This window comes from Pelophylax lessonae (assembly GCF_965119305.1).
Source record: "Pelophylax lessonae genome assembly, chromosome: 3".
Taxonomy (NCBI): domain Eukaryota; kingdom Metazoa; phylum Chordata; class Amphibia; order Anura; family Ranidae; genus Pelophylax; species Pelophylax lessonae.
In genome coordinates, this window is record NC_138770.1 from 224,783,603 (window position 1) to 224,855,691 (window position 72,089).

At 42.2% G+C, this 72,089-nt stretch overlaps 1 protein-coding gene across 1 annotated transcript; it reads right to left on the reverse strand.

Annotated features, from left to right (window-relative positions):
- Window positions 1-661: 661 nt before the first annotated feature.
- DIPK2A (divergent protein kinase domain 2A) lies at window positions 662-47,442 on the reverse strand. Its single transcript, XM_082252431.1, has 3 exons — window positions 46,530-47,442; window positions 10,305-10,608; window positions 662-1,598 (listed from the first exon to the last, which is right to left on the reverse strand). The coding sequence occupies exons 1-3, from the start codon at window positions 47,181-47,183 to the stop codon at window positions 1,267-1,269; spliced, it is 1,290 nt and encodes a 429-aa protein (XP_082108557.1). The 5' UTR covers window positions 47,184-47,442; the 3' UTR covers window positions 662-1,266.
- Between the last annotated feature and the right edge of the window lie 24,647 nt (window positions 47,443-72,089).

Genomic DNA, 72,089 nt, shown 5'->3' on the forward strand with positions numbered 1-72,089 from the left:
ACAGAGCTAGATTTTATTTAAAATAGAACATTTTAAATAGCTTTTTTAATATTAACATATTTTGGAAGTTAACAGGTCTAAGATCCAAATTGTTTAAAATGGTTTACAAGAGAATCTTGAATGTGCTCAAGCTACTTTCAACCCTACCAAATTTCTTCAAAATCATTTTAAGCTTAGTAAATTTGCTTTACAATGCACAACCAAAAAGATGACAGGATGCTGCAAAGAGTCTTGCCCTAACCAAGGCAAAAAAAAATTGCCTGTAAAGCTAGCCATACACACAGATTAACCTCTTTCAGCCTGCGGACTTAAAATAAATCTAAAAGATTCCTCCAACAACCTAAATGAAGAAACCAACCCTGATGGCTATAATTTTCAAATAGCGGCATCCACAGCCATCAGTATACCTGAACGGTGACTGGATAGTGCTGACGGGGCTACACACAGCTTCAAAGTCAGCCAGGAATTGGCGGAAATTCAAGCTAGTACAGCTTTAACTTTCCCAACAAAAGGCCTTAGCCTGTAAACTGTGTCCAGGAGTTTTGCCGGTCATGATCTCTTTGGTGTGCATCTTGAGTGTCCAATTCATAACCACAACTTGGGTGCACCAATATTGACAGGAAACAATAATGAGAAAACAAGGGTCAAGTCAAATAAATTGTTTAAGGAAAACTAAACAATGACTATATTTTAATGCAGAATTAGAATATATTTACAGCATATGTAAAAAAGATATTAGGAAACAGGACGCAACATAAAGACCCAAAACAAATCAAAAGCTGGAAAAAAACAAAAAAAAGTTTGGTGCCTCAACATACAAATATGAAATGACTTAAGAAAAAAAGCCTTTAAAACAGGCCAGCAGTCTTAACTTGAACTTTCCAAGTAAAGGCATCAGCTTCACAAAAATTGTGATACCAATGTAATATGTCATGTCAACTACTATTTGACACAGCAATAATCAATTAAGCTACCAAAGTTCGTTTTCCTCCAGTCACCTGGAGATCTCATGTGATCTGTCTCTCGGGTAATCTGAGAGAAAAATCAATAGTAGTTTCTTAAGTTTTAATTAGATAGAAACACGTACCTGGCTTGATTGCAAAGGATTGGATACCACTCTCCTTTCCACTTCAGTTCTATTTCATGGCATTTACAAAGCTTCTATTTAGAATGCCTGACTATACAACAGTAACTTAAGCTGGTACGTGCTCTAGCTAATTACACTTTTTATTTGCTAGACAGAAGAAAATAAAAGAACAGTATAGACTACCTCACATTATTACTTAGCTGTGCAAGGTATTCTCTTAATTCCTTAGCAGCTTTAAACCTCCCATATCTTTTCTTTGGGTTTGCACATTCGTCCAGCAATTCCCCAAGATGGCCATCTTTGGCAATTTCTGCCGGAGGGTCGTGAAGGAGACCCCCAGAGGTGCCACGCCAGGTAGCATGTCTAGATAAGAGGTTCTGGCAAATAGCATAGTAGTTATGGTCCACTGTAGTTCGAGAACAAAGAATTTCTTTCGAGAAGGACAAGCATGCTTCTTTGTCACAGTCATCAAATTTGCTTTCATACCATACATCCCAGTTTTCTGGTTTATCTAGAAAAGCAGAGAAGATTATAGATTAAATTTGTAAACTTTACAATAGTGTACATAAACATTACAATATCCCAAATAAAATAACAGAATTTTTGTAAAATTCCTTTCTCTAAGTCCTCCGACAGTCGCCGCCTCCTCTAAGTCATCACTATTGGGTATTGACTTCCTATCCTAGGAAGTCAATACCCAATAGTGATGACTTAGAGGAGGTGGCGACTGTCGGAGGACGCAAGAGAAAACATTTTTAGTGATAAATTGGTTTTCCAAGTTAAACTAAACTTGGTTCTAAGCAGAAAACCGCTATATGATAAAACCGATCTTCCATCACCTTCACCAACCCAGTTTCACTTCAAATATTGAAACAAGTGGTTAATTTAATTACCAATGGTATTAGTATTATGCAGCATGAGGGGGTTAATGTATGGTCACTGATGCATTAGTGACTGACCAGTGGCAGTTAATTAACCCCTTTGTGCTGCATTAGTGCAACCAGTATCAGTGTTAATTAACACAGGTTGCACTGATACTGATTGCACTAATGCAGCACAAAGGGGTTAATTAACTGCCACTGGTTGATCACTAATGCATCAGTGACCAGCAGTGACAATACCTTAACCCCCTCATGCTGCATAATTAATACTAATACCATTGGTAAGCTGCCTCAGCTCCCCCCCCCCCCCCGCCTCAGCGTCCCTCTCGTCAGTACACCCTCCCCCCCCCCCCCTCTCAGTGTCCTCTCCTACTCACTCAGCTCCTCCGGTGTCCTTCATTCAAAAGACGCCTCTGGCCGGCGGCCTGCCTCCCGGTGATGTCACTACTACTACGATCTGTGCATGAATGAAGTGACACACCGGGCAGGCGAGCGCCCGCTAATAGCTGTAACTATAGGAGAGCTTCACTTCCCTGTCAGCGGACGATGTGCATGAATGAACTGAACTGACACACTGGGCGGGAGGAGCGGCCGCTAATAACTATAACTATGTGAGCCTTCACTTCCCTGTCAGAGGAGATACCTGCATGATAGGGAAGTGAAGCTCTCACATAGTTACAGTTATTAGCGGCCGCTCCCCCCGCCCGGTGTGTCACTTCAGTTCATTCATGCACATCGTCCGCTGACAGGGAAGTGAAGGCTCGCATAGTTACAGCTATTAGCGGCCGCTCGCCCGCCCTCCCGTCTGGTCTGTTAGTTCATTAATGCACAGATCGCAGTAGTAGGGACATCATTGAGAGGCGCGTCTTTTCAAACCTGCGATGCGCCCTCCTCCTTCCTCACGGCGGCCATTAATTTCGGCATTTTTAACCCATTTTCGGCCGAAATGGGATAGGCCAATTTTCGGCCGCCGAAATTTCGGTGCATCCCTAATTTGCTTTTACCTTCAATGAGAATGTCAAACAGGACAAATAGGAGGGGGATTCTCCCTAATGGTGGCTCAGACAGCAATACTGACAAGCGTTCTAATCCCTCTCAACTCTATCCAAAGCTTAAAAAAAAAAAATAAAAAAAGTTTTTTTCCTCTGGTTATACACTTTCACTTCACCTAACCTTAGACTTAAGTAAACGATACCCAGAAATTGTATGAAGTTCAGAATACCTGACTTTACTAGGTGCTTACTTTAACTAGTTTGGGCTTCAAATTTTACAAGCCTTTTGAACTGAATGACAACCAGGTAGCCAGCATTAAAGCTGGCCATACACTTTTTTCCTTTACCAGTGCGATGAGGGAGTGAGGGGGCGGGGCCGAGGCTCGGTGTCTGTCTATAGATGCAGGCAGTGTGGCTCAGGAACGAGCCCACATGTGTGCCACAATAGGAAGCGGCTAACTAAGGTGGGACACCAAGAAGGAGCCAGGAGCGCCAGTGGGTGCCCTGAGAAGAGATCAGGCCACCCTGCACACTACAATTGCACAGAGCAAGTATGACATCTGTAAAGTAAAATTTCTCTCTTTAAAATAAATGCTTTAATATCCTCCACAGACCAACAGCTTCAATCAATATTGCACACTTTACAATCACACATTACAATGTGATTGTTTAGAGGCCCTAAAATCTTGTAACCATGTTGTGTGAGGGCCAACGTAAACAATTTAAAAAAAAAAAAATTTCTAGTAAATTTAAAAGGCTGTACAATCAGAATTTAACCCGCATTGGCAAGTTTTGGATTTAGGATTTTAATCTTGATATTTAAACAAACGAATCTGTAAATTATTTTAGCTTTATACATAAAAAACCCACCACGGTTAAGATGCTAGAAAGCTATCCATTTGCCGACCGCCCCACACAGATTTACTGCAGCAGGGCAGCTCGTCTGCGCATAGACACGTAGATCTACGTGATAACGTGCACGTAGTCTCGGCGGCGCGCGCATGCTGCTGGAGCCAGACCGCAGGAGGAGCAGGCGAGATCGCCGCCGGCATCCCACAATCTTCAGGGAAACTGACAGGAGAGCCGTTTGCCTATGTAAACAAGGTAGGTCGGCTGTCCTGTCAGACAGGCAAAATTAGAGAGTGCGTCGCAGCGAAGCTTAAACACTGATCTCTGTGTGCCCCTGTCACAGAGCCCCCCCCCCTCCCCCAGTTAGTAAGCACAATTTAGAAGCACACTTAACCCCTTGATCACCCCCAGTATTAACCCCTTCCTTGCCAGTGCCATTTATACAGTAACAATGCATATTTAGCACTGATCACTGTATTAGTGTCAGATTTGTCCGCCGCAAAAAAAAGAAATCAATCACTGATCACCGCCATTACTAATAAAAACAAAAAAAAATTAATACAAAAATCGATCCCATTGTTTGTAAACGCTATAACTTTTGCACAAACCAATATACGCTTTTTGGGATTTTTACCAAAAATATGTAGCAGAATACAAATTGGCCTAAACTGTTAAAAAGAAAAATTAGATTTTTTAAAAAAAAAATATTGTGAATGTTTTATAGCAGAATGTAAAAAAAAAAAGTGTTTTTTGTTTTCAAAATTGTCGCTCTTTTTTGGTTTATAGCGCAAAATCTGTGATCAAATACCACCAAAAGAAAGCTCTATTTATGGGGAAAAAAAGACATCAAATTGTATTTGGGTACAGCGTCGCATGACTGCGCAATTGTTTAAGCAATGCAGTGCTAAATCGCAAAAAATTGGCCTGGTCATTAAGGGGGGGTAAAAGCTTCCGGGGTTGAAGTAGTTAAAGAAAAAAATGCATTTAAACATACACCAATTAGCCATAACTTTATGACCATTGACAAGTTTACTGAATAACATTGATTCACTTGTAACAATGACATCTGAAGTCTGCGGGTTATACTATGCCGCAAGTAAACATGTTAGCCCTGAAGATGACGTACTGAAAGCAGAAAAAAGGACATTGCAGTTTGTGTATGGTTTCCAGGGTGACCACAGCCAAAAGCGTCAATGGGCACATGAACATCAGAGTGGGGTTAATGGAGCAATGGAAGAAGGTGGCCTGGGCTGCTGAATCAGGTTTTTCATGATGTGGATGGCTGGGCGCATGTGCATTGCTTACCTGGGGAAGAGATGGCACCAGAGCACAGTATGGGAAGAAGGCAAGCCAGGGGAGGCAGTGTGATGCTTTGGGCAATGTTCTGCTGGGAGACCTTGGGCCCCGTCATTCATGTGGATGTTACTCGACACATACCACCTACTTACAAATTGTTGGCTGAACAAGTACACCACTTCATGGAACCTGTATTGCCCGATAGCAGAGGACAATGCACCTTGCCACACTGCAAAACTGGTTCGTATGGTTTGAGGAACACAATAAATTTGATGTGTCGACATGGCTTTCAAACTCTGCAGAACTAAAACCATCGAGCATCTGTGGGACATGCCAGAAAAACCAAGTCCGCACCATGGAGGACCCACCTCGCAACTCCAAGGACTTAAAGAATCTGTTGTTGACTGATTGGTGCCAGATACCAAAGCATGCCTTCCAAAGTTTAGTGGCATCCATGCCTCAATAGGTAAGGGCTGTTTTGGTGGCAAAAGTGGGACCGGACTAATTTTAGGTGAGTGGTCAAAGTTATGGCTGCTCAGTGTATTTTGCATGCAGCCAAGAAATTTATATTTAAAATGGCACATGATTCAATTCCACATATATGACAAGATATAGATCAAGATCTGCCTATGCTCAGTGCACTTGTTACCAACTAGCACACTATATGGATCAATCTTTGCCTATGCATCTTGTTGTGGGTTTGTACAATTACCAAGTAAAATTAGATGGGCCAAATTGCTAATATAATCTCACAAACTACTTACAGCATTATCATAAGTATCTTGTATAAATATATAAGGGAAGAGAGACAAGAAAAAAAATTGGATTTTTGTCTTATAGTAAAATCCTTTTCTCTGATGTTCATTTACCGACACAGTCTCTGATCTTCATATCAGCATACACTGCCCCCTACAGGAGTAGGACACTAGGCAGAAAAAGTTCTGGTTACGCCTATGGGCCGTCCAGTGGGTATACCCTCTCTCCCTGCTATAGGATGTCAGTTTTGTATTAAAAGAAGTGTCATAGAAAATACCAACCCAACTCAAATAGAGGGGCGGATACTGCGTCTTATCAATGAACATCAGATAAAAAGGATTTTATGGCAAGACCAAAATCCAATTTTCTCTATTTTGACGGACGCAGTCTCTGATCTTCATATCAATAGGGATGTCCCAAAGCAGTGCCATAAAAATGAGGGGTGGGAACAGCAGAAAAATAATTCCCCAATGCTAAACCATAGCCAACCAGGCAACATAGGACTCATCAGAACAACATGAGACCCACCTGAAAAAACATCAAACACCCTCAAGGGAGACTAAAACACCCTTAAAAACGGCAGCCTGCAAAACTTTGCACACCCACCTTGTAAAACTTTGTGAAAGTGTAAACAGACTATCAGCTAGCCGCCTTGCAAACATGAAGCACAGATGCCTGATGGCAAAAAGCCCAGGAAGCACCCGAGTAGAATGCACCTCAACAGGGAAAGGTGGAACCTTGACTTTTAATCGAATAAGCCTGCACAATTGTCTGTCTGATCCACCTGGAAATAGTCACAGCAGTCACAGGCAGCGCTTTCCTTGGGCCATCCGTGAGTACAAAGAGCGAATCGGACTTTCGAAAAGACTCGGTAGTCGCCAAGTACACCTGAGTGCCCGAACCACATCCAAAGCATGTAATGCAATTTCCTTAGGATGTTTAGGCTTAGGACACAGGGTAAAACAAAGTCCTCATTTAGGTGAAAACTGGAAACCACCTTCAGAAGGAAGGACAGACCACGTTATCCCTGTGAACCACCAGATAGGGAGAACGACAGTTCAACGCCACCAGTTCAGACACCCTGCACGCAGAAGTAAAAGCCACCAAAAAGGCCACCTCCTGGGATAAGGTAAGCAGAGGAACCTCCTGAATACTTTCAAAAAGGAGGTTTCTGGAGGACCGACAGCACCAAATTAAGGCCCCAAGGTGGCAACAGAGGTCGTACTGGAGGGGACAGGTGTCGCACCCCCTGGATAAAGCTATGCACCAGGCAGCTAGTGGCTGTTGGAAGAAAATTGGCAAGGCCGAAACCTGACCGTCGATAGTACTCAAGGCTAACTTTTGATCAACTTCCCATTGAAGGAAAGCCAAGATCCAAGCCACCGAGTAAGAGCGAGGAGGAGCCCCAAGAGACTCACACCAGGCAATATGAGACTTCCTTGTACGATGATAGATCTTCCTAGAAGTCACTTTCCTCACTTTAAGCAGAGTAGGAATCACTTAAGCAGACAACCCCGGTCTTCAGCACCTGGCTTTCAACAGCCGAGCCATCAAAGCCAGCGACTGTAAAGCAGGATGGAAGATTGGCCCTTGAGACAGTAGATCCTCCTTCAGAGGAAGTCTCCAAGGAGTGTCTGCTACTAGCCTGACCAAATCGACATACCAAGCTCAGCGTGGCCAGTCCGGAACCACAAGAATAACCGGAATCCCTTCTGCCTCGATCCTGCAAAGAAGTATTGGCAGCAACTTGAGAGGAGGAAAGGCATACATCAGCTGATACGGACCCCCAGCACGTCCGCCAGAGGGTCTCGGGAGCGGGCCACAAGCCTTTGCACTTTTCTGTTGATCTGAGACGCCAACAGATCTACATCTGGAGTGCCAACGAAGGCACAACTGCTGGAACACCACCGGATGGAGAGACCATTCCCCTTGATCCAAGGTCTGTCAACTGTCTGCCCATCGGAGGATGCCAGCCACTTCCAAGGCCGCAAGAACACTTTTGGTGTCCCCTTAGTGATTGACGTAAGCCACAGCCGTGGCACTGTCCGATTGAATACGCACTGGACAACCCTGAAGGTACTCGGTCCAGTGGATTAGGCAAAGCCTGATCGCTGTCAGCTGAAGTACATTTAATCGGTAACCTGGATTCTACCACGGACCAGACTCCTTGAGCAGAAAACCTGCCGAGAACCCCTCTCCACCCAGACAAAACTAGCATCCGTGGTGACAACTGTCCAATATATAGAAAGGATTTTACTTGTTTGAGCGCCGAGGACCAAAGCCACCATATCAGGGACTCCCTGGTCACCTGGCTCAGCTGGATCGGATTGTCCAGGGAAATTGGATTCTTGTTCCATTTGAGAAGGATTTCCTTCTGGAGAATTCTCGTGTGAAACTGAGCGTAGAGGACCGCCTCGAAGGACGACACCATTGGTCCCAGAACGCTCATACAGGTCCAAAGAACAACCATTTGCTGGACAGCAACAGCTAAATCGCAGTCTGGGAGTTTTTGTAGTTTTTTCGGAGGAAGAAACACCCTGGCTGAGGACGAGACCAAAGTCAGGCCCAGACAGTCCAGTCTCATGGAAGGGACCAGGGGCGACTTCTGAAGGTTCAGAATCTACCCGAACTCGTCCAAAGTTCTCATGGTGATCTCCAAATTTGTCACCAGCACCGTGGAAGACTCAGCATGGAGTGGCAGATCGTCCAGGTAACCCAGGAGTGACACGTACACCCCCTCCCCCTCGCATGATCGTTTGTCGCCGGCGCTATTCCCCCCGGACTTAAGCTCGGTCCCAGCCCCTGGGAGTAGTTACAAACGTCCCATACCCCCAGTAGTGGGTGGGGGGAGAAGGGTGCGTGACAGGACAGAGGGGAACCAGAGGTTGTGAGGGTCCGACCGTCCTAGGGGGTCCGCGTTCACCCCAAAATCCGCCCGGGGAAGAGGGGGGAAAATTTACTCACCATATCAGAAACAGGCGGGCGCCATCTCCTGACAGAAACCCTCTCCCCAAAAGTGGGGGGAGGTTGTCGGCCAATAGGAACGCTGCAACCTGGCGAGACGTTTAACTCGCGGGGCCAGTCCATGTCCAGTGGGACTATGCCGCGGCGGACCTAGCGCGGAGCTGGGGTCTGCACGCGCTCACTGGCCAGCTGGGGTGACCACTGGATCTATATATCCAGCCCGTCGTCCAGATCCGGCTTAGTAGCTTGTAGATCTCACAGGAAAAAAATTCTGAGAAAAAGTTAACTGAAAAAACTATCTAGGAAAAAAAAAAAAAAAGAAAAACTTGCCAGGAGCAGAGATCCCAGCAAGGAACTAGGTCATTAATCCTGATTCGGCAGATTAAAACTGACATCCTATAGCAGGGAGAGAGGGTATACCCCCTTGGACTGCCCATAGGCGTAGCCAGAACTTTTCTGCCTAGTGTCCTACTCCTGTAGGGGGCAGTATAACCCTACTGATATGAAGAGCAGAGACTGCGTCCGTCAATGAATGATAAAGAAAATCTACTTGTATGAAAAGGCTACTTGTAAAAAGGATGCAGCTCCACAAAACCTAGCTAGAGGGAAAAAAAAGCAGTTTATCAATCTCAACACATGGGGCAAAAAACAAAAGATTAATCTGTAGAACTTCACCAATCAATCATGTTTGTCTCGTAGAGGAGCAGCTGGTGAACTCACAGGACATGACAAATATGGGCATAATCTAGAAGCAAGCTGACAAGATATCTGGCCAGCTTTCCTGAAAACGTAACTAACCCTGCTTGGTTCTGTGCCAATGTGCCTGGGTATTTTTTACACGTCAATATTTCATTGCTACATGCCTTTTCTCTAATATAACAATCCAGTCATGTTAATTCGCTGCTGATGCCTCAGAACAAGGATTACAGTCAATGCATGTGTGGATCAAAAACATGTAATGCGCTCCTTCAGTGTTGTATGCTAAGAGTATGCGAAAGATCACAATATAAATGCAAAGTTTCATAACATAAAATGTGTAAATATGATCGCAATCTTTGTAACGCAGCCAGTGTACTTTAAATTAAAAAACTTAGCAGTTTGACAAGTTTTACTTTGTCACCCCACTTGAATGCATGCAAAACGCAGGAGATACATTTAGTTTTGTTGGTTACCTTTGAACATGAACTGTGAAAGTCTAATTACCACTTAACTAAAATGAACTCCCCTGGTTCTAGGGCACTGAAAGAGGAAATGCAGAAGGAAAAAAAAGCCCTCTTCTAACAATCGCAATCAAATGGGTAAGTAAAAAATTAGATGCAATCAATGTACACCCATCTTTAACTGGACATCCATGTCAATGCAACAAAAAACCCAAATCATCATAGATTTCCTCCCCTTGCAAATACTTGCATGGGTGTATAGATGTCAATCAGGAGTTTAGCAGCATAAAATGCCTGAAAGATTAGGTAATACACTTACTTTGCTTTATTAATTTTTTATCAGCTACCAAGACATTCTCAGCATCAACGATGATTACTTTTCCATCTCGAGGTCCAACTGCAAAGTTGTCAAAACTGACATCTAAGAGGTAAAGTGCAAATTCAAAGTCATTATTTGTGAGCTGCTCAGCAATTTCCATTAGCTGCCATGCAAGGTCCACACGCTTTTCCCACGGAGCATTGTAGAAACTCCAAAGTTCTTCACCTACATAATTCACAGCTACCATTCTTCCGCATGCTCCCAGGTATTTAGCAAAAGGCCAGCCTTCATCCGATGGGAAGCTCTGGGTAAGGGAAAAAAAAAAAAAAGTGAGTTTATTACTTAAAGAACAGTACATAGTACACATAGGATGATACATAGGTTGAAAAAAAAAAAATAACATACAATTTCATACACAATCCTATACCCACAATTGAATTCTTTCCTGATCCCCCGAGAGGCAATCACATATTCCCTGGATCAACTTAGCCTATAAATGTTAGAATCCAGTTACAATTGTATACATTTAGGAAAGAATCCAGGCCTTTTTTAAAGCAATCTACTGAGCTGGTCAGAAACACCTCTGAAGGGAGTCTACTCCACACCAGCGCCTTTTCATGCACGGCTAGAGGGGCAGAGGAAACTTCCTTGCTGTCTGAGTTCCACAGGTCGGAACCACCGCCACCGGAAGTGACGTACTGACGCAATAAGCCACGCGTCGACCAGTAGGAACGCTGCGACTTAGGCTGAAGCCAGGTCTTATGCGCCTTTGTGAGATGTTTAACTTGCAGGCCAGCTCCGTCTAGAGGGGCTATAGCACGGCGGAGCCTAGGCCTGCGCGCACTCGCCGGCCAGACTGGGGGGGGGGCCCTTTGGATCTAGATTATCCAATCCAGTCTGGCAGTTGATAGTAGATTCTCATAGGAACAAAATTAAGAAATTGCCAGGACCAGAAATCCCAGCAAGAAACTAGGTCCTTACTCCTCACTAGGCAGAGAAAAAAACTGAGTGCCTATAGCTGAGTGTGGGTGCACAGCCCCTGGGACTGCCCAAAGGCGTAGTCAAGCTTTTTCCTGCCCAGTGTCCTACTCCTGTAGGGGGGCAGTATAGCCCAATGGTTAAGAAGAATCAGGGAGCTGTGTCCGTCAATGAATAAAAGAGAAATACTTATTTTAATTTGTAAGCCACAAGTGTCAGAAAAAGGCTAAGGCCCCGTTCACACTGGGGCGACGCTACTTGCCGGGGTGACCTCATAGGTCGCGGCGCGCTGCTCGCACCGCGACCTCGGAGCGGCCAGCACGGACTTCATAACATTGAAGTCTATGCAGGTCGCTCCAGGTCGCCCCAAAGAAGCTCCGGACCCTTTTTCTAAGTCGGAGCGACTTGTGTTGCTCCTATTAGAACGGGTCCGCAGCTTCTCTATGGAAGGCGACCTACGGCAACCTGTCAGGCGACCAGGTCGCCTGACTGGTCGCCCCAGTGTGAACGGGGGCTAAGGCAGTTTAATACTGCCTTAATTTACACTGATTCCTGGCACTGGTGGACACTGATTCGTGGCACTGGTGGACACTGATTCGTGGACACCGATACGTGGCACTGGTGGACACCGATACGTGGCACTGGTGGACAGTGGCACTGGTGGACACTGATACATGGCACTGGTGGGAAATGAGTAAAAAAAAAAAAGCAGAAAAGGGGAATTAGGTCACAACACATCATATTCTGATTGGCCAAATACAAAGTCGTCTGTCATAAGTCACGCAAAATAATTCACAAGTAGCGGTAAAGTCGCGGTAAAGTCGCTCCGACATGGGGCGACTTATGGTCGCGGCAGTGTGAACCGGCTCTTAGAGAACAGTTCTGCTCTGTATGAATTGAGGAAATGCTGAATTAAGATTTTGAAGGGGGGGGGGGGGGGTGAATACATGCACTGAAAAGGCACACCATGCATTTTCCACATAACATATGTAACATTGGGCTCCATTCACTAAAGCATGCGGTATGGGGATCCAACACATTTTTCCCCAAATTTCCTGTGATGCTGAAAAGGTCAATTCACTATCCTTGTATGCAGTATTGATCTCAAAAAGCAAAAATGCTTGGTACATACCTAATAAAATGGCATTACATCAATTTACTAAAATGAAAAAAGATGGTAAATAAGTGAAAGTCCAGGCATGTGATAGGTACAAGCAGGGTGGCTAAAAATCTATTAATTTTTAAAAAGGAAAAAAAAAAATCATTTGATTTAAATTTTTTTCAATTTTTAGCAAATCTGTCACCGGGTCTCAGTGTAATCCTGCTCCCATCTGTAAAAACCATTCCTGTTTTGGAGTGGCGGACCTGCCAATTCTGGTGTGCAATAGGGATGTAACGATATTGCCGCCATCGCGGTATCGCGATGGTTACCGTGTCCCGATATCGTCGTGGTTGGGGCACGGTTTTGCAGGCGGCAGATGATCAGGGGCGGCCGCTAGAAGAAAAAAAAATAGCCGCGGCTGGGACTCTATTATTAGTCAAATTCACTGGTCTGGTCGCCGTCTGTCACGGACGGTCACTCACCTGTCACCTCCCTATGCTGCACAGTGCTTACTGCTTACTGGCCGAGCCGAGGCGAGCGGCTGCCAGTTGGTTTGGAGCAGTGTGGGTGGGCGGGCTTGTGGGGCGGAGCCAGCGCACGAGAGCGGCGGAGTCGGACTCGGCGGAGCAGCTTCCAGGGCAGGCAGGCAGCCAGGCATCAGGAAAATGCACCACACTACACAGGCAAGAGCAAGACACCGGACCGCCGGTGAGTGTAATGTCACGGGTGTAAGTGAGGTGAGCTTGTGCAACATTTTAGGAGGAAGTGGCTGTTTATTTCAGCAATATGGTGCGGTGTAAAAATTAACTTACACTGCTGTTAGCGTTACCCTGCATGCCTACCAAAGCCTCCAGCTATCAGAAAGGGGGGGGAAGACGCTCCAGTTCCCTCAGTGTGCAGCTACTCCACCAGGCCCTGTGTCCCTGTTGGCCGCCCATTCTACGTCACCATTCCAATATGGCATCTCAGTAGGGCATCTTCCTCGCTCAGCAGCCAGCAGGGGAGGAAGTAGCTGTTCCCAATCCTCCCCTGCTGGGCATTATTCCCAAGGTCATGGCGTTATTATTACTGAGAACTTAGAGAACTGGAGCAGTAGGAAGGAACAGGCTCAGGATTGTGGGTCTAAAGATAAATTAAATGAAAAAGAAAAAAACACTAATGCCAGTGCCACTATCAAACTGATGGAATTCAAGTAGTGTATCTGTGGTCATTAAATAGTATTTAACAATACTGTGAGCTTTTCCACAATATCGCAATAAATATCGTACCGTGAGGTCAATATCGAAATTGTATCGTACCGTGAGATTTTGATATCGTTACATCCCTAGTGTGCAATGGCAAATGCCAATCGAGCCCCATGGTGTCGGGCAGTGAGCATAGGGCCCACTAGAGGATGTCAGGCCCTCAGGTCACTCTTATGAAATCCATTTAAAGGTTTGGTAAGAGACATTTACACATGTGGCCTGCTGGAGGTCATTTTGCAGGTCTCTGGCAGTGCTCATCCTGTTCATTCTTGCACAAAAGGAGCAAATATCGGTCCTGGTCCAGGCCCTGATGGGTAAAGACCTTCTATGGTCCTGTCCAGCTCTCCTAGAGTAACTGCCTGTCTCCTGGAATCTACATGCTCTTGAGACACTCTTATGCTTGGAAACCCCAATCCTTCTGGCAATGGCATGTATTGATGTGCCATCCTGGCAGAGTTGGACTGCCTGTGTAAGCTCTATAGGGTCCAAGTATTGCCTCAACACTGACCCTAGCATAATGCAAAATTCGTGAAAAACAGTCAGAAAAGATGACTAGGGAAAACAAATGTTAGTGGCCGCCACCTGTAAAACCATTCCTGTTTTGGAGGGCGTCTCATTATTGCTCATCTAGTGAACCTGTTAATTTCATTAACACCAAAGCAGCTGAAACTGATTACCAACCCCCTCAGCTACATAAAATGACCAGATCAATATCTTAGGAGTTTGACTTGATGCTATGCTCTGATTAACCAATTCTGGACCGGAAGAATTTGCCCCCTTAATGACCAGGCCATTTTTAGCGATTTGGAACTGTGTTACTTTGGCAATTGCGTGGTCATGCGACACTGTACCTAAATAAAATTGATGTCCTTTCCCCCCCCCCCCCCCCCCACTAATAGGGCTTTCTTTTGGTGGCATTTGATCACCTGTGTGATTTTTATTGTATTTTTTTGCACTCTAAAAAAAAAAAAAAAAAAAAAGTGATGTTCTGAAAAAAAAAAAAAAAAAATTTTTTAATATCTGCTATATAACATTTCATGTACTTATACATACATCCGAGCCAAGGGCCTTGACCACATGGGATGCACAGGGTGCATGGATGTCCCCAAACGCACGTGGTCTGTGTAGCGAGACCCGAACCTGCATGGCTGTCAAATGGGGAAAACGGCTGTTTCCATGCAGCTACTGCACTTCCATAAGACACGATGGGACTGACGCCGCATGAAACACCATATTTTTAGAATCAATTTTCTAAGACTATTTTGAAAAAAAAAAAACAAAAAACAAGTTCATGTATTTGTCTCCAAAAAAGTCCCTTAAAAATGGAGGACCAGAGTATTTTATTTTGGTAGGTTACCCAAATCACTGAATGCAGATTTAGATCTTCATGTTATGCCCCTAATACAAATTTTAATCTACAAGCAAAAACATTCTAAAGCGCAATTAGAACTAAATGTATATTACTAAAAATCAGCCAGTATAGCTCCGACACAGTTAATGTCATTCAGCAGCAAGCACAAGCACCCAGCCAGAGGGTTCACACATCAGACAGCATCACATCCACTCTGCAGTTACATGGAGACAGTAGTAATATGATGCTAGTGAACAGACATATAAGATCTCTTAAAAATCAAGTACTGTAGGAAATGCAGCAGACAGATGAGAACTGCATGTTGTGGTACTGTGCTTTTTTAAAACCAATGGAGGATGAGCAGAGTAGGAAACTGGGAACTAGCACAGCATTATTAAACCATTTTCAGCATGTTTTACAGAGCAAAAAAGATCTATAAAGGCTAGGGCATTGAAACGGCACTGGCGTGGTACCCGTTTATAGTAACACTTTGGCCACTTGGGCCTACTTTTTTTATCCTGCTCACTAAAAGATAATTTGAGGGAGAGCATTAATAGAGATAGATATACATCTTTCTATCACACATATACACATTTAGGCCCCATGTGACTGCAGAAAAATGAACAAAGTCTCAGGACCCAGATATGTCAAATCTTGCTGTAACTTCAAAAAAGGTGATGCACCATTGGTCTAGGTTATAAATATGCATACTGCAGGCAACAACATTCAGTTTTACTTGTTTTTGAATGTCGAGTTACTGAAAAGTACTTTAATTATGTGCATCTTTACATACATTTTGTGCAAAATTATTAGTCAAGTTGTATTTTGAAGATTCATTATTGAACTACAGTGCCCTTGGTCAATCCAAAATAGTTAACTGCAAACCTGAATATTTAAGTAAAAGTGAGGTTTTGGCTTTCTTGGGAGAATACCTGTGTGCAGAATTATTTTGCAGCTAAATGAAAAACTAAACATTTTCCCTTCTCACTTGTTCAGTTTCATCTGTTAAAGTTTGTTAAAGTGCGAACAAACATCTCAAAAATGTACAAATACTTGACATTTCAAAAAAATAAATGCTTGAGGTAATTGTAGCCGTATTAGTGCACTTGCGACAGAGACAATTGAGTACTGTCCGTGATACTTTTTTTATTTGCACTAACATACAATATTTCAGGACAAGCTTTCGGGGTATGTCCCCTTCATCAAGATCCAAGCAGTACTGCTTGGATCTTGATGAAAAAAATAAATCAGTGACCAATACAGCCATCCTCATTTTCAAAACCAGTCATAAGCCTTCCATTCATGGAGTGTCAGTTTCTTGATCTGTTGACAATCTATTTGTGCAGTAGCAACCACAGCCTCCCACTGTTCTGAGAGGTGTATCGTTTTCCTTCATCGTAAATCTCCCATTTAAAAAGGGCCCACAAGTTACCCTAATAGGGTTTAGGTCAGGCAAGGAAGGGGGCCATGTCATTCTTTCATCTTGAAGGTTAGCCAAGCAGTGGAGTATTTCGATGCATGTGATGGGGCGTTGTAAAATAAAGATCACAATTCTTGGCATAACATCTTTCACATCATACAAAAAAATTGGGCTAACTTTACGGTTTCACTATTTTTAATTCATTAAGTGTATTTTTCTGCAAAAATTGCGTTTAAAAAAGACCGCTATGGAAATACCGTGTGACATATAATATTGCAACGACTGCCATTTGATTCTCTAGGGTCTCTGCTAAAATAGTCTTGGGTTTCCAAGTACTGTAATTGTCTAGAAAAAAAAAAAAAATATATTAATTTTAACTTGTAAGCAACAAGTGTCAAAGGCTAAGGGTCCTTTCACACGGGCGTTCCCGTGTGTCCGTTTTTCCTCCCATCCGTTTGCGGATGAAAAACGGACGTAATGTATGTCTATGGGATTGCGGACATTAGCGGATGACCATCCGCTGACATCCGTTTTTCGTCCATTCCGTTCAGTTTGAGACGGAAAAGAACCCTATTTTTCTACCGTTTAAAAAATGGAACGGACGCAAAAACGAATGTCAGCGATGTCATCCGCTAACGTCCGCAATCCCATAGACATACATTATGTCCGTTTTTCATCCACAAACGGATGGATGAAAAACGGACATACGGAACGGACCCTACAAAAGTGCATCCGTGTCCGTTTAAAAAAAAAAGTCGCCAAACGGATAAAAAAACTCAACTGACTGCGTGAAAGGACACTTAGTGCCGGTTCACACTAACGCGATCACAGACATCACATATGATTCGGAGTGCACTGTTTGTATGGCTGAATTCGCACCGCAATCACAGTGAACTCGCACAGGACCCTTTTTTGGTCCTCAGCAGAATCGGATCGCATCCGATTCATGTGCATACTGTCAGATCGCACTGTGATATGCGATCTGATCTGGGGGTGTTAACTTTGAATTGACACCCCCAGCGTATTGCATATGGCAGTGTGAACTGCCTGTTCGGCGGATGCGATGGGTAAACACGCTGAATATTCGCATTGTTCCTGCATCGCAATAGTGTGAACCGGGACTTTAAAGCGGAGTTACACTGGCTTTTGTGTTTATTAAAAGTCTGTAGCTGCTGACTTTTAATAAACACACACACACGCTCACCTGTCCCACAATCCAGCCGGGGGTGCCTCGGTTCGCTCAGTCTTCTCCCCGTGGCGCCGGCATCTCTAGTGTGGGTACCCAGCTGCGACAGCTTGCGGCTCCATAGCCGGGTGCACACTGCGCGTCGTGTCTGGCCAGGCAATCTTCTGGGACCGGTGACGTGTCCCAGAAGATTGCAGGAAGGGAGGGAGAAAGGAGAACTTCAGCCCGAGCGGAAGTGGGTACCTGTCAAAACTAGGTACCCGCTCCCCCCTCAACAAAAATGACATGCCAAATGTGGCATGTCAGGGGTCGTGACCACCTAAAGCGGAAGTTCCACTTTTGAGTGGAACTCCACTTTAAGAGGTTAAACTGACCTCATTTACGGACAGAAGTTCAATCCTTTGATCTAAAAGAACGAAATACATTGTAAAGCATTGTGTTTACAGTTACCGCGCAGCCTTAGCAATGTTAACATTTGCTGAGGCTTTTTGTTTTTTTTTGACAGCTGTGAATGAGCAGCGAATAGCTCCATATGAATCTAGGAATTTTTTTAATGATTAATCGTGCAGCTCTAGTTAGGGCGAGTCAAGAAATGAAATAGGCCGGCCAGTATATCAGGTGTGATCAATTTTTAATGATTGGCACCATAGCTTGTAGACTAAAAGCTAGATACACACTATACAACTTTTGCTGGTTGATTTCCTTTAGATTTGCCTTCAACTATGTAGTGCAAGGGCCCGCCTGATTGCATATAAATTGAAAGTGTTTAGGTGTGACCTTATATTATATGGTTTTGGTTAAGTCTAGAGGAAAAAATCTAAAGGAAATTGTATAGTGTGTATTAGGGATAGACCAATATGTTTTTTTTCAGGGCTGATACCGATATTTTGGTCACAACATATCGGTATCGGCCGATATTTTGTACATTTAAAGTTTTAAAAAATGAAGACAATTTTTGGCACAAATCTGGTATTGAACATGTTAATTTTTGTTTAATGCTTAATGGCTGGCTTGCTAGCACCCTGTGGTGGGAGGATGGCACGGGCCTGTGGTGCCTGGTACAGGGCCTGTGGGTGGCTGGCTCGCTGGTGCAGTGCCTGTGGCTGGCTGGTACAGGGCCTGTGGATGTTGGTGGCTGGCACCGGACTGCTGTGGGTGGGTGTATGGCTGTGATACACTCCTGCGAGACTAGTCCCGACTCCTATCGAGGCTGTCCAAGGCGAGAGAGGTGGCCTAAGTAGGCAGAATGACGTCACAAAAATAAAATCGGCAATATCGGCCAGTTTCGGGGTCAATACCGATATATCATGGAAAGTGCATATCGACCTTACCGATAATCGGTCTATCCCTAGTGTGTATGCAGCTTAAATTTTTACCAGGATGCAACATGGAGTTCCATCATGGATTAGATATGGAGAGAAAATCAGTGCAACAGTGGATGGGTAATGTAAATAAATGATTGTGCTAATAAACGCAATTAATATTTTTATATAATAAAATAGTGCTAATAAAGTGCAAATATTATTGTAAAGTGAATTTAAGTGTAAACCAGCGGCTGCTGACACTAAATATTCTTCCATTGCATACCAAAAACAATGATCAAGAGAAGTGCAGCGCCACCTAAATAAATCAATAAGCAATGGTACAATTCATATATATTGGAAAACTCAGTTCAAAATAAGTGAAGTTCTTAAATATTACTTAAAATTTTCAACTTATGTGAAAGTCCCAGAAGGATAAATACATAGAAAGCCCGATGCAAAAAACTTGTGCAAAACCACCAGTAAATAATCACAAAGTGGAGGGTGCTGGTGCTTGAAAGTCAATCTTCTACAGGGCAATCCATCACAAAGAATGGCCGCTCATCTCACGTTCTGACCCGTGTTACCAGTGGGTCAGAACAAGCTGTTCCCAAATAGGGATGTATTCCTATGGATGGTAGTCAGCCAATAATCCTGTGAAACACGATCCACAACTCTCGTTTCCCTTGGGAGTAGCTCCAGTATGGGACAAAAAGAGGGACAAACCTAGGGCTCTCCGTATGTGACATTTTATTAGGGCCAACAATAAAACAAGTATCCAACTAACGTTTACAGGCACAATCAGCTGTGTGGGCTCTATAGAACAATCCTCTATCAAACCACCCAGCGAAAAGAGATCCGACAGCAGGCTCCGCCCCCTATACATTTTGCATCATCTTACTTTGAAGCTGTAGAGATTTATTTGAAAAGCGTTAATCAAAGTTATATCAGTGATTTTAAGGAGTATAAGGGAAAGGATTCAAGGTTTAAAGAGTGGGCAGGATTCTGAATTTGAGTTTTAAAGTTTGTTTTCTTTAGGACTCGGGAGCAGATTTTCTAAAGGAATAGGAACGGATAAAATTTAGACTTGTATATCAAGCTTTCTGAATATTTGCAATCTGCATAATTTACCAGAGTTTATTGCCTATAATTGCTAGCACTTGACAATCCTGCAGCATCAGTAAATGATTGATTCAGCTTTTATAGCTAATGTACAAATCTTTGACATCTGCTGTCTGAGATCTCCCTGTTCTCAGAAGAGATTATCCTCTGTATATTTGACAGACTGGAATAATTAAAGCATGGTGTCCTGCCTTTGGTTTGCTAGCTAACTTTTGTAATGCTCTGTACAGCTGTCATTTAATCCATAGCACATATTTCATTAACTCCAGTCTTTATCAAGAACCTTATTAGCAGAAGAAGCAGATTCCTCAAGATATTGTCAGATGTGTAAAAGTGACATGCAGAGGAGGAGATTGCTTAACCCAGTTGTGATAGGGGAGTGATCCCCGTTCTAAGCTGCTACATGGTAACAAAGGGATGTATGCAACACATTGCTTTTAGAAGTTAATAAGAAATGCAGATTAAATAAGAATGCAGATTAAAATTTGCCATTCTGTGCATTACCATGGAAAAAAAAGTTTAAAATGCAATAGAAAAATTCCAACCGACCAAACATTCACCAGTCACAATACAGACAGACATTCTATTAAAAAATAATAGTAATCATATGCATAATGTGCCTAATTTTTTTATTTTTTTTTGTAATTCTAAGGGCTCTTTCACACGGGCGCTCCGCGTGTGCGCAAATCATCATTTTTTTGCGGATGATTTGCGGACATAATGTAAGTCTATGGCATTTTGGATGTCAGCGGAATACCATCCGCTGACATCCGATTTTACTCCTTTCAGTTTTGTTCCGTTTTTTGGAATGGAACAGAACCCTATTTTTCCTCCGTTCAAAAAACGGAAAGGGAGGAAAATCGGGTGTCAGCGGTGTCATCCGCTGACATCCGCAATGCCCATAGACTTACATTATGTCCGCATATCATCCGCAAACGGATGGGATGATATGCGGACTTACGGAGCGGATGACACAAATGTCATCCGCTCCGTGAAAAAAAAAAAAAGTCCCGCAGCAGAGCTTTCACACGGAGCGGCCGTGTGAAAGAGCCCTATTGGTCCATAAAGTCAGCGATACATTACAGATCAAGACAGGATCACATCAAGTCATTTCACAACATTTTCTAGAACAGACAGAAAACACTAATAAGTGTACTAAATATGACCAACAATGCAAAAAAAAAAAAAAAAAAAAAAAAACCTCTGATATCAGGTTAAAGTGAAGCAGATCATAACAATATAGGTTGCAAAATTTAACACTCAAAGGCCGCTTGACAGTATCAAGTAGGGCTGCTGAATATAATCGAAAGATCGATGCATCGCGATTCGACCCTTCGCGATTCTGCATCGATGCAGGTTGCCGGCATAATCGATTAGGAAATGACGTCATCAGCCGCGGCCACGCCCTATCGCGCAAGGGAGAAAAAGTCACAAGATCGGCAGCGGATTGGTGGGTTAGTGGCGGGAGCTTAATAAAAAGGCTCCGCCCCTCCCCTTCCATCTCTTTGACCCGGGCCGAGGCGCAGCAAGACATCCCCTGCGTGTATCGGCGTCCCACCTGCGGCCTTGCAGCCAAGAAGCCAGCCAAGCCACAAGCCAGTCCACACTCCACAGCACAGGAGCGAGGAGCCCCAAGTGCATCCCCATCGCAGCCAGCCAGCGCCGCCAGCCTCACCGTAGCCGACCGTCCCAGGCCCAGCCGCCGCCACTGCCAGTGACGCCACAGAGCAGCACAGCACCTGTCCTCCTCTGCAATGCAGTGCACAACAACCCACACAGTCACACAGCAGCAGGTATGTACTAGTCCGAACAAATAATTGTATAATCATGACATTCATGGGGGTCTCGTCTGTATCTCTGGGGGATGTCTGATGGGGGGGGGCTGGGACAGGGGACGGTCGGTCGGGGCCCGGGGGTATTGTTCTGCTGTGGCAGTCTGGCAGCCAGGGGGGCTCTCTCGGAGTGTCAGTGGGGGCCTGGGGGGCTCTCTCGGAGTGTCAGCTGTGGGGGTCTGGGCAAGGGGGGGGACTCACTCAGTGTTTGTCAGTGCTGTGGGGGATTGGGGAAGGTGTGGGACATCCAGGTCTCTGTCAGTGTCACTGTCAGCTGTGGGGGGTCTGGGCAAGGGGGGACTCACTCAGTGTTTGTCAGTGCTGTGGGGGATTGGGGAAGGTGTGGGACATCCAGGTCTCTGTCAGTGTGTCCGGCTGTCAGCTCAGCTGTGGGGGGAGGGGGGTCTCTGTCAGTGTCACTGTCACAGGCAGCTGTGGGGTAAGGGGGGGCCCCGGGGGTTTTGGCTCAGTGCATGCATAAGAGGGAGTCTGACAGACAGACAGTCATATATATAGTGGTATTTTTTTAAACACTGACAGAGTTTGGCAACTTACGTCATCCGTCTCCGTCACATACGTGGTAGTATGGTGGTAATGGCAGAAGGAGAAAAAGATCGAGAGATAAAAAATGCACCTAGCGTTTTAAGAGCAAACATCTGGGCACATTTTGGATTTTACGAACACACAGGGAAGCGTGAGTTGGACAAGACACACGCCGTATGTAAAGCCTGTCACACAAAAATTAAATACCTAGGGAATACTACGAACTTGAGAAACCATGTTAGCCGTTTTCACTCTGAGTTAGTAACACCTGTCGCCACTAGCAGTGCCACCACTGCCAAGGAAAGACTGCTAGACCCAGATCAGCCAAGAATTGATGCCAGACTGTCAACTTATCCGCCCAACTCAGAAAAAGGGAAGAAACTAACCAAAGCTGTGGCAGCTTTCATCGCCAAGGACCTACAGCCTTACTCAGTTGTGGACAACGCCGGGTTTCGCTACCTTGTGAAGACGCTAGAGCCACGTTATAAGATCCCATCACGCAGTCACTTTACAGAAAACGTTATACCTGCACTCTACCACGACACCAAAGCTCAGGTACTTGCGTCAATGAACCAAGCCAGTCGAGTCGCAATAACGTGTGATTCATGGACTTCAGTCACAACGGAGTCCTATGTTACAATAACAGCACATTACGTTACTAAGGACTGGCAGGTCTTGTCACATGTGTTGCAAACAAGAGCCATTTATGAGTCTCACACAGGTGCTCATCTGGCAGAGCTACTGTCTCATGTCGTGGAAGAATGGCAGCTGTCTGATAAATCTGTAGTGCTTGTGACCGACAACGCGGCAAACATGATAGTTGCAGCTCAAGTTGGTAAAATTTCCTCATGTTAAATGTTTTGCCCATACACTCAATCTTGCATGTCAGGGGGCACTGAAAGGGGCCACGCTCTCCAGGCTTCTCGCCAGAGTGCGACGAATATCCACATTCTTCCATCGCAGCACTAGAGCAAGCCACTGTCTAAAAGAGAAACAGAAATGTCTGGGCCTGAAGAATCATAAGCCAATAACTGATGTGCCAACAAGATGGAACAGCGCATATGACATGGTCGAGAGGTTCTTAGAACAACAACCTGCAGTTTGTGCCACCTTGCTGTCTCCAGAAGTCAGAAAAGGAGAGTCTGATCTCTGCACTCTCAATGAAACAGATGTGTCAAATGCAGAGGACGCTGTGAGTGCACCTTGCTGATGTCAGAAGTGCGCAACCCAACAGTGTCTCTCATTGCCCCTCTAAATGCACAACTGCTCCAGAGCATGACAGACACCATGGGAGACACACCCATGACCCATGAGATCAAGAATGCCATCAAAACAGATCTCCTGAAGAGGTACAGCAGTGAGGCAGAGAAGAAGATCCTTCATACAGCCTCTGCACTGGATCCTCGCTTTAAAGGACTGCCTTTTATTCTCACAGAGGAGGAGAGATCGGAGATATACAGAGGAGTGACTGAGGAGGCTGCATATTTGGAGGTAATTAGAATTTCATCACGTTTCCTCCCAGACAGCTAGAAGCTCAGCTACATTGTGTTGTGTAATAACATGCCCTGATTCACTGATGCGGTGTGGAAATGGAACTGTATGGTATGGATTACCGTGCAGTTTCCCACACCTCATCAATGAATCACACTCTTAGTCAGTTCAGCTCTTCTTATACTATTATCTTTTGTTCAAACACACAGATTACATCTAATAGAAGGACAAATGTGGATGAAGTGTCTAGGGAAAAAGCAACTGTGGAAGAAGAAACAACACCCATTGAGGACAGCCATACTCCTCCCAAAAAAAAGGCCACAACTTTGCTGCTCATGACTTTGCTGGGGCAGTCTTTCACTGATGGTGCAATAGAACCTAAGACCCCCTATGCCAAGGCAGAAGACTAAATGGAAAAATATTGTAAAGCCCCACCTCTGCCTCTCACTGAGGACCGTTTGAAATGGTGGCGTGAGCAACGAGGTCATATTCCCCCTCCTCTCTCAGCTGTCAAAGCAATACTTGTGTATCCCAGGTACAAGTGTATCTGCAGAGCGGGTTTTCTCTACTGCAGATGTTATAACCACGAAAAGAAGCAGTCTGAAACCGGAGCGTGTGGATCATCTAGTGTTCTTACAGAAAAACCTACATGTTCCCAAATGCTAAGCACTGAAATAATTACTAAATTCATGTTTTTAATGAATTAGAAATTACTAATTCAATCTGCCGCCAGTCACCAGTCAGTCACATCACCAGTCTTGTTTTATAGCTTTATAGCACTGATGGTTTGTTTTTGAAGATTGTCCTGTCCAATGTGTCCATTTCCAATCCATAATCCGTTCCGTTGCTTCACACTAAAATTGTCTAGGCAAGTAGGCAGGGGTTCATTTAACCCTCAACCAAATAAATAATATTAAAAAGTGTATTTTCTTCTAGACAACTGACTGACACCAAGCCAGCCACGGTGCAGCATTATAGGAAGGAAAATCATTGAGAGAAATAACTTGTACATTTGAAGCTTAACCTCGAGTAAATCTTATCTTATTGGATCACAAATAAATACACCAATTGTGGATTCTTGTGTAATATACTATATTTGTGAGTTTGTGAATGTGACCCCCATAGGATTTCCTCAAGGTTAAGCTTCAGTTTACAATTTATTCTCTCAAGGATTTTCCTTCCTCTAATGGTGGCTTGTTGGCTAGCTTGGCTTCAGTTACAGATGTAATCGACATGGTAGAGTGCTGCTCAGTGCAGTGCAGGTAAAGTTTTTTCTGTAACGTGACTGACTGACTGTCGTGACAACTCAAGAGCTTATAACGCAGCTCTAGCATTAACTCAACACACACACACACAGTTTGTGTGTGGAGTTGATGCTGAGGCTGCGTATAAGCTTTTGAGTTGTCACGAGTCACGACACACACACACTGTTTAGTTGACTGGCAATGGCAGGGGCAAACACAATCGCAGTGAACCTGGAACATTTTATATTTTTTACAGCTTTTCTGGCACTGGAAAGATGGAGAATGGCTTGTTTTCAAAAATGGTCCATTCACATAAGTGAATTGAAAATTATTTAAGCTTAAGCTTATATATTTGTATAACTCCTCTAGCAGCCATCAACTCACTTCACTTGAGTTGACTGGCAGTTGCAGGGGGAAACAAACATCACGGTGAACATGGAAGTAATGCAGCAGTGCACTATTGCCAGGTTCACCTTTGATATTTGCTACTAGTCAGGAAGTGCTCTGTTTTGTAGAGGACAGGTTATGGCACACACCTGGAATTTATTGCAACGCATGTCTGTCTGCTGGTCTGTTGTACTCTGTAGCAATAGCAAGTGTAGGGGGTTCCCTCAACCAAACAAATAATAAAGGTAAAAGTGTATCTAGACAACTGAAGGCAAGCCAGGCAGCCACGGTACAGGAAAGGACATCCTTGAAAGATTAAATCAATCATACATTGAAGCGTAAAACCTTGATTAAATCTTTACTGGATCACAAATACACACAAACCTGACCTAACCTAACCTATATGCCTTGAGTTGTACCAGTGTGCCAATGCCAAACCTTTCTTCAGTTCTCATGATTCTGATGCAGACAATCGTGTTGTGTGTTTTTTTTGTGATCCCATGAAGATTTACTCAAGGTTTAAGCTTCAGTTGATGATTTACTCTGTCAAGGGTTTTCCTTCCTCTAATGGTGGCTTTGGCTTGGCTTCAGTTGGGTTTAATCGTGGTAGAGACAGAGACTGTCTGCAGGACAGGTAACGTTTTCTGTAAAGTAAGTGACATAAAAGTGACATAAGTGAATTGATAGGGCTCTTTCACACGGGCTTTCCGTATGTCCGCAAACCATCCTATTTTTTTGCGGATGATTTGCGGACATAATGTAAGTCTATGGGATTGCGGATGTTAGCGGAATACCATCCGCTGACATCCGATTTCCTTCCTTTCAGTTCTGATCCGTTTTTTCGAATGTAAACAAACAGAATGTAAACAAACCGCGGGTAACTAGCTGTTCTTGGGCGCTCCTCCTCACACCGATCCTGTGTGAGGAGGAGATTGCAATAAAAGCTAGTTACCAACTACAGTGAACAATAAAAGACACTGATTGCCCACCAATAAACAGTACCTGTCTCTAGTCCATCAGGGTACCCGAGTACCTGTCTCCAGCCCAGTGTCCGAGTACCTGTCTCCAGCCCATCACAGTACCCAAGTACCTTTCTGAAGCAGATCAGTGTACCCAAGTACCTGTCTGCAGCCCACGCCTCAGATTATACATCGGGGTGTTTGCTTTCCAAAATGGGATCATTTTGTGGGCATTTAAATTGTCCTGGTGCTCCAGGGCCTTCAAAAAGTGTGATAGGTTGTAATAAAATTATATGTGCAATTTATGCTCCTAGAACACCTGATGGTGCTACATGGATGTTGGGCCTCTGTATGTAGCCAGGCTGTGCAAAAGTCTCACACGTGGTATCGCCATACTCAGGAGGAGCAGCAGAATGTATTTTGGGGTATAATCTTTGCTATGTACATGCTATGTGTTAGAAATATCTTATAAAATTGACAATTTTTTCTTTTTTTTTTTTTTTTTTTTTTACACAAAGTTTTCATTTTTTTTCCCCACATTTTCTAAAGACTTGTAGAAAAAAAATTCAAGCTAGACTTACCGGTAACTTAGTTTTCCAAGAGTATTTCAGGACAGCACCTTGGGAGATGGTTCCTCCCACTTATCAACAGGAAACACCACCACTTCCACCAAACTTTAAAGAGGAGGCTTCTCCCCACAGCTCATCAGATGTAGTAGTGTACCCCCGGGGCCCATGCTGGAACACAGAATCACAATATAGTAATAACAGCAAAAAACCAAAAGGGCGGGTTGCTGCTGTCCTGAAAGACTCTTGGAAAACAAGTTACCGGTAAGTCGAACTTGAATTTTCCCTTAACATCTTTCAAGACAGCACCTTGAGAGGATAAACGAGACTTACTAATCAGGGAGGGACAACAGCCTGAAGGACCCCTTTTGCCAAAAGGCCCGATCCCCTGCTGACAGAAGGTCCAGTCTGTAATAGCTTACAAACGTTCGATGGCTTAACCACATAGCCACCTTACAAATTTGATCTGGGGTGGCACCAGCTTTTTCTGTCCATGTAGTGGGAAGAGCTCTAGTAGAGTGTGCTCGAATACCCAGCAGGGGTGATAATTCAATCTGGGATTAAGCATCCAAAGTAGCTGACTTAAGCCACTTAGCAACTGACCCTTTAGATGCCTGGAGGCCCTTTTTGTTCCCTGAAAAAGGAACAAAGAGTCCGAAGACCTAAAGTTCCTTGTTACTTCCAGGTAATGTAAAAGGATTCTTCTCACATCTAGGATTATGAAAAGGTCTTTGCTTAGCCCCTGAAGGGTTAGGCCAAAATGTCTGCAGGACAATATCCTGAGACCAGTTTAGAACTGACGCCACCTTTGGCAAAAATCCCAGATCCATTTTGAGTATAATTCTATCAGGGTAGATGGACAAGAAAGGCTCATTAACGGATAGTGCGTGCAGTTCACTTATTCTTCTTGTGGATGTAACTGCAACTAAAAATGCCGTGTTGAGACAAAGATTCCTCAAATAAATAGATTCTAAAGGTTCAAAAGGCTCTATTGTGAAGGCCTGTAGAACCACTGACAAATCCCACTTAGGAAAAAAAATTTTCAGATGCTGGTCTGGAACAAGTGCCTTAAAGAAAATCTTGCGACCAAGGCTTCTTAAGAAAATGGCCTCTCCAGGAACACTCCCAAGGCGGCCACCTGCACAGTAAGAGTACTAACTGCCGTACCCTTGTCTGCACCATTCTGCAGGAATTCCAACACGGTCACGATACCTTCCAAGGTTCAATTCGATGGATGACAAAGCATTGTAGACTTTCCAAACCTTAGCGTAAATAGCCCTAGTTACTTTCTTCATACTAGAAAGCATGGTGGCCACTAGATGTTCTGAGAATCCCTTATTCCGCAATAGCTGCTCCTCAGATACCAGAAAGTGAGTTTTAGCCTGCCTATATTCAGGTGACATACTGGGCCTTGAAGCAGCAAATCTTGTTGGAGAGGAAGCTGCCAAAATGGTTTGACTAACATCTGTATAATGGTGGAGAACCAAGCTCTCCCTGGCCAGAATGGGGCAATCAGAATCACAGACACTATTTTTCTTAACACCAGTGTAATTAGCTAAAAAGGGGGAAAAGCATACGCCAGCAGAAAGTTCCAAGGATGCGCTAGGGCAGTGATGGCGAACCTTGGCACCCCAGATGTTTTGGGACTACATTTCCCATGATGCTCATGCACTCTGCAGTGTAGTTGATCATCATGGGAAATGTAGTTCCAAAGCATCTGGGGTGCCAAGGTTCGCCATCACTGTGTTAGGGCATATATCCCCAGGGAACCGTCGTATTTAACTCGCTCCAGTTTGAGGACGTCTTCGTCTCGGCTTAGGACCAAACTCCTTGCGCCAGATTGTGATCCCAGTTTGCCCCCATCCTCACATGCTGGCATCTGTTGTCACTCATCTTTTGATCGAAAGGCCCATAGCAAGCCCTTTGACAAAGTTGACAGATCTCTCCACCAAAGGGTCTTTTTGACTGGTGGGGATCTTTACCTTTGCTTCTAGGGTTTTTTGACTGTGATCCCAAACCTTCGGCAGGAAACTTTGAAGTGGTCTAAAATGGAGCCTTGCCCATTTAATGGCTGGCATAGTTGAGGTTAGGGTTCCTCGGGCTGACATAACCCTTCTGAAGGATATCTCCCGATTTGTCTGTAGCATAGCCACTAAATTCCAGATTTTTTTCTTCACTTCTGGAAGGAAGATTCTTTGTTCTATTAAATTTATCTGGTAACCCAGAAACTGTAGTAGCTGAGCTGGAGCGAAGTTTCACTTTTGAAGGTTCACAATCCAACCCAGGGTTTCCATGTGACTGCGGGCTTTGCCCAGGTCTTCTTGCAATCTTTCCCTGGAAGGAGCAAAGAAAAGGAGGTCGTCCAGATATGGGATTACGGAGACTCCTTGAAGGGTCGGCGAGGAGCAAGGTCTTCTGCCATTACCTTGGTAAAGATCCGAGGAGCAGATGAAAGGCCAAAAGGGAGGGCTTCGAATTGTAAACTGGTAACCTGAAGGAATTTTTAAAGTGTCACCTATAGAGTTTTAAGTACCGTTTGTTGCCATTCCACGAGTGTGCGCAATTTTGAAGCGTGACATGTTGGGTATCTATTTACTTGGCGTAACATCTTTCACATTATAGAAATAAATTGGGCTAACTTTATGGTTTTCATTTTTTTTTTTTTTTTTTTTTTTTTTTTTTTTATTACAAGTTTCCTCCCCCCCTAAAAAAATTCCGTTTGTTAGACCACTGCGCGCATATGGTGTGGCAAAGTATTGCAACAATCTCCATTGTATTCTCTAGGGTCTCAGCTAAAAAAAAAAAAAAAAAAAAAAAAAAATTATAAAAAAAAATACTGATTTTTAACTTTTAACCAAGTGTCAGAAATAGGCCTGGTCCTTAAAGCGGAGTTCCACCCATTTTTAATAGGTTGGAATACATAGCTGTATGTAATCCCCTTTAAAACGGCTTTTACCAATGGAAACTTTTTTTTTTTTTTTTTTTTTTGCTAGTAAGTACCTTAATTTCGGCATTATTGCTCCTCTCCTCACTTCCTGGTCCGATCGGCGATGACGTCATTCGGCGATCCGCAGTGTCTGCTGGGATGTATTCTATTCCAGAAATCTCGGAGTAGCTGTATCTGTACTGAGCCGTGCCTGCCCCGCCTCCTCTCATTGAGTTGCATTGTATGAATGTATTAAGGCCGTTCTCTGCCCCGCCTCCGCCCCGCCTCCTCTTACAAATCAATGAGAGGAGGCGGGGCAGAGAACAGCCTTAATACATTCATACAATGCAACTCAATGAGAGGAGGCGGGGCGGAGGCGGGGCAGAGAACAACCTTAATACATTCATACAATGCAACTCAATTAGAGGAGGCGAGGCGGAGGCGGGGCGGAGGCGGGGCAGGCACGGCTCAGTACAGATACAGCTACTGCGAGATTTCTGGAATAGAATACATCCCAGCAGACACTGCGGATCGCCGAATGACGTCATCGCCGATCGCACCAGGAAGTGAGGTGAGGAGGAATAAAGCCGAAATTAAGGTATTTACTAGCAAAAAAAAAAAAAAAAAAGTTTCCATTGGTAAAAGCCATTTTAAAGGGGATTACATAGATCTAAAGTTCCAAAAATGGGTGGAACTCCACTTTAAGTGGTTAATAGTAGTCTCAACTTTATCCCAGAAGTGGTTTGATTTTGGGCATTCCCAAAAGTGCCTATTCATTTAGGTACCCTTTTCCAAAACAATCCAGAATTTGCAGGATTCCCGTTGACTGAAAAATATCCAGGTGGCCCACTCCACACAAGTCTCTGTAGCAGTTTGGACAGGGGCTGGATTGCTAGCCTTGTAGCTCACAGGCACTTCTCTCATTGAAAATTTGTTGACCAAAAGTAACTACTGTAGCAGAGTGTTGCACAAGTTCAAGATTACTGTGTACTGTAGTGAACCAAACATGAAAAAGAGCACATGTATACATTATAGCATGATAAAAGAATAAAAGTTCATTCATCTAAAACTACTGGAGTGTACCCATTAACTGTGACCGAGCATCAACATAAATCATTGATCCAATACTTCCCTGCTTAACGCGGCATTCACACCTGAGCGTTTTGAAAACGCCTAGGTTTCAATGACAGATCGCAAAACACACATTTGGTATGTCATTATGGCACATTCTTCTTTGATAAATTGCGCTGCAATCACCGCAAAGCACACAGTAAAGCTGGTCACTCAAAATAGTTCAGGAGCTTCTTTTGGGTGACCTTCATGTGCTTTGATGTGACTGCAGAGTGATTTATCGTGTGACAATCGCGTGACATTTGTAGCAGAACCGCACCACGATTTAGGTGCCATTCAAATAAATGGCATCTTAAAATGTGAATTTTGCAATTTGACATTCACACCTGGGAGTTTGCAAAATGCAGAGGTGTGAATGCAGTCCAAGGCCCCTTCCGCACAGATATGAACAGTACTCATTGGAAATCATGGAGTATGACTTGTCTGCAACATTGCAGTCCCGAGTCACAGGACAAGTCATACAAGTGTGAAATGGGTCTTAAGCAGAGAAGTATTGGTCCAATGATTTAGGTTGATGCTCAAAGTCACAGCTAATGGTACACTCCAGTAGTACTATAAGTTTTAAGGAAGAATTGGGGCAATGGGACTTTGAATGAGGCATGAATTGAAAAAAAAAAAAAAAAAAAGGGGAATTTATTTTGAAAACATAAAAATTATACAGTTAATGTGTTTGTAAACAAATATTGAAACAATATACAATTCATAATGAGAATACATATATTAAAAAATGGGATCTCAAATGGGATCTCTACAATTGATTCCAATATAAAAACACTGTATATGATATTTCATACATGATGAGAATAAAGAATAAATATGAGTTTTTTGCATCCGAGTTAAAATGTAGACTCTACGCGTTTCCTGGACCTCCGTCCATTCATCAGGAGTAGTGGATACATGTTAAAAAGTATCTGAAGAAAAAAGGAATTTATATTTTTGCACCAGAACAAGTGAGTATGTACAAGATGTATCAATCTAAAAATCTGTAGACATAATATATTACCTTTAACATCTCCGGGTCAGTTAAGACACAGGAGAAAATGGGACCCAACCCAGGAGGGACAACGGTGGCATCCGAGGCAAAGTCTCCCCCGGGGCTGAGGTGCAGAGAAAGCCAGTCAAGATCGGGGACAATTCGGGCAGGAAACACAGACCTCCTGTGTTGGGCTATGATAATTGCAATAAAAGATATCCTAGGGAACGGTGATGATCTGAACAAACATAAAATAAATATATAATGGGTCACATAGGACTACCATAAATTGGCATATTGCTAGGAGCAAATAAACAGATCCCAGGAGAAGGGTGGGTAAAAAGAAATGAAAAGGGGGTGATGGAGAAGGTGAAAGGAAGAAACTGATAAGTGAAAGAAAGGAAAAAAGCAAGAAAAACGGTGAAAGGGATGGTGCATCAAAGTGCTAGGAACTGGAGTTCAAAGAATAGAACTGACAGTCCGAACGGAAAGTGCAAGCCTCACAGATGGGAAGATGGTGATTGTAATGGGGCATCCATGGATCGGTATTGATCTATATAGACATACAAAATATTAGAAATGAAGTCAATGAGACTGTCTAAAACATATTCACAAAAACAAATGGACCGATCCAAGGAGAGGCACCCATAGGAAAAAGAATGAATAGTTCAATATAGAGTAACAATGAAATGAAAAAATGAACAGGAGCCAAAGAACTCCTTTGGCTTTTAGTTCTTTGGCTCCTGTTGTTCATTTCATTGTTACTCTATATTGAACTATTCATTCTTTTTCCTATGGGTGCCTCTCCTTGGATCGGTCCATTTGTTTTTGTGAATATGTTTTAGACAGTCTCATTGACTTCATTTCTAATATTTTGTATGTCTATATAGATCAATACCGATCCATGGATGCCCCATTACAATCACCATCTTCCCATCTGTGAGGCTTGCACTTTCCGTTCGGACTGTCAGTTCTATTCTTTGAACTCCAGTTTCTAGCACTTTGATGCACCATCCCTTTCACCGTTTTTCTTGCTTTTTTCCTTTCTTTCACTTATCAGTTTCTTCCTTTCACCTTCTCCATCACCCCCTTTTCATTTCTTTTTACCCACCCTTCTCCTGGGATCGGTTTATTTGCTCCTAGCAATATGCCAATTTATGGTAGTCCTATGTGACCCATTATATATTTATTTTATGTTTGTTCAGATCATCACCGATCCCTAGGATATCTTTTATTGCAATTATCATAGCCCAACACAGGAGGTCTGTGTTTCCTGCCCGAATTGTCCCCGATCTTGACTGGCTTTCTCTGCACCTCAGCCCCGGGGGAGACTTTGCCTCGGATGCCACCGTTGTCCCTCCTGGGTTGGGTCCCATTTTCTCCTGTGTCTTAACTGACCCGGAGATGTTAAAGGTAATATATTATGTCTACAGATTTTTAGATTGATACATCTTGTACATACTCACTTGTTCTGGTGCAAAAATATAAATTCCTTTTTTCTTCAGATACTTTTTAACATGTATCCACTACTCCTGATGAATGGACGGAGGTCCAGGAAACACGTAGAGTCTACATTTTAACTCGGATGCAAAAAACTCATATTTATTCTTTATTCTCATCATGTATGAAATATCATATACAGTGTTTTTATATTGGAATCAATTGTAGAGATCCCATTTGAGATCCCATTTTTTAATATATGTATTCTCATTATGAATTGTATATTGTTTCAATATTTGTTTACAAACACATTAAGGCCCCTTTCACACTATTGCAACGCAATTTTGCCGCGATTTTTGCCGCGATTTTGAAAGCATGGGCAAGGCTATATGCCTCAAAATGCATTAAAATCGTGGCAAAGTAGTGCAGGAACTACTTTGAAGTCGGTGCGACTTCAAAACGCACTGATATGAATGGGGCTCATTGAAAATAATGCAAAACGACTTGTCATGCGATTTTGCGGTCCAAAATCGCGGGACAAGTCGCACTAGTGTGAATGGGGCCTAACTGTATAATTTTTATGTTTTCAAAATAAATTTTTTTTTTTTTTTTTCAATTCATGCCTCATTCAAAGTCCCATTGCCCCAATTCTTCCTTAAAACACATTTCCAGGGATGGAGGCTTTCTCCCCTTTTTTATTTGTGGCAGATCATTAATTTATTTAACTCCAGTAGTACTAGTTTAATGGACCATTTATTATTTTATCATGCTACAATATATAAACACATGCTCTTCTGCAATTTGTCATTCACACCTAGGCTTTTTCAAATTGCGGGCAGAAAAAGGCAGAGGTGTGAACCCAGCCTAAAAGTGATACCAGATGCCTCAGGTAGTCAGATACACCCATTATCATCCAGAGATTCTTTTCCAACCTGTTGGGATAATCCAGACATAGCACGTACCAATCCCTTTCCTCTTCTATGAAAAGCAACAAAAGGTTAGATGTATCATATTAAAGTCAGTGCAAGGGAGAGAAGATAGGCAGGACAGATTTTACTGAGCAACAGGGTATTTGCTCATCTACAGCCAGCACGTTTATCAATTTAACCAACCAGGTAAAGAAAATAAAACAAAAAATAAATCAGGTTATCGCTAGATAAAGTCTTGTAGCAGAACTCAATTTAATCAGCTACAATGCCTTGAAAAAGTGTTCACGCCCCTTGAAATTTTACACATTTTGTCGTGTTACAATCAAAAACGTAAAATGTATTTTATTGGGATTTTATGTGATACACCAATACAAAGTGGAATGAAAAATACATTTTCAAAATTGAATAAATCAATCTCTGAAAAAGCGTAGTTTGCATTTGTATTTAGACCCCTTTCCCGATATCCCTAACTAAAATCTAGTGGAACCAATTGCCTCCAAGTTACCCAATTAGTAAATAAGAGTCCACCCGTGTGTAATTTAGTCTCAGTATAAATACAGCTGGTCTATGAAGCCTCAAGAGGTTTGTTAGAGAACCTTAGTGAACAAACAGCATAATGAAGGTCAAGGAACACATCAGACAGGTCAGGGATAAAGTTGTGAAGTTTAAAGCAGGTTTAGATTATAAAAAAAAAAATCCCAAGCTTTGAACATCTCACGAAGCACTGTTCAATCCATCATCCAAAAATGGAAAGAGTATAGCACAACTGCAAACCTATCAAGACATGGCTGTCCATCTAAACTGACAGGCTGGGCAAGGAGAGCATTAATCTAAGAAACAGCCAAGAGGCCCATGGTAACCCTGGAGGAGCTGCAGAAAAGTTACAGGAAAACTATTAGTTGTGCATTCCACAAATCTGGCCTTTATGGGAAGAGTGGCAAGAAGAAAGCCATAAGACGTTTGCGAGAAGCCATGTAAGGGACACAGCAAACATGTAGAAAAAGGTGCTCAAGGACAGCAAAACGCTATGTGTGGCAGAAAATAAACACTGCACATGACCCTGAACCCACCCTCCCCACCGTGAAACATGGTGGTGGCAGCATCATGTTATGGTGATGGTTTTCCTCAGCAGGAACAGGGAAGCTGGTCAGAGTTGATGGGAAGATGGATGGAGCCAAATACAGGGCAATCTTAGAAGAAAACCTGAAAAGTCCACAAAAGACATGACTGGGGCAGAGGTTAACTTTCCAGCAGGAGAAGGAGAACAACCCTAAACGGACAGCCAGAGCTACAATCTAATGGTTTAGATCAAAGCATATTCATGTGTTAGAATGGCCCAGTCTAAGTCCAGACCTAAATCCTTTTGAGACTCAGTGGCAAGATTTGAAAATTGCTGTTCACTGATGCTTTCCATCCAATCTGACAGAGCTTGAGCTATTATGCAAAGAATGGTTAAAAATGTCACTCTAGATGTGCAAACCTGGTAGAGAAAGTAAATAAAGTCTGTAGGAGTCTATTGCGAAATTGCATAAAAAGTTTCACTTATATTGACTGCTGCAGCACTTTTATGAGGGTATTCGAACCTCTAGCAATTGAAGGATAAAAAGACAAGGTGGCGCAGCCTTCTAAGTATCGGTTTATTCTTAAAACAACTGATAATAAAAATGATTTTTCACACACAGCGTGGAGATGGGGCTAGCAAAGTCCATTGTCGTCCTCCGGATGTGCCAGATGACAATCCCGTGGATCCTGTAGATCAGAGTTTCTCAACCAGGGTTCCACAGAACCCTGGGGTTCCTCCAGGGGTTACTAGGGTTCCTTGAGCAATGAGCAAATAAATACTGCCTCTCAGATGAGTTCCCAGCGAAACCATTGATCTTTTTAGCTATCTGTAAGGGGGTAATTCTTCCCAATGACCACAAGTATAAGGAGCATTCTTCCTACTGACCACCACATTATTGTATCATGAGTTTTAAATATACAGTAGCACCTTTTAGCAGGGGTTCCCTGAGACCAGAAGGTTATTTCAAGGGTTCCTCTGTGTTGAAAAGGTTGAGAAAGGCTGCTGTTGATATAGACGTATCGGGGTCTGCTTCCTGCTGAATCCTAGTGAGCTGACAAATGCTTGCCTGTGTATGGTGTTAGCCTTCTGGGTGGGCAACTCAGACTCCAGGAGTGGAGTAAGCCTGAAGATGGGAAGTCAGGAGATGTCAGCACAGTGTGGAGATTGGGCTGTCACAGGAGGAGAGAACTGTGCAACTGTGTGCAGTGGCCAGCCGTGACCAAGCTGAAACACAAGCCAGAAGAGAGCAGGACCAACCGGAGTCTAGCCGTGATCACACAGTGGGCAGTGAAGTGAGCGCCAACATGTTTCGGAGCCTTCTAGCTCCTTCGTCAGACCTAAGGACTGTTCTCTCCTCCTTTGACAGCCAAATTCCCACACTGTGCTGACATCTCCATCTACAGCATGTAGAGAGAAGTCAGTAACTGGCAATTCTGACAGGTGACATTTACACTCATCAGTGCCGCCACCTCACCACTTCAGTGCTGGAAAAAATTTGCGCAATTTTACAACACTAAAAAAAAAAAACAAAATGAAAAAAAAAATTCAAAATGTTCTGTCTTTTCATTTGTTGAACAAAAAACCCAGTGGCGATTAAAAAAACAAAAAAAAGCTAGGTCTCAAATAAAAATTTCATATGGGTACAGTGTTGCATGACCGCGCAATTGTCAAAGTGCGTCAGCACTAAAAGCTGAGAATTGGTCTGGGTAGGAAGGGGTTAAATTACCCAGTATTGAAGTGGTTCAGCTAAATAGCTACATTAGATAAATTCTGCTAATTACATATGGGAACAAGAGAGAGATGTTTGTGTAGGGCGCTACCCGTTTGAGCAGTCATTTAAAAAAAGGAAGGGTACAGAACCCCTACCCAAGATATGTGTGCACAAAAAGCTCAGGTGGTAAGTGAAGTGCTGAGGAAACTCGTGAAAGGGGTGGATTGGCATGCACCCCTTAAAAATAAAGTGCTCTGTGCAAGATAAATAAACGACTGCTCATGTACATAAAAACATGAAATAAGAAAAGTGCCAAATAATTTAATGCCTGATGGCAGTGCCAGTGAAATACAAATGATATACAAGAACAGGTGAACAATGGTGTTATTTAAAATTGTCACTAACAAGTAGATAAAAAACCTTTACAAGTGGTGTGTACAACCGTGATTAGGTGATACTAAATGTGAAATAAAAATGTTTTGCAAAAAAAGTGCCACCCGCAGGTAACACTCACCCTGTTTTCCCTCTTCTGGGCCAAGTGTGCAAGAAAAGCCACAGATAGGGGGGTTCCTTCGGAGATAGTTCCGGGGTTCCTTCAGGCTAGAGCGAGCCGCTATGGGAGCTGCCTCCCTCCAAAGAAGCGGATCTGTGGTGCTCAAGCAAAGAAAAAGGGGACCCCGATGGCGTAGTATATAACAGTAATACAATAGCAAGCATAGGCAGACTCACATTTCAGACCTATCACTTCAGCTTCAAACAAATGGACGCCGGGAAGCTTCCGCTTCAGCGTTCCACGGCTCCGAACCACTAAACTGGAAGGGACGAGTGGCGTACGTAGCTCCGTCCTACGCGTTTCGTCATCAGACGTCTACTGGAGCGGCACCATATGGGTCTTACATGCACAAAGATACCTGAAAAGGTTACAAGTCAGAATAGCACTGTGTCTGTCTACTTAGCATTGTAGCTAATACATTGCTAACTTTTGCAAAAATAATTCTGCGGCATGCTGCCAACACAAACATGCGTATAGAAGAAACAAATTTAAAGCATTTATAACCTTTTTTCAGTGTAGGAAAAGTAGGGAATAATTTGAATACTAGTCTGACATGCCTGTTAGAGATTTCCCTTCAATTCCTGTCCTGGTAAGCAGGTGGTTGGTGCAGTCATAGAATAAAGAAGCAAAGGGTATCAGCAGCACGTCAGTTTATTCAAGTATTCACTGACTACTGAAAATGGCTAAAACACAAAAGCATCATAATATAATTTCCATAAACAGATTAGTTAATCAGAAGGGAATATAACCGATTGTGCTCCAAACCAAATTCAGTAAGCATATTTATTTCAGGCAAATAAAAATGTATATTTATATGCAAAACACTTGCAGTCAGCAGGTTGTGCTACCAAAGGGCCCCATTAATAAAATCCGTAGTATGACAGAGGTATGTTTTACAAACATGCACTGTACTTCATTTGCTTCAGGAAGAATGGTTAGCAATACCATTCCATCTTTAAAAGTTCCATGTGAAATGTATGTTACAGTCAGTAAGAAACTGAGCAAGGAAGAAAATACTATTTTAACAGTACTATTAAAAGTATATTCTCATTGCATTTTTCTGATCAGTTTACAGCAACGTATATAAAGAAATTAACTTTTAGAATTTTCCTTTCAGATAAATAATCCCCTCACCTCTGACCGCTAATCACCTGAAGTGATTAAATCTGACACACATCAGTGATTGGGACTATTTTGAAAGCACTGCTACTGTACTATAATCCGTACTACAAATAGATGACTAAAACTTCAAAGCTACCAAGAACATTAATTCTACACCAAAAGACTCATGATTTATGGCCAATAGGCATCTGAACAAAGACCAGTGCTGTCCAAGCACATAAATATTCATGCAAACCGTAGAGCAAAGGCATAAGTTTATTGCAAAAACCAGGTTAGTAAGCAGGGCCAGGAGCCAATGTTTTCTAAAGGACTAGTAAAGCGCAACTCCAGCCTTACATTCAGAGTCCTTTCACACTGAAGCGCTTGAAAACTGCTCCTAAAATGCTGAGCGTTAGCGGTGCACTTTTTTTTTTGGGACACGGGACTCACAAACTGCTTCAAGAACCACTTTGAAGTGCTTCCCACTCATTTTAATGGAGAGGCATTTTATGGGGTGCTTTTTTTTTTTTTAACGCTCCAAACATGCTCCTCAAAGATGCTGCTTGCATGATTTTTTTCCCCACTCTGCCAGCACACCACCCCAGTGAGAAAGCATTCATTGATTTTAATGGGAAAAGGTTTTAGTGAGCTTTTTAGGCGCTTTTATTTAGCGCCAAAGAGCTTAAAAACCCCTCAGTGTGAAAGGGCTCTCAGTCTTGCAGTTTTCCACTCCTGTACTGAAATTGTTTTCTCTGACTTCACTGCATACTGTAAACTCCTCACAGAGTGCATTAGAAGCTGCAGCATGTCATGACCATCACGCCTAGATGGAAGGATGCCCAACATCTATCTATATCTATCTATATATAAAAAAATATATGCACTCCCAGCCTGTGGCTGCAGCAATATCTTTACTACTAAGTGCTAAGAGCCCTTTATTGGCATCTAATTCAGACATGCCCAACCCTTTGTTGTGGTGCCAATTATCAGTATACAAGCCCCCTGTGATCTCAAATTTTCTTGACACCCCAGTCAGTGCACAGGATGCTGCCCATCTTTGTAACATTTGTTTTACCTTTTGTAGGAGTCCCAGTTCTTATGAGATGCTTCCTCCTTTTTTAATTTAAAAGCCGTGATTAGAGCACACTGAGGGGACATGACTTTGGGGGGCGACCTGTGAAGTCGCGTGCACCGCGACTTGCAGAGACTTCACATAATGGAAGTCTATGCAAGTCGCTCCAGGTCGCCCCAAAGTAGTACAGGACCCTTTTTGTAAGTCGGAGCGACTTGTGTCGCTCCTATTAGAACGGGTCCTGTACTACTCAATGGACCGCGACTTGTCAGGCTGACAAGTCGCGGCAGTGTGAATGGGCTCTTAAACTCACTGTATCACCCCCTCCCCAAATGAATCAAAAACTGTATCAGCTGAAATAAATGTGTCCACACAGAAAACTATAATGAAGCCAAAGCAGCATTAAAACACATGATATAGATTGTAGCTTGCCAATCATTAGATGTGATGGCTTCAACAATTTTCTTAGACTTCTTTCCCTTGGTTTTCACCTGGTGATCTGGCCAATACCACTCCTCCTGTATTAGTGTCCCCAATCTGGAAGACTGAGCACATCTCGACAGCATCATTACCAGTTTGGGAAGAGGGGAGTGTTAGATACACTAACAAATTGAAGCCAAACTTCAGCTAATACTTTAATAGTAGCTAACAGTAGTAACAGTTTTTTTTTTCTATTTGCGATAAAAGTTTTACATAAATAAAACCTGATCATTTTAAGCACCCCTGCTAGTGTTAAATGGTGTCCCATCTCTGTAAGGCCTCTTGCACACTGCAGCTTACAAAAAGCTCAGTACAGCTTTTTCTCCTGAGCTAAAATACAGCCCATTCATTGTAATGTGCCCATGCACACAGGCTCATAAAATGAGCGCTGTGCATTTTTCACTAACAAAATAGAAAATCTGCATTTTTGGACAGTAATTTACACCTAATGCGGGCAAATACACGCAATTGCGAAGAAATGAACAAACGCGAACAAATACGGTTGATCTGAAAGATGCTCATTTGCATATTTTACAAGAGTGCAAGCATACATTTGTGCGAAAAGACGCTAATTTGCACAAACGCAAAAATGCGCGCGAATTTCAATAAAACAAATACGCCTGAAATTTACAACTGATCAAACAGGAGTATCGTAAGAGGCCCATCTGATTCATTCTACATTCTGCTGAAGAGCTTGTTCTTTGAAAAACAAACTTACTGGCCAGATCACCAGTTGAAATAGAAGGCTTGGTATACAATACAAAAATACAGCCATGGTAAGCTGCAATACAATAAGTATTTGTTTAAGGGATTAATACTGCTTCAATTTCTTTAAAAACAAAATATCTTTAACTAGCTCTTCCTTTGGTTACGGCACATCATTTTAAATAACGCAGCAACATAAAATCTAACAAGGGCAGGAATATCTTAAAACAAAAAAAAAAAAAAGTGACAGAATAAGAAAAAAAGGTTTCCTTATGTAAAACTTAAGTGAAGATCTTTGTCACTTGACAAAATCAATGACTACCATCCAGCCTAACCAATAAAAGGAACAGTGCACATTACCATACTATATACCCACACGTGCCATGACCCAGTACTGCCATCTACTGCACTCACATCTTCCTGTCTATTCTGATAATCCAGAAACATTTACTGCACGTTTTCTGGATCAAGATCACATTGCAAATATTGAAGCAAGGCAAAGCCATGTACACAAACAAGATTGGATTAAAAATGATTTACCAAAATTAGATTTTACCATGATTTTAGAAAATTAACTTTTATTGTTCACTGTAAAATGTTATAAAATAATGTGTACCCTATGACCTGTATATAAAAAATCTAGTATTACAGATGTTTCCTACAGCCAACACAAAGGCAAAGTGTGTCTTACATTGGAAGCATCAACTTAACATTAAATGTTGCTTTCCCTTAAAATTAAATTCCCTCTCCCTTTAAGATAAATAAAGCAACTACAATAGCAAACTAGAAAACACACAAAACTAAGACCAGACGACTTTGTACTCTAGAAAAACAGTACAATGTACTTATGTAACACATTCTTGAAAAATGTATTTTCTTTTCTTAGGTGTACGGACTACTTGCCTTTAGCGTTTCTCCAATCATTTAGAAAAATGAAATGCATCTTAGGCATTAGTGATCTATTCAGATATCAGAAGAAAAATGACACTAAATGAATACTAGTCAGAAAACGACCACTTCAAGCCAATTTCTAACTCTCCGACAGCACAATTACCTGCCTGGCAGTAAACCGGGTTCCCTGTGACTGGATCAAATCATTTATAGATCATGTCAATATACCAAACCCAACTACAGAAAGAAAACAGGCTGCAATGTTGGAGGAGAGCAGAGAAACCCACTTCATTGCAATTCGTTTCTTACCAAACACACAAACAGTGAAATAAGAAAGCAGAGCATTTGAAAAATAAACCAAGTCAGAAGCAGCTTTCTAGCAGTATGTGTATTATATATTAGGACAGCAAAAGGAGGACATTACCTCAAACAAGCCTACATCTTTTTTTAATGTAATTTGTAGAACACATACGGTCAGGCATAAAAATATATTTCTATGATGAAAGCTGAGTCTTGCAATACTGTACATTTAGGCAGAGAATTCACCTTGAGGGAAAGAAAAAAAAACACAACACACGGCGATCAGCTGTTCCATCATCTGGCCATGATCGAGGTGACCTAACACACCCATCATTGATAGCAAAATGATAGTGCTAGAAGACAAAGATTGGAAGGCTACAGTCACACTAACAACCTGGGTTTAGTTCAGGAGAAATTATCTAAAAAGTATAAAACAAACTTTATGCGGCCCAGATCACTTTCATCTGTGTTTGAGCGTACTTGTGTACACATACAATTAGCCGTGTTCACAGCAACTAATCTGACCCTGACAAAACTTTATTTTCTCTAAACACAGCTAAACTGAATACATAAATGTGGGCAAACCGACCATGTGAATTTCATATTCATTGCATGCACATACATGAGTTTGGAAATACATGTATGTCACTGGCAGAATGAATGAGGCCTAATGTAAATACTGTAAAAACACTGTGCAAAAATGCAAACCTTCATTAATAACTTCCCTTAATGATCCTGAAATTAACAAGGAAAAGAACACTTTAGTTTGGTCCTGAACAGAAGAAACCAAGACCTGCTAGTAAGTTCTGTCGACGCACGACTACAGCTGCCATCATTGAGGTGCAGACAGAGCATGCTGGGACATGTGGTTTCACAAAACTCAGGAAGCTCTGTGTAAAGAAACCAATTCTGGGAGAGACAAAGGCTGCCACTGCCAATTCTGTATACATAAAATTCAGACTGCCATGTTTGCACTATTGCTCCAATACCTTACCTTAGAACAAGCATGACATACAGATGTCTGGCTGTACATATATGATGTATACTTGGTCTATATAGTCAGAGTACTAGGCAGACAACTTATCTTCAGAAGGGGGAAGGGGGTTAACACTAAGCGCACCCTCCCCCCATATGTCAGAGTTAGGTTTGTTTTAATAACACATTCTGGCATAACTCCCAGGTAGGCATTAAACTTGGCTATTTCTGAAATATCCAACTTTTAAAGACCCCCTGCAGGCAGTAAGAAAAAAAAAAGCATAACCCTTCAATGCCACACACACACTGCCAGGGCTAAATGCTGATTAAGTCTAGGAAGTAATACTTTCCCTTTTCCTCTCTCCATCTGTACAATCCTTCTCCTTGGCGTTCTCACACTGACATCAAGTACAAAGAAGGGCCAACAGTCCTGCATTGTGAGGAGCCAGAGAAGAGCAGACTGCTACAGGGAAGGTAACTTATTAACATTCTTCTAACCACTGCACTTAATATTTAACCATTGCCTTACTAGAAGGACAGATTTTTGTTACAATCCTAAAATTCAGCTTAAAGTATAACTAAAGGCAATTTGTTCATACTGCATTTAAAAAGAACCTGACTGTATCTGGTGTGAATGAGTATTAAAGTGGTAGCCCTGGTATCCATAATCCTCTTCTACCCGTTATGCAGGTTTACCTTCTAAAGGCACCCCTGCCCATTGAATCCAGCATTGCCCTGCTGACATTGGGAGCTGCATGTCTCTATAGCAGGGATTCCCAAACTACGACCCTCCAGCTGTTGCAGAACTACACGTCCCATGAGGCATTGTAAAACTCAGACATTCACATATATGACTAGGCATGATGGGAATTGTAGTTGCTGAACAACTGGAGGGCCGTAGTTTGGGAATCCCTGCTCTATAGGGTTCTTGCAGCCAGCCCCCTCCCCCAATGATGCACCACCAAGTCTGTCCTATGGCCACAGTGTGTCCCTGCACTCTCCCTAATTATGTGCTGCAAGAGCAGGGAAACCATTCCCACCTAAGTGATAAAGGCGGCAGAGGGGTGGAGCGAAGAGAAAAAGTAAACAGGAGAGTAGGAGTTCTTTAAATAGCAGGGAAAGGTAGATTTGAGCAGTGAAGGCTCACTTAGGCTGGCCATATATTATACAATTTTCTAATTCAATTCCCTTAAGATTTACCTTCAACTACTTAGTGCAGAGGCCTGCCTGACTGCACACACATTAAAACGGTTTAGGATTAACCTATTACACTATATGGTTTTGGTAAATCTTTATAGAAATGTTATAATGCATTATTGCAAGCCTCACACCACAATTTCTGTGTTTGTTTCTGCATGCAATTTTTTTTTTTACAATTTAATCTCTTAGGTTGCGCTTACATGTGTTTGTGTGCGTTCATGCACATGTGTAGTGTGTTTGCTCGCGTTTACAGTGGAGAAAAATAAAGCAGCATGCTGAGCTTTCTTCAAACGCACATGAAAGCGATGCAATGGTATAAACAAGGCTATAAACTATAAAATGGTATAAACTAGGCTCCTTGGAATACATTCATTATCTGGCATAGGTCTGTACCGAGTTTAAAACACACCTAACTACATCTGGTGTACATGAGCCCTGTGGGCCAGTTCACATGGGAACACGGGGCAGGAAAGGTGCGTTCTCTGTGACATGTGAACATGGAGATGCATGTGGATGCCAATGAATTGTTAATGGCACCCCAAAAGCAGCACATTTGCATCTAACAAATTACATTCATGTGGTTTGGGGTGGTGAGTTATGAAATAATAGTCCCTGCACTACTTTTTCTGCGTTCCAGTGTGTTGTGCAGCCTATTCAAATCAATGGGCTGTTGGGAACACAAGAGGAATGTGCATGTTTCCAGCCCTTAAAGAAAAGTAGGGCCAAAGTTGTTTTGGAAATACATCCCTGTGGGTCTCAGGAGCGCGCTTCATTCTGCATTCCTCTGACCCAGCTGGGTTGTGTGTATTACCACTCAGGTAAATATCGAATAGCAATCAATTGCGAGTGTCCGACACCACAGACTTCAAAGCCATTCACCGGCTCTCTGCTCCTCCACCACTCACCTGAGCAGGCTGGGCTCCTAGTGGATCACAGAGGCTGAGCCAGGTGGATCCCAAATTTAAAATCAGGATCAGCTGACAGCGGGCTTTAGCCCATTATTGGCTTTATCTTGGGCAAAAGAAACTGGCTGCACACCACCAGGGAGCTGTAGCAAATAGGATACTTAATTATCACCAAAGCCAAAAAGCAGGACAGGACCAAACCGTGGTGATGGGAGCCCAGTTTTTATTTTGACCCAGATAGAGCTGACAATGGGCTAAGAGAGCTGACCCCAACTTCCGGAAGCAGCCTCTCAGTGATCCGCTAGAAGCCAGCCGCTGTCCCCAGTCTTTTGAGGGCAGCAAGGAGCACTATATCCACATGCAGTAATAAGTCAAGATAGGAGTTTGACGCCACCTTTAGGCTACATTCACATCTTGGCGTTGCTATTACAGACGTTTTTATGGGTGTTTTTTCAGGCATTTTTTGATTGAATAGAGACCAATGGAAAACTCCTGTAAAAAGTCCAAAAAGAAGCTCATGTACTTTGAGCGTTGGGCATTTTGCTCACAGCGTCAAAACGCTCAGATGTGAACAGGGGCCATTGAAATGAATAGGATTTGTCTTGTTGGGCGTTTTGAGAGCTGATCCTAGAGCAGAAAAACGCCTACATGTGAACGGAGCCTGAGACTTATCACATAGTGTGGGAGAGTAAATAGAGCGACATTTTCAGGAGTGGTGGAGGAGGCAGAGCAGAGAGCCGATGTATGGCTCAGATTGGAGCCCAGAAGTTAATGATCAGCTGCATTTGATCGCTCAGTTCTCGGCTTAGAGCAGGGATCCTCAAACTACAGCCTTCCAGCTGTTGCAGAAACTACTCGTCCCATGAGGCATTGTAAAACTCTGACATTCACAGAAATGACTAGGCATGATGGGAATTGTAGTTCCTGAACAACTGGAGGGCCATAGTTTAAAGATCCCTGGCTTAGAGTATGCAGAACTGGATGCTACAGCCATCTAGGGGAGTTTGTTGAGATTCAGAATACTTTATGAATTGTGGTGTCCCCACACTCCTTTACCCTTCCCCCAATGAAAAGTGAAGTCTTTGGCATAGTTGAGCTGTATGAGAAGAGTTGAGGATCCCCCTCCCCGTGGAATGGGTCTCACCTGCAGCACCAGGGGCTCGGGGTTGAAGGCCAGGGTAAGCAGCAGCTGCATACGTTCAGCGTCCTTGAGATTCTTGAGCAGGAAGCTGCCGGAGTCCTTAGTCTCAGCATAGCGGCGGACCAGCCTGTCTAGAAGGCGCTGCGATGGGCAGTGCACCAGATCGGACCATCCCTCCACCACGTCCGGGGTAAGCAGGCGGACATCTCCATTGAGCCGGGCGAAGTCAGTCTTATACATGGCCTGGAGCAGGTCACATCGGGGCCGGCCGGTGGCTCTCTTACAGATCCTCTGGTCTAGATCGGCCAGCTCTTGGTTGGAGCCGAGACGTTTGAGGACGACCCTGCGGCTGCCCTCGCGGGGCTCCCCGTACTGGGCGAAGTGGACGTTCTTGACGTTGAAGAAGTCGAGGAGGCGGAGCCGGCTCCAGCCCTCGAAGCTCAGCTGGCCGTTCATGAACTTGCGGCACCAGCTGGTCCCGAAGCACGCCGGGCACTTATTGAGGCTGAGGAAGCGGCGCTCGGTCAGCTCGTTCCGCTGGAAGGAGGCGAGCAGGGAGTGTGTGTTCATCAGCATGACTACCAGCAGGCTGGCGGCGAACAGCAGCTTCACGTAGCGGTACAGGCGGCCGAACTTGAGCGAAACAAGGCGCCACATGATGGTCCTCCCGCTCTCTCCCACCCCCCTTCCTCCACCTCAGCGGCGGCGGTGGTGGCTTCGCCTCCCCGCGGCGGCCGCTGTCTCCCCACCGGCGGGGCCAGTTCGTAGCCGAGGCCGGTAGCGTTTGAGGCTCTCAGGTAACGTCTCCTCGGTACCTCCTTCCTTCTCTTCGCTCCCCGCGCTCGGCCAGCTCCGAACTTACTGACAGAGGCGGCTCGAAACATCCGGAGCCAACAATCGAGGGGAGGGGGCGTGGCTGTGTGTTGGCATAGGAGAGGAGGAGGAGGAGGAACGGCTTGTGTTGTGTCACGTGATCTGCCCGGGAGGCGACGTGCTGCTCGCTGCCGCCATCTTGGGATGGGCAAAGTTTTGGGCGACGAGCAGACACTCCCATGTTATTGTTTTCATCTCCTCTCTTCTTACAACTTACACACCACATTCATAGGGAATCGCTTTACTCTAGGCAGGCATGAAAGTCTATTAAGGACCAGGCCTCTATATCTGACACTTGTTTACAAGTTAGAATCAGAATTTTTTGCTAGAAAATACTTAGAACTCCCAAACGTTATACATATAATGTATTATATATATATATATATATGGTTCACTGTTATAGAACTATTTTTTCAGCGCTATTATTCACGTGGACTTTTTATTATCGGACTTCTTTGTAATCTTTGCACATATAAACAGTTTGCACAGTTTTTTCTATTTACTGGATTTCATTATATATTTTTTATTGGCACTTTATTTGCATTTGCACTTTACTACTTTGCACCGTTGCATATCTATTGCATATAACATATTTGTGCTTAACATTTTTCTTGGCACTGGTGATTTTTTACTGTTTGATAGTTTTTTTAATTATTGTTAATATTTTTTTGCGCAGCACTATTTATTTTTATTGATTTTATTGACATTTGACGTCGCTCTGATCCTCCAAGGGCATAGAGTCGAGTGGGGGCCAGCTTGCCCTCACTCAACTTCCTGCCCATCCGCACAGAGGATCTGATCGTTTACCCTGCTTCCGACAGCTCTAGTAAGCGGTGAACACAACCGGCAAGTGGCAGGAGGGGGGGCACCTCTCCCGCCGCACATAAAAGTGATCCTGTGGCGAATCTGCCATTGGGACCACTTTTATGTTAAAGCGGACCGCCCGTTGTTTAAAATATACCGGGGTTATGGCAGGTATCTGCTGCCATAACCTCGGTATTTAAAGAGGTTGTAAACCTCAGAATTTGTTTTTTTTTTTTCAAAAAGTACACCTGAAAGACAAACACATAATGAGCTAGTATGCATCGCATACAAGCTCATTATGATATACTTACCTTAGAACGAAGCGCCAACCCCTCACTTCTCCCATGGGTGACATGTTCTGTCACCCTTCTTCCATAAAGGCCAGATTTGTGCAGTATACGACTGATTGTTGTCCTATGGACAGAGTCTCCCACCTCAGCTGTAGATCTCTGCAGTTCATCCAGAGTGATCATGGGCCTCTTGGCTGCATCTCTGATCAGTCTTCTCCTTGTATGAGCTGAAAGTTTAGAGGGACGGCCAGGTCTTCGTAGATTTGCAGTGGTCTGATACTCCTTCCATTTCAATATTATCGCTTGCACAGTGCTCCTTGGGATGTTTAAAGCTTGGGAAATCTTTTTGTATCCAAATCCGGCTTTAAACTTCTCCACAACAGTATGGCTCCTTTCACACGGCCGCTCCGTGTGAAAGGTCCGCTGCGGGACTTTTTTTTTTTTTCTTCCACGGAGCGGATGACATTTCTGTCATCCGCTCCGTGTGCCCGCATATCATCCCGTCCGTTTGCGGATGATATGCGGACATAATGTATGTCTATGGCACTGCGGATGTCAGCGGATAACACCGCTGACATCCGATTTTCCTTCCTTTCCGTGTTTTACACGGAAGAAAAAATGGGTTCTGTTCCATTTGTAAAAACGGAACAGAACTGAATGGAGGAAAATCGGGTGTCAGCGGGTGGTATTCCGCTGACACCCGCAGTGCCATTCACTTACATTATGTCCGCAAATCATCCGCAAACGGATTGGATGATTTGCGGACACACGGAGCGGCCGTGTGAAAGGACCCTATCTCGGACCTGCCTGGTGTGTTCCTTGTTCTTCATGATGCTCTCTGCGCTTTAAACGGACCTCTGAGACTATCACAGTGCAGGTGCATTTATACAGAGACTTGATTACACACAGGTGGATTCTATTTATCATCATTTAGGTCAACATTGGATCATTCAGAGATCCTCACTGAACTTCTGGAGAGAGTTTGCTGCACTGAAAGTAAAGGGGCTGAATAATTTTGCACGCCCAATTTTTCAGTTTTTTATTTGTTAACAAAGTTTGAAATAACCAATACATTTCGTTCCACTTCATGATTGTGTCCCACTTGTTGATTCACAAAAAATTACAGTTTTATATCTTTATGTTTGAAGCCTGAAATGTGTCAAAAGGTTGAAAAGTTCAAGGGGGCCGAATACTTTCGCAAGGCACTGTATGACAAATGATAGACAAAATGTATTTCTATTATCAATGTGCAAGAAAAAATACTAGTAAAGTGCAAATGCTGTACAAATGTGCAAATAAATAAAGTGCTAAAGTTGCAAAAAAAAGAGTGCAAAGTGCAAAAAATAAATGTCCAATCAGTGACTAAAGTTCATTTGTGATCCAAAGAAAAAAGAGTCCCAGACAACCACTGAGAGTCGTCTTGAAAATAATTGTTCAAATCACTATAAATGACACCTAGTGCGAATCCTTCTCCACCCACACCAAGCTGACTCACCAGAGATAATGCATAGCTCGCAATTGTCCCTGATTTTGAGGGACTGTCCCTGATTTGGAACAAAGTCCCTCTGTCCCTCTTTCCTCCTTATTTGTTCCTCATTTTGGTCTGATCCATATAGTTGTATATAAAATGTTTTATTTATCTTTCAAAAAGTGTTTACCAGTGCTAAACCTTTCATGTAAATTCTGAATTGCATGGGAGAAATACACATATCAGCATACGGGACAACCCCATTCATTTAAATAATTTGTTAACCTAGGGTTCATTGCTGGACACTCCAGGCCTGAGCCTGGTAGAATTAGTGATGGATAGGTTACTTATAGGCTAGGTTGGGTCCATTCGTTTATAGTTTTTTTTCCATACGATTGAAGGCTAGTGCCTAAGGCTTGCCATACATGATACCATTTTCTTACAATTTTCTGTACAATTTTCTTTAGATTTAACTTCAACTATGTAGTACAAAGGCCTGCCTTATAGGATACAATTGAAAGTGTTGTTTAGTTTTGACCTCATATTATATGGTTTTTGGTCAATCTAACAGAAAATTGTACAAGACAATTGAACATGTATGGCCAGCCTAAGGTCAAAAACTAAACAACACTTCCAATTATATCCAATTAGGCAGGGCTTTGTACTACATAGTTGAAGGTAAAGCCCCGTACACACGCACAGATTGTTGGCCGTAAATTGTTGGCCAACATCCGATTTGCTGATTGTGGGCTTGTTAGTATGATGCTTCCGACAACCAACTGCGAATTTTCGGCCGAAAAAAATCTGGTGTGCATGCTATAAAATTTTTGAAATCTGATGAGCAAGACTGGGCATGCTCAGAGAAGAAAAAACACAGGGAAAGTAAACCAGCACATGACATCACTTCTGAAGTTGGTTTTTGTTGGCCAACAAAAGTCCAGTGCAAGTCTAGAGCACATTTCAACCAACAAACAACACTGGACAAAAGACAGCCGATTGGTCGGCCAACAATCTGTGCGTGTGTACGGGGCTTTAATCTAAAGAAAATTGTACAGAAAGTTGTAAGAAAATTGTATAATGTATGGCCAGCCTAAGACAGGGAGTATGTCCCTAATTAATGTTCCTTGTTTAGTTTTTCAAGTTTGTATTGCTGTTCCAATTAATGACGACGTGTATGACACTAAATGTAGATGCTTGCGGAACATCTACATATGTGGAGCTATCTTGGAAACTTCAAATGCAAAATGCTTTTGTGTTTCCTGTTTTATTTCCTAATAAAACTTTTCTGATTCAAATTCTGAATTGCTGCATCTGTACATTTCAAAGGCCAGTATAAAGGAATAGTCGTGGTAAAAAAAAAGTACTTGTGGGTTTAACTAACATTGTTTTTGTATAATTCTCCTTTAAGGGGGTGTGTCCTATGCCCATATACTTTTTCTAATAGGTGTCCCACATTCCCTTATCAAAAAGTTGGGAGGTATGGATAAGGGCTGATCACATTATAGACCAGCTACTGCCATAATCTCCACAATCCTAGTTCCCCGTATGGTTCCTTGCATTAGAACCCACCCAGGTACATCCCGGCTACACATGAAATCAAGATAAAGGAAGGAAGGCTTCCATAGTTAGAAAACGTTTAAAAACTGAACTTTTATTAAAAATATAAACCATCCACTCACATGAAATCAGATTCTCACAGACGCTAAGGTGGTAACATTAGTTATTGTTTGCCTATCACCTCCAGCCATAGTCCAAGGACCGCAAGTGCAATACAGGCATGCGCGATGACGTCAGCCACCTTGCTCTGCCCTACATAAAAGACTGAATGAGTGCAGTTCCATAATAATATACTGTTAAATGTTTTTTCTTAAAAAGCAATATTAAAGAATATGTTAAACCAGCATTTCATATTTCTGCCTGCTATGCCATCTACTTGTATGAGAAAGTCTCCTGTGCTGTTTCTATTGCTTCCTGTGTGTGAAATACCTGGTGTTCCTGCTAGTCTCCTTGCGTTCCTATTAGCTGACCACACTAGGCATAAGATTACATCGTGGTCAGCCATCTAGCTCTAGCTATGCTGTGAACTCAGTGTGCTTTCCTTCAATGATCAGACTTGTCCCGACACACCCCTGCTGCACAGCCATTCACTGGGAAGCTCAGTGTGATGCTGTTTCTTCTCCCCCAGCTCTTATGCAGTTGAGAACAGAGAGATTGTGAGGTAAAACTGTGTTTTTTATGTTTTATGTACACTCACCGGTCATTTTGTTAGGTACACCTGTTCAATTGCTTGGTAACACAAATTGCTAAACAGCCAATCACATGGCAGCAACTCAGTGCATTTAGGCTTCTAGATGTGGTGAAGACAACCTATTAAAGTTCAAACCAAGCATCAGAATAGGGAAGAAAAGGGATTTAAATGACTTTAAACGTGGCATGGTTGTTGGTGCCAGATGGGCTGGTCTAAGTATTTCATAAACTGCCGATCTACTGGGATTGTCACACACAAACATCTCTGGGGTTTAAAGAGAATGGTCCAAAAAAGAGAAAATTTTCAGTGAGCAGCATTGTGTAGACAAAAATGTCTTGTTGATGTCAGAGGTCAGAGGAGACTGGGTAGACTGATTTGAGATGATAGAAAGGCAACAGCTACTCAAATAACCACTCGTTACAACCAAGGTATGCAGAATACCATCTCTGAACGCACAACACATCGAACTATGAAGCATATGGGCTACAGCAGCAGAAGACCACACCGGATTCCACTCCTGACAGCTAAGAACAGAAAACTGAGGTTACAGTTCACACAGGCTCACCAAAATTGGACAATAGAAGACTGGAAAAATGTTGCCTGGTCTGATGAGTCTCGATTTCAGCTGCAACATTCAGATGGTAGGGTTAGAATTTGGTGTAGACAACATGAAAGCATGGATCTATCCTGCCTTGTATCAATTGTACTTAGTACCAAATGAGCATCTAGATAAACTGCTTACAAGCACATGGAGACCAAACTAGTTGCAAGCAACCAAGCGCTTAAATGAGGAAATAACTCTCACAATAATATGGTAAATGCTGCTACTTAATAAAACATAAAATATAAAAAAAGAATACTGGATACACAAATGGTAAAATATTCCTGTAGTGCAAGGGGAGATCACACTCCAGCCCCTACCAAAATCGTCAGCTGACACTGACAATATATCAAAAACAGTATAAAATCACCAATGAGGTACGGAAGTACGAAACGCGTCGGTACGTGGCCAGGCGGCGTAACCTCATTCCTGTTTACAAGGAGTCTGCAAACCCGGAAGGCGCGCAACCCACGGCATGGAGCCTGGGTCCCGGTCCCGAAGGGTGAACACCTCCAGTTGCTTGATATGCTGTGTATCCAGTTGAGACATGTGAGTGCAATATTTTTATATGTTAATAAAGCGAAGTGTTAAACGTTATCACACTAGTGGAGAATTTCTCTTCCTCTGCATGTCTTACACTTGATGGGTCCCGAGTCATTGTTCCGGTTTGGAAGTCTGAGGAAAGCTGTTATTACTATTTGCCTGTTTGCTCTGTCACGAGAGTGACTGAGCCTATGGAGTCGGTGAGTGGGCATTGCTTATCCCCCTTCAGAGCACAGTGGTGACGGTTTGCCGACCCCATACATCTGCACCTACAATTTGCTTCCTCAAAACCGATATTTGTGGACTATTGCTGCATATCAATATATGAACTGTACCTCATTGGTGATTTTATACTGTTTTTGTATATTGTCAGTGTCAGCTGACGATTTTGGTAGGGGCTGGAGTGTGATCTCCCCTTGCGCTACAGGAATATTTTACCATTTGTGTATCCAGTATTCTTTTTTTATACCAAATGAGCATCGTTTAAACGCCATGGACTAACTGAGTATTGTTGCTGACCATGTCCATCCCTTTATGACTACAGTGTACCCATCTTCTGATGGCTCCTTCCAGCAGGATGATGCACCATGTCACAAAGTTTAAATCATCTCAAACTGGTTTCTTGAACATGACAATGAGGTCACTGTATCCAATGGACTCCACAGTCACCAGATCTCAATCCAATGGAGCACCCTTAAGCTGGATACACGCTATACAACTTTTGTTGTTAGATTTCCTTTAGATTTACCTCCAACTATGTAGTGCAGGGGCCGGCCTGACTGTATACAAATTGAAAGTGTTTAGATTTGACCTCCTATTATATGGTTTTGGTAAATCTAAAGACAATTGTATAGTGTGTATGGCCCATATTGTGGTGGAGCAGGAGAGTCACATCATGGATGTGCAGCCGACAAATCTGCAGCGACTGCATGATGCTATCATGTCAGTATGGACCAAAATCTCTGGGGAATGTTTACAACACCTTGTTGAATCTACAGTATGCCACGAAGAATTAAGGCAGTTCTGAAGGCAAAAGGGGGGTGACAGCAAGGTGTATCCAATAAAGTGGCTGGTAAGCGTATATACACACACAAATGTTTTGACTTTCATTTCTATGTTAAAATGAATGGCCTGTTTTGAGGGTTCACCTATAATTTAAACCCAAACACAAACATTTATTATATTGCAGATTACCAATTCGTAGATGTGATGGCTGTATTCGTTTTCTTTTTAGGCTATCTTTCCTTTATTTTCACCTACTGATCTGGCTAGTAAGTCTGCTGTTTTTCAACAGAACAAGCTGTCCTGCAGGTTTCCAGTTAGAGGGATGAGACAAATCATTTACATAGGGGTGTTTTTAATGTTCAGCTTTTATTTTTTTATATTCTGTACTTCTCTCTAACATCAGTGCCTGACCTCACAAATGCACTTCTGGAAGAATGGTCAAACATTCCCATAGACACACTCCTAAACCTTGTGGACAGCCTTCCCAGAAGAGTTAAAGCTGTTATAGCTGCAAAGGGTGGGCCAACTTACTATTGAACACTACACACTAAGACTGGGATATCATTAAAGTTCATGTATGTGTAAAGGCAGGTGTCTCAATACTTTTGACAATATAGTGTGTGGGCAGAGGCTAGGCATTAAAGAGGTTGTAAACCCATAAAAAAAAATGTTTTTGTTTTTTTTTTCAACCTGAAAGAGAAACACATAATGGGCTAGTATGCATCGCATACTAGCTCATTATGAAATACTTACCTAAGAACGACCCCCCGCTGTGCCGCCCGCTTACCTGTATGACGGGCGACATGTCCAGTCGCCCGTCTTCCGGGATCGCGGCATCCGACCATCTGATTGGCCGGAGCCGCAGTGACGTCACTCCCGCACACGCGCGCTGGAGCTGACGGTCACGGCACGGGGCTCTGAAGGAATGGCATGAGCGGCCGTTCCTTCAGAGCGCATGCTCCAGTGATGTCACTGGCTGCATTTAAGGTAAATATCTCCTAAACGGTACACGTTTAGGAGATATTTACAGTACCTATAGGTAAGCCTTGTCATAGGCTTACCTATAGGTAAAAGTGTCAGAGGAGGGTTTACTTCCTCTTTAATGCTCACCTTCTTTGCTGCTATATTACATTACATGGTCGACAAGAGTTTAACATTGTCGGAGGCTCTAACTTTTCTGCATGCTGCTTTTATTGTCTAAGTCCCTGTTAGAAATATTTCCAATCAGTTCTTGTAGATGGATTAGAACCTCTGTTAGCTTTTTATGGCAATCTTTTGCCTATTTGAGTGCTATTGCATCACCTACAGGTGTCAGAGAGAAAAGTGAGGATAATCCCATGTCCTGTGCATGTGACAGGTGGTAGACAGAACACACAGCGAGAGGAAATCCCACAAGGGTGAAAGAGGCAGTAATAAAAACACATTTTCTTTTAGGGAAGGTTTACAGTTATTGCTGTCTGAGTCCCCACTGCAGAATGTTCCCTTAACTTCCTGTACAGGTGACAGCTGTCAGACAGAACAGGAAGAGGGCTGACATTCGCTCTGTGAAGACACAGATAGCATTTCAAATCTAACATAAAATCTCAGTTTATTTAAAACTTGCCAGAAGTTTAGATCCTCCCTTCCCTGCGCATAGAGTTGACACCTTTTCTCAGAAAAAAAATACCATTCTTATGGATTCTTTTATACTCATAACATTGGCAACAAGTCCCACATTTAATTACTTTTTCTGCCACAATATTTAATCGTAGTAATGTCTTGTTTGCATCCCAGTAATTGAAAAATTGAAAAGAAGAAAGCAATAGCCTGAAATGGATTTATACATATTGTTTAAACCATGGATTTATTTTATAGGAAATTTTTGAAAATAAGAAAAAAAAAGTATAGCTAAAGGCAAAACTTTTTTACTTTTTTTATTTTGGATAGCGTAATGAAAGGGTTTTTTACATCTGTGTCCCATTGGGGATATTTACTCTCACTTCCTGTCCCATAGCCAAAACAGGAAGTGAAAAGAAATCTCTCGAAAATAAAGCAATCCCTGGCCCAAACTAGTGTCCCAATTGTTAAATTTCCCTTCTATTACTTTTCTGGTGACAACCAACAATTGAGTATTTTCTATCATCTTCACTCTCTGTGATATTGGTAAACAGGACAAATAGAGAGGTTGAATCTCGAGCTGGTTCACACTACTACGACCAGAAAGTCGCCCCGTGACTTGAAGAGACTTGTTTAGAGACTTGGAAGAGACTTGGAAGAGACTTGTGCACTACTTTGAAGAGACAGGCGACTTTGTCTGTGGGCAATCCCTGGCTAATCTCTTTCTTCTTCCTGGAAAGTCTGATAACAAGTCACTTCAATTAAGATAAGGAGGCGACTCCCATTGAAGTATATGGGACAGCCGGATCACAGGTTGCCTCAAAGTAGTACAGGACCCTTTTCTGAAGTCAGAGCGACTTCAGTAGTGCCAATTAAGACGGCACTGATTGATTAACATTGCTTTTGTTATGTCAAGCGACCTGGGGCTACACAAGTCGCCTCACAAGTCATTCTAGTGTGAATGGGCTCTAACAGGGGTGCAGACAGCAATAAAAACCTGACAGATGTTCCAATCCTTCTCCACTCTTATCAAAAACTAAACAAAACAAGTTTTTCTTTAGTTATATTTTAAGTCACAGGTTAGTGTAGGCCATAGCTTCTCAACAATAGCTTCTCAACAAGCAGTATGCGTATCACACAATGGGGTTACTAAGATTTACTAAAACTGGAGAGTGCAACATCTGATGAAGCTCTGCATTGAAACCAATCAGTTTCCAGTTTTTTTTTTTTTTTGTCAAAGTTTAATTGAAAAGGCTGAAGTTAGAAGCTGATTGGCTACCATTCCCCGCTGCATTTGATTTTGCACTTTCCAGTATTAGTAAATCAATTGCAGTGTCCTACTAACAGGTTTCGGGGTTATATCTGCAGTTTAAAATGGTTCTAAAGGCTCAAGGTTTTTTTTTTTAACTTTCATGCATTCTATGCATAAAGGTAAGAAACCTCATCTGTGCAGCAGCCCTCCAGCGCCCTAATGCTCACCTGAGCCCCATCTCGATCGAGCGATGTGCACAAGAGCCTCGGCTCTCTGGGCACCCTTCCTCCTCATTGGCTGGGACAGCAGTGGGAGCCATTGGCTCCCGCTGCTGTCAATCACAGCCACTGAGCCAATGAGGAGAGAGAAGGGGTGGGATTGAGCCGCGGCTCTGTGTGTGAATAGACAGTCAAAGCCGCAGCTCAGGAACAGCTCAGGAACAAGCCTGCTTGGGTGCCCCCATTACAAACTACTTGCTCTGGGGGCACTCGGCAGGAGCGAGGGACCAAGAGTGCCATGGACCAGAGAGGAACTGGATAGAGGCTGCTCTGTGCAAAACCATTACACAGAACAGGTAAGAATAACATGTTTGTTATTTAAAAAAAAAGGCCTTTAGAATCACTTTAAAGTACAGTGATACAATTAGTTAGATTTTAAAATGTAAATTATATTTTAATTAAACAGGATAATTTATTTTAATTGTTTATTTTTATAAAAACAAAGGATTGTTTGGAGATGGACAATCAACAGCCAGTAGCAACCAGCATACATATGTTCAGTAGTACTTGAGATAGTTAACCATGTCGGGGGGTTCTTGGTAAACAGTAGCTTTTAGGAAGGGGTTATTATTAAACTCAATTTAAGAGGCACTGGTAAGGACCCTCAGTATAATCAATAGCTGGCTGGGCTTCCTTCCAGTATTGGGTAGCATTTGTTTTTTACTATGAACCTCCCAAAGAGATATAGGTTTGGCTGCATGACATTTCTAGGTCATGGGCCTTAAGTTTCCTTGACTGGCAAATAGATTGCATTTAATATTCGTATGCAAGTGGGGGTCAGAACAAACAATAGTAACATTGGCACAGGCCAAAGTAGGCAGCATTCACCTATGGAAGAGCAGCAAAATCCAGATAGCATTTCTAGATTGCAGCTAGCACAGCAGCAATTGCAGATTAGCATACTAAAGCACTACATAGACCTTTCTGGTCAGACACAGTCCCAGTGCATTGAGTAGACTTAATGGCACTTTTCCACTGCAAGTACCGGCTCGGCTCTACTCGGCCCTGCTTGGCCCGGTTTGCTTTTCCACTGCGGTACCGCATGGTATAGTGTCGGAACGGTTCGGTACGGTACGGTATAGGTTTGCTTTTCCACTAAAGTAGTACTAAAGTTAAGTGGGAGGGATAACAACGGGGTGGGTGTGATTCTCTGACCAATCAGTGGCTAGTAGTGACTGCATGCAAAGGATTGTGGGATATAGTACCAGTTTGGTACCTGTTCGAACCACAATCGAGTAGGTACTGTTTTTTCAGAGCCGTACCATACCATACCGTTCGGTTCCATGCAGTGGAAAAGCAAACCTATACCGTACCGTACCGAACCGTTCCGACCCTATACCATGCGGTACCGCAGTGGAAAAGCACAAAAGCGTGCCGAACCGGTACAGTTCCATGCAGTGGAAAAGCGCCATTATATTATTATTATACAGGATTTATATAGCGCCAACAGTTTGCACAGCGCTTTACAATGTGAAGGAAGACAATACAGTTACAATACAGTTCAAAACAGGAGGAACTAGAGGGCCCTGCTCGTTAGAGCTGACAATCTAGAATGACTGATGCCTGTAATGCTAGAAGAGGGCTGCCTGCAACATGCCTGTGCTGCAGTAATCTATGAGGGCTGTTAAACTGCCAGTGAAATTGCTTAGAGAGATTATCTTCAAATGAGAAGAAGACAATAGGGAGTAGAATATTCCATTTATGCTCATTTCTGTTTACCCGTTGCTCCATCCTTTGCCTGTGAACTTGCTTGCCTCAACCTCAGATAAGGGTTTTACCTATGCCTATCAACTTGGTACACAGTGGGGATCGAAAGTTTGGGCACCCCAGGTAAAAATTTGTATTAATGTGCATAAAGAAGCCAAGGAAAGATGGAAAAATCTCCAAAAGGCATCAAATTACAGATTAGATATTCTTATAATATGTCAACAAAAGTTAGATTTTATTTCCATCATTTACACTTTCAAAATAACATAAAACAAAAAAATGGCGTCTGCAAAAGTATGGGCACCCTGCAGAGTTAATATCTTGTACTGCTCCCTTTGGCAAGTATCACAGCCTGTAAACGCTTTTTGTAGCCAGCCAAGGGTCTTTCAATTCTTGTTTGAGGTATCTTTGCCCATTCTTTTTTACAAAAGTCTTCCAGTTCTTTGAGATTTCTGGGCTGCCTGTCACGCACTGCTCTTTTAAGGTCTATCCATAGATTTTCAATTATGTTGAGGTCAGGAGATTGTGAAGGCCATGGCAAAACCTTCAGTTTACACCTCTTGATGTTATCCCCCGTGGATTTCGAGGTGTGTTTAGGATCATTATCCATTTGTAGAAGCCATCCTCTCTTTAACTTCAGCTTTTTCACAGATGGCATCAAGTTACCATCCAAAATTAGCTGAAATTTTATTGAATCCATTTTTCCTTCTACTCGTGAGATGTTCCCTGTGCCACTGGCTGCAATAAAACCCTAAAGCATGATTGATCCACCCCCATGCCTAACAGTTGGACAGAGGTTCTTTTCATTAAATTCTGTGCCCCTTCTTCTCCAAACGTACCTTTTCTCATTCCGGCCAAAAAGCTCAATTTTAACCTCATCGGTCCACAGAACTTGTTTCCAAAATGCACCAGGCTTGTCTATATGTTCATTTGCAAAGTTCAAACGCTGATTTTTGTGGTGAGGACGTAGAGCTGTTCTGTCTGATATTTTTCTTGGTCTTCCAGATCTTGCTTTTACTTCCACTGTTCCTGATGACTGCCATTTCTTAATTACATTCCAAACAGAGGATATTGACATCTGAAAACGCTTTGCTATCTTCTTATAGCCTTCTCCAGCTTTGTGAGCATCAACTATTTTCAGTTTCAGTTTTCTAGACAACTGCTTAGAAGATCCCATGGTGCTGATTGTTGGGGCAAGGTCAGATGAGTCTGGGCATTTAAAACCTTTGAGATTGACATCACCTGGTCTTCCCAGGCGATGATTGAGAACAATCCATGACACTGGCAGGTCTCAACCTTGCAAAGGGGGCAGTGCATGCTATAAATTCTGCAGGGTGCCCAAACTTTTGCAGATGCCATTTTTTTTGTTTTCTGTAATTTTGAAAGTGTCAGTGATGGAAATAAAATCTAACTTTTGTTGACATATTATAAGAATGTCTAATCTGTAATTTGATGTCTTTTGGAGATTTTTCCATCTTTCCTTGGCTTCTTTACGCACATTAATACAAATTTGTACCTGGGGTGCCAAAACTTTTGATCCCCACTGTATCACGTGGATCTGCAATCTGCACATCAGATGTTGCCAGTGGGCTAAGCCTGAAGCCCTGGACCTTGAGGCAGCCCATACCAACATCCATACGTCATGTGAGGTGGAGAGGGAAGTTTGTTAAACTCCATGCTTCTGAGGGCCCAACCCTTTATAGCAGAGGTGTCCAGCCTTTTGACCTTCCTGGGCCACATTGGAAGAAGAGGATTTGTCTTGGGCCATATATAAAACACACTAATAATAAGGATAGCCGATGAGCAGAAAGTCAGGCAGATAGCAAGTTAACAATCACTGATATAGATAATGTACCTATTCGAGTGATAAAACCTAATGTTTTTGTAATATTTTTTATTGTAAAAGAGGACAACATTAAACTAGTGATAAACTAGCACATCAATATCTAGTTCGACGGATGTAGCAGCAATTCTCAATGATTTCTCAAGGTGCTCATCAGATATTTTGGTTCTAATTTTGCCCTTAGTGTGCTTCATCCTTGAAAATAGTTACTTACAAATATAGGTGCTGCCAAAAACCGATGATATGAAAAGGGTGTGATTGTGAAGAGGTGAATGTTTTTCTTTGGGAAGATAAAACTTATAAAAGTCCAGTGAAGAGACACTATCAAAATTTTCTTCGGTCACATGTGTTCGCTAAGTGTAAAGAAATTTTACAAAGAATAAAGAAAAAAAAATCAACATTTTTTAAGTAAGTTTACAATTTTGTGTTGGGCCGCATGTGGCCCTTGGACCGCAGGTTGCACTTCCCTGCTTTATAGTATATCAACCCATCATAATATGTTGCATACAAAATCCTGCTAGAATAAAATATTATGTGGTTTCAAAGACAAACTCCCCTGTGGTTTCAAAGACAAACTCCCCTGTGGTTTCAAAGACAAACTCCCCTGTGGGGTATAGTGTTAATTGCTGCACTGAGCAGCACTCACATCATAAAGTGCAAGTGCTGTTCCATGTAGTAGTACACTAAGCCCAGGATGCAAGATGACACTGGCCCAGGGGGCAGGTCCATGACAGCCTGGTATCCAAGAAAATGGGTTGGATGATGCCATTTAACTCGTAAGACTGGTGACACCTAGTGACAACAAATAACTACAGCAGGGGACAGTTTTGAATTAAACAACAAAGGGACTTCCAGCGCTAACTGTGATATCTCTCACTCTCAGGAATGAATAAAGTCAAATTACCGTGTGGTGCTGCTGCTAATTAATGCTGATTCAGCATAAGTCAGTGAATGGGGGGGAGGGGCAGCAGCGCTATCCCACGGTACATAGTCTACAATGTAACTCAGGCAGGCTTGATGGAAAACCTTGAAAAGTTTATTTATAAAAATTATATATAGTGATGATGATTAAAACATAATAAAATGTATTCCAAACCAGATCTGTAGCGTTGCTGGGGGTCACAGGATGACCGAGCCGCTGGGTGAGCCGGAACTGTGTAGATGATCACAGCAGGGAACCAGGCATAAGGGAGAAGGATCTTATGTGCCAAAAGCAGACCGGACCAGCCGGTAAGGTGGCGTGGCTTCCTCCCACCCGATAGCTGGTCCGGTCTGCTTTTGGCACATAAGATCCTTCTCCCTTATGCCTGGTTCCCTGCTGTGATCATCTACACAGTTCCGGCTCACCCAGCGGCTCGGTCATCCTGTGACCCCCAGCAACGCCACAGATCTGGTTTGGAATACATTTTATTATGTTTTAATCATCATCACTATATATAATTTTTATAAATAAACTTTTCAAGGTTTTCCATCAAGCCTGCCTGAGTTACATTGTAGACTATGTACCGTGGGATAGTGCTGCTGCCCCTCCCCCCCATTCACTGACAGTTTTGAATTGAAGGTGAGTATTCCAGAAAAAGTTGCTTTTTTATGTTATATTTTAATGAGCTATTCATATTTTATTTTTGGATGGAGTTTGCCTTCAGGAGTAAAGCCTCGTACACACGCACCGATTGTTGGCCGTGAATTTTTGGCCAACGTCCGATCGGCCGATTTTCGGCTTGTTAGTATGATGCTTCCGACAACCGACTGCGACTTTTCGGCTGAACAAAATCTGGTGTGCATGCTATAAAATTTTTGTTGGCCGTCAACAGAACGGCCGATTGTTCGTCAGTCAGTACAGATTTCGGCAGACAAAAATCAGATGAGCAAGACTGGGCATGCTCAGAGAAGAAAAAACACACGGAAAGTAAACCAGAACATGACATCACTTCTGCAGTTGGTAGTTGTGCAGTTGGCCGACAAAATTTGTGTGCAGTCTAGAGCACATTTCAACCAACACAACAACACTGGACAAAAGACGGCCGATCGGTCGGCCAACAATCGGTGCGTGTGTACGAGGCTTTAGTTGGAGTGTTCAGCATTCAACATGTCTGAGATTTCAGATCTATTTGATACATGCTTGTTTTGCTCTCACAATAATTACATTTGCCCTATAAATACATTTTCCAAACCAGATAGGAAATTCATTCTCATGTTTGGATTTCATATACTGTAGCATTATAAAAAATAGCCTCCAACTGGATAAAGCTTTTGTTACCAATTTATATTTAGGTTAACATTGTGATGAAATGTGAAAAGAAATAGCATACTCTTGAAGGTATAGTACCCGATTAAGGAAGGGGTAATACTGTAGTTGTAAAGCACGATTTTCATGGATTGTTGTATTTTACTGAAGTCCATTTTTTTTTTGCCACTAGTCTATAAAGTTTCTTTTTTCTGTTTTTGGTCATTTCCAAACATCAAATTTTCTTTTGTGCAATCAAACTAATCAATTGCTTCTTGACTAGTTGTGTTACATTGCCAAAAACCTTTATTCTCAATTCTCATAAAACATTTCTAATTGATGGATACAATAAATGATCTACAGTTGAATTATGATTGTTGTTTGTGTTTTTTTTTAGTTTACTTTTTATTTTGCAGATTTTTGTCATTTTCAGAGTCTTAAAAAAAACAGTTATAGCAGTATATTTTATTATGTCTCCATGTGTCTCTTCCAAAAGCCAAGATGCATGCTGAAAGAGAGAACATTGGCTATATGCTGTGCAGAATAAAAATATGCTTCTGGTCAAAGACGATATTAAAATAGTTAAGAATGAGACCTGTGCCACATTACTGTGTTTGTAATAAAGCATGGGCTGCCTTCCAGGACCTTGTAATGTTTCTATGGTAATACAAGCACTGATAAAAAGTAGATCTGACACTACTGTTTTGAGTACCAAACTAGCACAATATGTTAGACTTAATTACCCTTAACAATTGTGTCTTTTGCCATCATTCGTCTCCTGCATGAAATTGTGTATTATCTATAATCATATACTTGGAATTGATGTAAACAGTTTGTAGCAAGAATTCTGTTGTTTGCTAGTCTTAAGTGGAAGCTGGATAATATGGAGATTTATAGCTAATGTGTCCTTGTTGATGCTCAGTTATTATTTTCAGCCAATTCTATTTTCCATTGCAGTTATTGTTCTTTTGCCTTTATGTTTATTATTCGCCTTTTTCTTAGAAACAGGAAAAACTAAATACAAAAGAGAAAGAAATGAAAGAGAAATGGAAGGACAGATTGTAGAGGAGTTTTGCATGCCATGGTATTTATTGTTAAGGCTATATTTCACCCTTTTTATTGTAAAAGGCCGATGCCTTGTAGTATTAGCAGTCAGGCAATATCAGGGTAACTTTGTTAGTTTGTCATGTTTGGTACCAGGTTTTGTCTTATTGTTTAAATAGGGAAAAAGTATGATCTCCATGGTATATACTTAGCATCTGGTAGACCATAGCATGGATTTGTTTTGGGTAATGATTTGATGATACTGGAAATCTCATTAGGAGTGAAGAAAAATGCATCATCCATCTCTTATCCATTGTTTTTTGGTTCAGAATTAGAATATTTTAGATATTTATATAGGTTATTCATAAAAAACAATTTTGAATACAATTTTGAGGTAATAAAATCTCTGTCATATGGTATAGCTGTATTTGTCCCTCTTTAAGGAAATTCTGCTTATTAATGGGTTGAATTATGAAAAATGCACTTTAGCAGAAATTTCTTGCTGAACATTACATCTAACCAGCCTCAACTGTCACTTCTTTAGTCCAGTGTTAAATATAAAACAGTGGTATTGGGTAACATTAAGATTTATTTTTTGTTGAGGGTACATTTTCCATATATAAGCCCCTTTTTGTCTCGATGACACAGGAAGTAATGGAAATCTTCCCAACAGAATGAACCTGACAGAGTATAGCAGGTTATGGCCCTCTACATACATGAAATTAACCACTTAAGCCCCGGAAGATTTTACCCCCTTCCTGACCAGGGGGTATTTTGCGATTCGGCACTGCGTGACTTTAATGGACAATTGCACGGTCGTGCGATGCTGTATCTAAACGACTTTGGCGTCCTTTTTTTCCTACAAACAGAGCTTTCTTTTGGTGGTATTTGATCACCTGTGCGATTTTTTGATCATGCGCTATAAACAAAAAAATAGCGTAAATTTTGCAAAAATAGCAATATTTTTCACATTTTTTTATATGAAATTCCCCCCAAAAAAAAATGTAAAAATCAAAATTTTTTAACATTTTCGGCCAATTTGTTTTATGCTACCTATGTTTGGTAAAAAAAAATCACAAAAAGCGTATTTTGATTGGTTTGCGCAAAAGTTATCGCGTTTACTAACAAAGGGAAAGATTTTTGTCATTTTTGTTGTTTTTTTTTTAACGCGTAATGGCGGCGATCTGCGATTTTTTTTGCGGTACTGCGACATTGCGGCGGACAGATCGGACCCTTGACTGACATTTTTGACACTTTTGGGGGTACCAGTGACATTTCTACAGTAATCAATGCTATACATATGCACTGTTACTGTAAAAATACACTGGCAGTGAAGGGGTTAACTTTTTTTGGAAGGGAGGGGCTATGTGTGTCCCTAGGGGCGTGCTTTCTACTGTGATTGGCTGTGGCTTCAGCTGTATGAACGGTGTTCAACGGTTCTACATAGTAGAACCGTATGATCCTCATTCATACACAGGGGAGAATGACAGGCAGCTTGTTTACACAAGCCGCCTGACTTTCTCCCTCTCCCCGGTCCGCCGGTCACACGCGCGGGGGGGTCCGTGACCACGCGGGAGCTCCCTAGACCCTCACAAGCAAGCGACGTAGACCTACGTCAGTTTGCCTGTGAGGGGCTGACCGCCGACGTAGATAGTCGTGCGGCGGTCGGCAAGTGGTTAAAAAATAGCTAGATCTTGACTTTATTTATGTGTATTTATCTGACTTTGCTAATGTAAGATGGATGTCTCTGCAACATTTAAGTAGGCCTGAATTGATAAACATAATATTTTTAAATAGTTAGGGAATGTTAAGAAAAAATCATCTGGGAAATTGTGTCACGTTGACTTAAATGTACATTTAAACCATATGTTGTAATGGCTGTTCGGCTTTCATGAAATGGATTGGTAATTTTGGAAAGTAGTCCATCAGATAGGGTTGTTGATTTATTCACTTTTGAAGGAAATGTTTCCTGGAGCTTAGTGAATGAAGAGAAGCTCTGCTGACTTCCATTATCCAGTCATGTGCAAGCAAAATGCTGTTTTTTTTCCCTCTTTGCACCTGATTGGGTAATCTTTACAAAGTGAAAATTGACCACATTCACTAACCTCTGGGGCAAATTCCCTTGCAAAGTGAACAGGCTATTTGCCTTTTGTAAATCAACCTCAATATGAAGGTTTACACGGACCAAATATTTCACATTTTTACCAGACTGACACATATGTCATAAAGTGTATCTACAGCCCAAACTTTTTTGTTTGTTTTTCTGTTTGTGTCCTCTTATGCTGGCCATACACTAGTCGAAAAATCATTTGGTCCGTTCGTTCGTTTTTCGTCCAGTTAATGGGCACAAATAGAAAATCAGTTTTAACTTTTCAGAGCTGAAAAATCAAAGGAAATGTTTGGAAAATTCTGCCGAACGAATGACAAATTGAAAGGTTAATGTGTTTCTCGCTCGAAATGTTTGCACTAGGCATGTGTGAAAAAACAAACGAAAAACGGATTCATTTATGTCCATTGAATGATTTATCAATTAAAATTCGGTCATTACATAATGGCAAAATAGATTGCTCTCACGGCCGAGTGTTCGTTATTCAAAAACGAGTTTGAACGATTTTTCTACTAATGTATGGCCAGCATTAGGAGGATTTTGCTTTGCCTCCCTTCTTAGGGACATAACAGGAAACAAGTGAAATTCTCTCCAAAGTGGGAAGAATTCTCCTCATATATATAGGTAGCACAATAAAGTTGTCCCAGGTGAAAATTTCCCCTCACCTGTTACAGTGACAACCATACAATTTTGGATTTTCTAATCATTTCTGTCATGATGATAATGATCACTGGAGCATTTCAAGCCTAATGCCCCATACACACGTGCAGATTATCTGCAGACTTTTGTCTGCAGACTTACCAAAACCATATAATATGAGGTCAAACCTAAACACTTTCAATTTGTATGCAATCCGGCAGGCCCTTGCACTACATAGAAAAGGTAAGTCTGCAGACAAAAGTCTGCAGATAATCTGCACGTGTGTATGGGGCATAAAGGGTGGTAAGGTGGAGCTTATAGGGTGGAACTCCCCAGCAGGGACAGAGACCGCAAAAATAAAAAATTTGACTGAGGTTCTAATGCTTCCTTATATAATCCAGAACTAAAAAAAGTTTTAGTCATGAAAACAATGGGGTTGATTTACTAAAATTGGAGAGTGCAAAATCTGGTGCAACTGTGCATGGTAGCCAATCAGCTTCTAACTTCAGCTTGTTCTATTACAATTTGACAAAAAAAAAAAAAACCTGGAAGCTGATTGGTTTCTTTGTAAAGCTGCACCAGATTTTGCACTTTCCAGTTTTGGTAAATTAACCCCTCTTTTATTATTTGTGGAACCATATGATCTACTGAACGCTTTTACACCCTCAGTCTTAGTACATATTATTCCAACTTCATCTGTATTCTGGCTTATTTTGCATAGACCTGCACAGTCTAATGAGCATGCAGTGACATGAAAACATTACTGCTCCACCAGGCTGAACATCCTTAGATCGCACATGTAAATGAAGGTGAGCGTGATTCATTGCGATTGTTTTGTAGTCATTTCATTTAGGGTCTTGAAAGAATTTAATTTTTAGGGTCACAGCTGCACAGTAGAAGACTAATAACCTTTTTTTTTCTAAGCTCTCTGCATAATAACCAAAACATGTGTATATTAAATAAGACCAATTCAAATCGATTAACTCTGGGGCACCAATTGTCCTGATAGCAGAAATGTTCAAAGGTAGATTTTCAATGCTTGGCGCTTCTTTTGATCTGCTAATATAAAAAGCAGTGCTTCCTATTTAATCTTCCCAAGCTCGATGTTACTTCTACAGCAAACAATTACATTACAGAGCATTATAAATTATATTAATTTAGTGCTAGTACTGAACGGAGTAATTGTTACACAGGTTTAATTTCACTAACACTGCTAATTAATTGATAGGTCATTTGTAGTAACACAAGAGCACCATTGGTTGTCTCTTAACAACATCAATGCATAACAAGCAAAAAGTTGCAGCCAAGAAAGATCTATGTTTTTTTTTTTTTTTTTTTTGGCAAATTATCTATAAAGCAATTCAAGCATTTTTATTTTTAAATTATATATAGCATATAACACACAAGATTGCCTTTCCTGTATGCCCAGAGGATTTATTCATTTATTTAGTGCAGCGATAGCGCAGCAATAAATCCATTCCCAAGCCTTTTGTTCCTTGAGTCTGTTCTGTTCATGAACCTTGTTAAACATGAATGACCCAAGCTTCACTGAGCAGACACAATACAAACACGTGGAAAACCTTACCAATGAGACCTACAATGCAAGGAGTACACAAAAAGCAGCGACTCAGCCTTCACTTTGCTGATTGGCCTGATGAAACAGAAGATTAAAGATCATTTGTACTCCATAGTATGTAAACCATCTTTACCTTTTATTTGCATACTGTCATGAGTGGGATTTTGCACCTGGCATTATTACCATCGGCATATTCATCTTACTTGAAAAAACAACAGCGTTCCATATTTCACATGATGTTGAAGGACAGGAACGACAGCCTGTGTTAATGTTTGTTTTGTCGGGGTCTCCTTTGTGGTGTAATGCTCCAAGCTACAGGAGATCATTTCGTTGATGCTTTCAGAAAATATGTTTTTGTCGTATTAGCAAGTAGCATGCAGTAACTTTATGTTTGTTTAATTAGGAGGATGCAAATTGTTCCCAAAGCAGTCAGACTGAAAGAAAGGGGGAAAAAAAAGCAATCCTCTGGATTAAAAGGCTTGAAATTCCTGACAGTGTTGTGAATTCATTCAACAGATTTTATCTGTAATCTGCCATAAATATTATGAAGAATTCATTGAGGGAGATTTACTAAAACGAGTGCACACAGAATCTGGTGCCAATCAGTTTTTACCTTCAGCTTGTTCAAATATTGCAACACACTGGGGTTGACTTACTAAAACTGGAGAGTGCAAAATCTGGTGCAGTTCTGCAAACTAATCAATCAGCTTCCAGGCTTTTTTTTGTCAAAGTTTAATTATACAAGCTGAAGTTAGAAGCTGATTGGCTACCAGGCACTGCAGCAACAGATTTGCACTCTCTTTAGTTTCAGTAAATGAACCCCACTGTTCTGCGTTCAAATGCAGCATACACTACTCTTTTCCAGCTCACACCAACACACTCGGGAAGATTTGGTAAAACTGGAGCACTCAGAATCTGGTGCATTTCTGCATAGTAATCAATCAGTTTTTACCTTGAGCTTGTTCAAATAAGCTTTGAGAATAAAACCTAGAAGCTGATTGGTTACTATGCACAGCTGCACTAGACTTTGTGTGCACCAGTTTTAGTAAATACACCCCATTGCATCAGATGTGGGGTAGAATAAACAGGTATCATGTAGTTCAGTGTCATGAATCAAGGTATGTTTTGCTATGCACATCAACATACCTACCAGTGTTAATTTCATCGACTAAAACCAACTAAAACGTTTTCGTCTACTAAATGAACAAAATTTTAGTCGACTAAAATAAGACTAAAACGAAAACAATTCAGATGACTAAAATACGACTAAAACTAAAATGGCATTTTAGCCTTAAGACTAAAATACGACTAAAACTAAAATGGCATTTTAGTCATAAGACTATAACTAAAACTAAATTGAAATTTGCTGCCAAAATTAACACTGGTGTAGTGCTGTGCTAGTGCATGCTCAAAGCCTAGTACCATAAATAATAACATATTCGATTTTTCACTCCAGGACCAGCAGTAGTATATAATGAGTTTGGAAATTGTAGAGATATGCTTAAATAATGCATTACAAATTACAATTGAACTACACCCATTCGATTATAGATGACTAAAATGAGTTTTAGTCGACTAAAATGTAAGATGTTTTAGTCGACTAAAATGTACTGGAGTTTTAGTCGACTAAATACGACTAAAACTAAAACACTTGCAGAAGACTAAAATGGGACTAAAACTAAAATGCCATTTTAGTCCTAAGACTAAGACTAAAACTAAATTGAAATTTGCTGCCAAAATTAACACTGATACCTACTACTGCTTTGGCTGACTCAGCATCACACACTCCCTGGAATTCATAAAGAATAGCCAGACAGATTTATTGAAAGTGTCTCTTATGCATTCTAAAAGTGGCACAGCATATGCCAAATTCACGTACCTGCCCTTTTTTTTTTAATTTGACGAATGCTGCTTCACTTTTAGAATGCATGCAAGACACTTTCGATAAATCTGTCTCCGCTAGTTTTTCTCCTTATGTACCAAAAGAGAGTTGAACTTATTAAAGTGATACTCAAGTCTTTTTGGTTAAACATAACAAACATGTTATACTTACCTGCTCTGTGTAATGGTTTTGCAGGTCCTCCTCTTCTCAGGTCCCTCCCGCACCTGGCTCCTCCCTCCTGCCAATTGCTCCCACAGCAAGCAGCTTGCTATGTGGGCACCTGAGCTGAGCCGCTGCTCTGTGTGTCGATTCAGACATTTAGCTACGGCTCAGCCTGCCTCCTCTCTCTCCTCATTGGCTCACTGACTTTGATTGACAGCAGTGGGAACAAATGGTGCCTGCTGTGTGTCTCAGCCATTCAGGAGGAAGAGTTCCAGACAGCCGAGTCTCCTGTGCAACATCAAGATGGGGCTCAGGTAAGTATTAGGGTGGCTGAGGGGGGCTGCTGCACGCAGAAGGTTTTTTATCCTAATGCAAAGAATGTATTAAGATAAAAAAAACCTGCCTTTAAAACGACTTTAAGCTCCACTTTCGTAAGTTACGAACTATCAGTATTTTTTATTTGGACTTTGCCACATTCTTTGCGTCACAATGTAAAAGTGGCGCATGTAAGCACTACCTGAATTTGGTGCATTAGTCGCTGTAAGAACCAAAAGTGTTGCAAATGCTTCATGAGTTTGGTGCCATACATAACCAAGAGGAATTAGTGCCAAAAAAGTGCCACAGAAGGTTTATTGAATCCTCCCCTCCTCCACTGCTTCTAAAATTTTGACATATGTAGTGAAAATAGCCACGGAGGTAAGTAAATGTTAAAGCACAGGTTAGCCCCAACAATGAGCTTGGTTATTTGTTCTTTTGGTCTGTCAAATATACCATTGTAAGTGTTTTGTTAAATCTATTTGGTAAGTGGAATAAAAATATCTGTCGACTGTGCCAGAAATCTAGTAAGTTGATAAATTTCTGTGCCTTCTGCCTCTTCTCCATTGTTATGAGTTAATTGTTTCCAACTACCTTTGTGGACTTTGGAACTACCCCCCCCCCATGTTATGGAAAAGAAGAGGGAGAATGTTCTATACTCCTGACACATTTATTGTCCTAGGGTAACAATGCTGCTCCTCCGCATATACTGTATGGTTAGTGAGAGTTGTTACCCAAGGGCAAAATGTGTGTTACTGGCCGGATCACTAAGTGAAAATAAAAGAAAAAAGCCTGTAAAAAGAGAGCTATTGCAGCCACCATATCTAAGAACTGGTAAGGTATAGTATATTACATTTTTGTTCTTGAGTTTAGATATGCTGTAGGTAGGAACCAATCCGCAGTCCCGACCCAGCCCACTGTTGTACTGGACACCTCATGACCTGTGTCCCAGTTGACCTATTAGTTCTGCCCAGTACCAGCTCCATATTCTGAGTAACACGCAACTGCCTGACCTGCTGATTCACTCTTATTTTATTGTGGTACTTTCTTGAACCCTTAAAGAATGTTGCAAAGCCTTGTTATTTGATGGCGATTTTTAAGTT

Coding starts and splice junctions, on each gene's coding strand:
- DIPK2A (XM_082252431.1), bottom strand. CDS start 47,183: ATGTGGCGCCTTGTTTCGCTCAAGTTCGGCCGCCTGTACCGCTACGTG. Junction 10,609..46,529: donor CCGAGCCCCTGGTGCTGCAG/GTGAGACCCATT, acceptor TCCCTTACCCAG/AGCTTCCCATCGGATGAAGG. Junction 1,599..10,304: donor TAAAAAATTAATAAAGCAAA/GTAAGTGTATTA, acceptor CTGCTTTTCTAG/ATAAACCAGAAAACTGGGAT.